The following is a 72,089-nucleotide window of genomic DNA, read 5'->3' on the forward strand; positions in this document are numbered from 1 at the left end:
CCTTCTCCTCTCTCTACCACTCTATCAGTCTTCATTCATGACAGTGGGGATATTTCCTATCTCTCCACCACTATTCTCCATTCATGACAGTGGGGATATGATATCTGTTAGAAGCGTTATGGCTCAATCCCCAGTCCTTTCTGTGAGCTGTCAAGGGAGACACTGGAGATATGGATGTCTTCTTCCTTTGAATAGCGCAGCACAGCCAAAGCCTGGCCAATAATCATGATATTTATTCATCTTAACCTACTGCCAATTAATGAAACTTGATTTGACAGTATATGGCTTAGCTTGCAAGGTATATGTCAACTGGGTGTTTTTCATAACATATGGATTTCAGGGGACTGCAATGGAGTCTGTAAAATGAATTTGAATGAATTTATGTATTTAACATATCTCCCATACCTCCGGAGAACGTATGCACAATGCCATTCCACGTGAAGGGATAACCATTCAGGAATAGATGAATAAAGCAGCCTAAAGATAGATTTTCATCACATAGAAGCCAGGACACAGCGCAGTGTTTGGTTTGAATGCAAAAACATGTCATTTCCCCTTTTGTGAAATAATGTCGAAATTCAAACAAAATAAAAACTCATTATTTTCTCATTCAGATAGTACCACATAGTTACCAAAAATATACCCCCACAATTTCAGCATACAAAGGTAAGGTCGTATAACATTGTATATAACATATTAATAACATAGTAATAAGGCGTGCTTTGCCTACTCACCTCTGTAGCAATAACCATCAGTCTTTGAAGCTGAGAAGAGTTTGCGCCTGTCCGTCGAAAGTCAATTTCCTCTCGCTCGAGGTTGTTGATTTACAACAATGTCTCTCAGCATCACGACTGAAAACTCAGCTTTCGCATATCTTTGCAAAATGTTTAAAAAACGAACCTTACTGCTTCTTGCCATGCGTTCCATTCCATGGTTGTCTGTTGAATTCACTTATTAGGTCTAGCGAGGATTGGAGAGTAGCTCGAGGGTGAGAGAAGTAGGCTAGCCTACAAGGGCGGTTTGCCAAATGTGTGAGTGGAGCGCAGCGCGGCATCTCCCTGCTTCTATTTCTTGCTCTCTAAGTCTCTGGCAGTCCCATGGGAAAGCGATGCAGCTGATACTGCCGACACTGCCAGGCAACCGCTACAATAATAGTTTGTGCTTCAAAGGTCTGGAAACCGCAAGCATTCAGGTAGACCTACAGTTGTGCCAACTTGTATGTGTGTGTTTGTTTGCATAACACATGTGGCGACTCCCCACGATTCGATCTACCTGCTCTCTGTCCATGACTAATGTATCAAGTGTCAATTTAACAGGAGCATAATCCTTTAAACATGACAAGTTTTTGTCTTTAATTTCAAATGTATTGTAGAAAGTAAAATAATACACTAGAAAAGTATATTGTTGATTTTCCATATTGACCTTTGGAATGGCCTGCATGAATGAGTGCTGTGTCCTTTGTTTGAGTTTTATTTTGTATAGGCTACCTTGACGAACAAACTCTATTGTCTGTCATCCTTTTGCTTTATACAAGATGCAGAAGGAGATTAACACCTTGTTTAAAGCAACCCAGCATTTGGTGTTGAAACAGAACACCCGGTAAATGTCATTAGGGCATAGAGCTACTATAGGCCTATATCAGAGTGCATATGTTATCCCTTTCATACCAAGACGTTTTTCTGTCAACTTTACTATACCTCCAACTTTTTTCCACCTTTTCCTGAGGTATTGATGGTATCATAGCCGAAACTTTTATTTCCGCCTAACGACCATAGTAGCCTAAATCATTTCGGTAAACTTCTGCCTACGGGTTTAGTATGAAATGTAGCCACAATGCTGAGGCGACATTAGCACGCACTACGCTCTTAAACCTTTGATGGTCGCCAGGCAGCGCGAGTTAACCATCCTTCTGCCAGTTATTAACTTTGCAAGGCATGTCACTTCTTCCATCTTCGCATAGCCCACCAGCATGCACTGTTTTCGTATCAACAATTTGATGGGTCCATAAATATCACTGAATATCACTGATTGACGGACATTTTGGAATAAAGTAGGTTAATACAATTGAAGGCATCTATCAAATTGTTGTTTACTGGAACTCCCAAAATCATCCATTCTATGTAATACATTTGAAGCAATAGCCTACCCGTGTGTGGTCAACTAGATGATCATTTCAGCGCCGTTTTGATTGGGAGAGCGCCATCGCGCTGCTTTGAGACAAGCATGGGTACTCCTCCTGATAAATCAATCAATGTCAGATTTTCTTTTCACTGAATCTCAGTTTGGATATTGGTTAGGTTACAACTAGGCTAGGGAAATGCTAGCTAAATTTAAGTGAGTGCTGCTCATGATTGTCTAGTTGGATCATTTATCAAAACATTTTGATTGCATGTCATGTAGTTTACCAAGTAGATTACTTTACTCTTCACTCGCAGTTGTTTAGCATCTAGGCCTAATCCCGAACAAAAGCCTGTGACTTCATGTGATTTTGTATCACTGAATCTCCATCTGTAGCCTATAGACTAGGCCTATTTGGTTAATTGGTTTATGGATGGGCAAATTAGTGACTGTGGTAAAGCTCGTCTCGTTCGCTCATCTAGCACTGATCAGAAACGTTTAGCATATAATAATGTAGCCCAGTGTAGGTTTATTATTTTGTTAATTATTATGCTAGATTGTGTATAGGCAAGTCCTAAATCCCGCAGAGGTTGTGAAATATGAACACCAGACTCACATGCTTTTGAAAATAGGATTGCTATTGTGTTCTATCGGTATCTTGATGAAGATACACTCAATATAAAACCCGACGGCTACTCCCTAACAAAGTGGAGTGAGGGTAGGAAAGAGATGAAACCTGGATACAAAAAAAGCATGGTGTTTGCATCTGTTTCGAAATGTAGCTTTTTCTTTTATGACAGCGGTTCCACACGTTCCCATGACACAAGTCGTGTGGGAAATATATTATTTGTATTATATATATTCTGTTATATTCCATTATATTCTTACTATGTGTTGACTGTGATGGGGTGGGTGTGTCTTGTCTGTTTAATGAGAAAAAAAATAATGAACTATTGATCTCATTCATTTGGAACATAATTAAACTATAAATATGCCATTCTAGTGGTTTGGAAATACATTTTATTATTTGTATTATGTTTCTTAGGACCTGCCTAAACAAATTAACAATGGTTTATTTGTTATGGATTTATTAAAATAGATTCCCACCCAAATCTGCACACCACTTCTACCACGCCCCACCTGCATGCCGGCATGCACATGCGAGGTATAAAAGGCCTTAGCAGGCAAGAATGTGGTAAAAATTGGCCTGTATGTAAGGGGGTCATAAACATTGCCCAATTTATTTTACAGGCAAAATACCGTAAATCCTATGGGAAAGCAGTATTTCAGACACAGACAACAACACACTGCATTTGATCACCCTCTGCTGTTTTAGTTGGGTACATTCTGGGCCTACTGTATAAATAAAAAGTCTCAAAACACCATGATTGTGTAATGAAACCGTGAAAAGTAGTGCATCTAAACTGAGATCTGGTATTTGAAGGGTGATTGAATGTAAACCCAAAGTAAGTGTTTTAAAATAGAAATGTAGCACTCTGAAACACCCAAATTGGTTCTTCAACCTGAATATTGGTGTTTTTAAGAGAGTGCAGTAAACACTTCTTGGGGTTTCAGTGCATGTAAAAGGCAGCATCAAAACACAACAACTGTGTTTCCCATACAATCAATGGTTTAGAAATGCAAATAGTTTATAGCCTAAATATTGATTGGGTCTCTGGAGATTGTTTTATGTGGAATCCCCCCCCCCCACCAAAAAAATATGCTTTATTCTGAAAGTTTATAAAGAAAGGGCAAGGAAGATGTTACGTTTAGTTGAAATTTTACCCACTCAACCACACAGCCACTCTATCAGAAATTATTCTGGGGTGAATTGAAATTGGAAAAAAAACAAACATATAATGAATAAAAATGAATGCAAGTCGTGCAGAGCTCCTGGCCTAGTGGTTATGCACCCGGCTTAGACACGTCACCTCTCTTCCCACCGAAGACCCCCGCTCCAACCGCTCAATCTGTTTCTCCCATATCTGTAATTCCTCTGTCATTTCATAACAGTCTCAATAAAGTGTAAAAATACCCCAAAATAAAAAATTAATGTATGTATGCAAGTGTTTTCAATGATTTGTTAATTTAATTTTACCAAGATAATGTAAATCTAACTTAAAGCTGCAATATGTAGAAATGTGTGTTATAGATCTATCCCTCTCATTGAAAGCATGTCTAAGAAGCGGTAGATCTGTACTATGTGCTGTATTTCTATGCTTCCTGTTCTTACATTTAGTTTTTGCTTCTTTTGATTTTGTCACCAGCTTCAAACAGCTGAAAATACAATATTTTTGTTTATTGAAAATATATTTCACAGTGGTTTAGATGGGTCAATGATTCTCTACTCTATACATTGCTTGTTTTGTCACATAAACTGAAATGAGGAGAACTATTAGAATTTTAGCAACCAGGAAATGATTTCTGCATAGTACATCTTTAATATTTTGCGCAAAATGTAAGTATCTTTCATGAGGATAAACAAAGAGAGAGACGATAGAGTAATTGAACTAATTAGAAGTCTTTGGTTTTAATCACCTTGAATTTCCCATCTTGCAACATGACTCTATTTTTAGGATTGTGGGTAATTCAACATTTTTAGACTTCATGATTCTTTCACACAATGTTGTATGCATGTTTGAAGAAATAAAAGTATATGTCTATATTAGTATTAAGATTGTTGTGGTGTAATGGATCACAATGAACGTATTAATAAACATTCAGGCAAATTGACATTTAGTAAGGACAGCACCAATTCCCACATTCATGATTGTCAATGGAAGAGGAAATTGCAACATTTTCAGTTCTTGCCATTCAACCTCCAGTTACTGCTCGTAGTTTGAACACTGTGCTTGGCAATGCCTGCCAAAACGGTATACAGTATAATGGCAAATGATCAAATACATAAAATAATGTTAAACATTAAGAAACTTCTGAAAAGGGGATCTAATTCTGTAATAGACGGGATTCAAAACATCATAATGGTGTTTACAAGCTTTAGAGGGAGGAAACAACTTCAAAAGAGAATGGATCTTATTCTCCACTAAACAGGGCTCGAAACACCAAAATAGCATTTTCACCTTTTTCTGTTAGTGCTCCCAGTCCCTGGTAAGGTGTTGCACAACACTTTATTAAGTGTTGTTACAACACACCATGTAATGTTTCAAAACACCTCCGAATGATGTGTATCAATACTCCAGCAAAGTTAAGGTTTTGCCTCATTCAAGTCTGTGGCTGCTCAGTTGCCACTAGTTTTGGTGTAACAAAGCACTTCATTTCAACAGTGCACAAGCCTACACTCACTAACAGTGTGTCAATAGCCGTTGTCCATGGAGGGACTTGCTAATGTATGACTCAATTGTCTTGTGAATTCATTCAATTCAAAACAATGTAGCTTGAATTGTAGCCATCAGGCTGAAATCATAGCTCTATGGTGGCACATATTGATTGAGCTGAAGGGTCTTTGGGCAGTTTTTGCTTTTCACAATCTACTCTGTTTGATTGTGACTTAAAGTCCTTTGCTGTAGGGAGGAAAATACACCCACTTTCTGTCTATTTTTCTGTCTGTCTGAATTATGCACTTTTGGTTTTATAGCCCCTTTAATTCCTCATTCTTATGGGATTTCATTGTGAGACGGGGTGCATGTTGTTGACATGACGCTTTTGTTATGTGCTCCTACATTCATTGCACAAGACTAGAATTCTATATCAGCCCACAAATTCTAGAACATGCAAGCGTTTGAATGTGTTTTTGTTAGTTAAGAAAAAACAAGTCACTGGAAAAATAACAGTGTGAAACAGTTGAAGCTCTCTTCACTGAAATAACTTGAAATGGTTGAGGTAGGGAAAACAAGCTGTTCTATTGTACTGGTGTTTTACAACACGATTAGTCTCACAAAGAAGCATCATTTGCTGCTGTGCATTTGAAACATGTTTTATTGTTATGGTTTATATTGATATATTGATATAATTAGAGCTTGAGTTAGAAAAGGCTACAGTAGCCAGTTAGTAGCTTGTTAATGAAGTCAAATGAATTTCTCATTCTAAATCAAATGCATTTTTCATAACATCTATTGGTATTGGACAGATTTAAATAGTGCTTTGGCCTAGCTACAGTTAGTAGCCCCAGACAAAATAAAACATTTGAAATAATGGATTATGAAGTCATATGGATAATCATATGTTTTCTCATTATCTCTTTGGCAGAAGCAGACACTAAGGTTAAGCCAGGGTTCAAACAACAGCCAGGTCAAAAAAGGCAGTGCCACACAGGCCAGGGGTTAGCAGAGCTGGGGGTCAGTGTTGGTACACAGCCATACCAACAGGCAGACATTTTATATAGGATCATTTCAAGTAAAACAGACAAACACAGATCCATGAACAAATGACAAGATTCTGTACAGCACTTTGAGATATCAGCTGATGTACGAAGGGCTATTTAAATACATTTGATTTGATACCTGGCTCTGAATCCAACCACCGGGAGACCAGAGGAGGCTGTAGACCAGGCTGCCATCCATCCCCAAAGACAGGTAAACTACACCAATTTCTAATTCCTAATTCTATGAGCTACACTGACTACACTTTGATGAGCCTGGTCCCAGATCTGTTTATGATGTATTGTGAACTCCTGCGGTCAATCATTGTCATACCAAAGTTGACAAGAAAGCGAAAAAAAAATCTGAGACTAGGTTATCAGTGCTAAAAACACCCGACCCAAATGACTCTTTCTATGATGCAAACTACTGTACTAGCTTGGTCCCAACTTTGCACTTGATGCAAATGCTTAATAAATCTGTCCCAGAGGGATTGCAGTTTCTCTTCCTCTGTACTGACAACTTGAATAGTACTCCATTCCATCTGTTCACATTCTGTTCACTCTTCTTCTTGTACAGAAGCTGAAGAAGGAAAGAGGGGGGGGGGGTGAATAATGAGAAGGGGAGTATATACAATTCCATTAAAGCAGTGTCTACCCTCCGTATCCCAAAGGAGATATAGAACTCTACTGCTATCTGAAGTGTGCACTAAGCCAACTGACCGTCTCTGCCCATCCATGGTCTGAGTGTCAATGAGTACCAGGCCGTCTACAACACAGTGGTGGAGCCCTTCGCTAGTACTGCTAGTGCATTGTCATCATATAGTCACGCCCAAGGCATACGGTAGACTTAAAGGAGAGACTGCTGGACAGACCAAAGCTTAAGGAAGTGGTCCTCGAAGACGGTTGTGTGGAGGTTATAGAAACGTTTTATCCCAAGGTTAGGCCTCAAGCCTCAAGTCTGAGGGTTGGAAGTAGAGCCACACACACAGTCACTCTGTATTTTCTCATTTTAATATATTCAATTGAATTTCAACATACCCTCATCTGATGTCTTGGCTTTGTAATCATCACAATGCATCAGGTCATGTAGTAACACGGACAAACACTGGCAAGCTTTGATGAGCCGACAACTTTTTCCTACAATTAGCAATTGATTTCCAATGGGCATGATGATTCATACAGATTGGCTCATATTACTTTATGACATAAAGTAACCTCTGTAGAATTGTACATGTGGTGTTTCTATCTACTAACTCTATTAAAGCACTATACAGAGAAAAAGTACACTGCTCATTATACAGCAGGCAAATTGTTCTCAATTTCTGTGAGTTGAGAGTGAAACGGCAGACCCAGATGTTTATCATTCCTTAGATACAGTGCCTTGCGAAAGTAATCGGCCACCTTGAACTTTGCGACCTTTTGCCACATTTCAGGCTTCAACCATAAAGATATAAAACTGTATTTTTTTGTGAAGAATCAACAACAAGTGGGACACAATCATGAAGTGGAATGACATTTATTGGATATTTCAAACTTTTTTAACAAATCAAAAACTGAAAAATTGGGCGTGCAAAATTATTCAGCCCCCTTAAGTTATTACTTTGTAGCGCCACCTTTTGCTGCGATTACAGCTGTAAGTCGCTTGGGGTATGTCTCTATCAGTTTTGCACATCGAGAGACTGACATTTTTTCCCATTCCTCCTTGCAAAACAGCTCGTGCCCAGTGAGGTTGGATGGAGAGCATTTGTGAACAGCAGTTTTCAGTTCTTTCCACAGATTCTCGATTGGATTCAGGTGTGGACTTTGACTTGGCCATTCTAACACCTGGATATGTTTATTTTTGAACCATTCCATTGTAGATTTTGCTTTATGTTTTGGATCATTGTCTTGTTGGAAGACAAATCTCCGTCCCAGTCTCAGGTCTTTTGCAGACTCCATCAGGTTTTCTTCCAGAATGGTCCTGTATTTGGCTCCATCCATCTTCCCATCAATTTTAACCATCTTCCCTGTCCCTGCTGAAGAAAAGCAGGCCCAAACCATGATGCTGCCACCACCATGTTTGACAGTGGGGATGGTGTGTTCAGGGTGATGAGCTGTGTTGCTTTTATGCCAAACATAACGTCTTGCATTGTTGCCAAAAAGTTCAATTTTGGTTTCATCTGACCAGAGCACCTTCTTCCACATGTTTGGTGTGTCTCCCAGGTGGCTTGTGGCAAACTTTAAACAACACTTTTTATGGATATCTTTAAGAAATGGCTTTCTTCTTGCCACTCTTCCATAAAGGCCAGATTTGTGCAATATACGACTGATTGTTGTCCTATGGACAGAGTCTCCCACCTCAGCTATAGATCTCTGCAGTTCATCCAGAGTGATCATGGGCCTCTTGGCTGCATCTCTGATCAGCCTTCTCCTTGTATGAGCTGAAAGTTTAGAGGGACGGCCAGGTCTTGGTAGATTTGCAGTGGTCTGATACTCCTTCCATTTCAATATTATCGCTTGCACAGTGCTCCTTGGGATGTTTAAAGCTTGGGAAATCTTTTTGTATCCAAATCCGGCTTTAAACTTATTCACAACAGTATCTCGGACCTGCCTGGTGTGTTCCTTGTTCTTCATGATGCTCTCTGCGCTTTTAACGGACCTCTGAGACCATCACAGTGCAGGTGTATTTATACGGAGACTTGATTACACACAGGTGGATTGTATTTATCATCATTAGTCATTTAGGTCAACATTGGATCATTCAGAGATCCTCACTGAACTTCTGGAGAGAGTTTGCTGCACTGAAAGTAAAGGGGCTGAATAATTTTGCACGTCCAATTTTTCAGTTTTTGATTTGTTAAAAAAGTTTGAAATATCCAATAAATGTCGTTCCACTTCATGATTGTGTCCCACTTGTTGTTGATTCTTCACAAAAAAATACAGTTTTATATCTTTATGTTTGAAGCCTGAAATGTGGCAAAAGGTCGCAAAGTTCAAGGGGGCCGAATACTTTCGCAAGGCACTGTATTTACATGGTTCAGTTTCACACTGAATGGAAAAAGATGAGGATGAGTCCTTGGTGCGTCACAAGAAAATATTCCGCAAACCTTTTCATGGTCTTTTAACTCTGTTGCCTCTGAGCGCCTGGAGGAAGTGGAGAGGGAGGTTGTGAGGCAACAAAACCACAACATCTGTTTTTATCATCATTTTTACTAAATTGGATGACAGAGCTAAATAAAACATTCCATATCATATCAAACTTCATATCATTAAACTTATAAATATATTAGCCTGGTCTCAGATCTGTTTGTGCTATCATGTCAACTCCTCGTCATGTTTTTCATAACAAGGAGTAGGATGATGACACAAACAGACTGGTGCCCAGGCTAGAAAAATATCAATGTAATTAAAACAACTTTACCTTGGTAACTGTCATAAATATACATTTCATACCGGAGCACAGAAATATTGAACTATTTACTGTGTATCTAAAAGACACCTGAAATATAGCCTATTCTGCCTGTGTCTTGGAGTCTGCTAGCACATTATTATTTCTCTTCCTGCAGCAGGGGAGCAGCAGCCTGATGCGGGCCAGGTAGAACAGGGGTCCAATGAACAGGCCGAAGTTGGGGAAGGCCAGGAGAAGCTGGAGGATGCGGCAGTGTATGCTGTTAGCCTCCTGGTCCTCCTCCTCCAGGTGCCACATGGACATGAAGGGCACCAGGGCCACCAGAGGAGTGTAGGCCACCACGGAGGGTACCAGCACAGCCAAGATGTTCTTCAGAGCTCTCCTCTTCAGGTTCATGCTGCCCCCAGACCCGGAGCCCTCCCCAGGCCTACTCTGGCACAGCACCCACACAATGCCCACCAGACACATCAGCATGATCAGGAACAGGATTGAAGTGGTGAGGGCCAAGTACAAAGCCATGGAGAACACCCCCTGGAAGTAGGCCAGCAGCATCACCACCAGGGTGAGGAGCCAGGCCAGGACACAAACCCCAGGACACGGTACTCCCACTTCCCCAGCCGTATGTAGGTCATGGGGTGGGCTGCCGCCAGGTAGCGCTCCACACACATGCAGGCCAGCAGGAGAGGACATCCGAAGATGTTGAGGGCGTAGAGGGCTTCGGCCGCCGTGAGCATCTGTTGGGACGCATCGTGGTGCATGGCAGTGTAGATGTCCATGGGCAGGCAGAGGCAGTAGAGGATGTCCAGGATGTACAGGTTGAGGCCCAAGACCTTGGAGGCTGACAGGGCTTTCTTGCTGCTCAGCAACAGCCACAGCAGGCCCATGTTGGCTGGGAGACCTGTCAGCAGGGTGAAGATCTTGATGCTCAACCACACAATAGAATCTGCAAGTATGTGGCACTGTTGCATCACCTCGTCTATGCTGCTATCTACGCCATAGAATGACCAGAAATGTTCAACAAATGATGACGTGGCAAAACTATTGGCGCCATTGGAGTTTTGGTCCCCGCAAAAAAAAGTGTTGCTTATGTTGCACGGTGGTGGCGGAGGGCTACCCCCATAGGAGGAAGTGCTATTGATGCCCATGGTGTCTCTTCTGAGGAAACGTATCAGAAGACTCTGCAGTAGACAAAAGAAAATCCTTATTTACATAATAATGAATGTTTATAAGGAAAAGTACCACCAACCATTCAAAGTGAAACACCTGTGGTAATGGGATATCATTACTATTATTTACAATCAATTAACACTCAAGAAGTCATCCATCTCTTATGTATAGGTTGCATCTCAATCATTTTGACGTAAGTTTCAAACACTCCCCTCCACTCTATATACATTGAGATTTAACAAATAAGGCTTATCAATCCTGACATTCACACCTGAGATTATATTTCAAAATGTAAAATAATGAAATCCATTTACAGAACATCTTAATTGTTCACAAAAATCTACTTATAGGGCAACCTTCAAGCCATTGAACAATATAATGCCAAGGTTCTTTAACTTATGATACCGAAGTAATAAACCCAATACATCATAATTACATTATAAGACAGTACTTTATTATAAGGTGTAGGATCTTAATTTGAGCCAGTTTGCTACAGCAGGAAAAAAATCCTGCAGCATCAGGGCATGTGAATTATTATGTGGGTATAATAAATAGGGAACTATACAAGGGTTGATACATTTTCAAGTCTGATAAAGTGGAAATTACAAAATGTATAATACTTTTAAAACCTTGAATACACTACAGGTCTGCATTTCCTGCTGTACTGGAAAATTCTTAGAAACAAATTAAGATCCTACATCTGTAATCCCCAAAGGGGAAATTTGTTTATACCAGTTGATACATACAAATTCCCACCTTTGGGGATTAATAAGTACTATCTTATCTCTTGGAATTGAAAAGTGAAGACTTGTGATTTAGTTTACAAAAGAGGGAACTAACCTGATCAGATATATGAAGGTGGATAGCTGATGAGGACTCTGTGTGTCACACCCTGACCATAGTTTACTTTGTATATTTCTATGTTGTGGTTGGTCAGGGTGTGATCTGAGTGGGCATTCTATGTTACATGTCTAGTTTGTCTAGTTCTATGTTCGGCCTGATATGGTTCTCAATCAGAGTCAGGTGTTCGTCATTGTCTCTGATTGGGAAACATATTTAGGTAGCCTGGGTTTCACTGTGTGTTTGTGGGTGATTGTTCCTGTCTTTGTGTAGTGTTCACCAGATAGGCTGTATTAGGTTTCACGTTCCGTTTGTTGTTTTCGTATTTATTAGTTATTTCATGTATCGTCATTCATTCATTAAAGAACATGAGTAACCACCACGCTGCATTTCGGTCCTCTCTTTCAACAAACGAAGAACGCCGTCACAGAATCACCCACCACACTCGGACCGAGCAGCGTGTTAACAGGCAGCAGCGAAAGGAGGACGTTATGGACAGCAATGGCATGGAGTATACTACTTGGGAGGAGATCGACAGGTGGGCGGCCGACCCAGGGAGAGTGCCGGAGCCCGCCTGGGATTCGCTGGAGCATTGCGAGGAAGGTTATCGTAGAATGGAGGCGGTGAAAGCAGAGAGGCGCTGGTATGAGAAGGCAGCACGGCGACGCGGATGGAAGCCCGAGAGGCAGCCCCAAAAATTTCTTGGGGGGGGGGGCTAACAGGGAGTATGGCTACGCCAGGTAGGAGACCTGGGCAGACTCCCTGTGCTTACCGGGGTGCTAGAGAGACCGGACAGGCACCGTGTTATGCAGTGGTGCGCACGGTGTCTCCAGTGCGGGTGCATAGCCCGGTGCGGTATATTCCAGCTCCGCGTGTCGGCCGGGCTAGATTGAGCGTCGAGCCTAATGCCATGAAGCCGGCTCTATGCAGCTGGTCCCCAGTGCGTCTCCTTGGGCCGGCTTACATGGCACCAGCCTTGCGCTCGGTGTCTCCGGTTCGCCTGCATAGCCCAGTGCGGGCTATTCCACCTCACCGCACTGGCAGGGCGACCGTGAGCATTCAACCAGGTAAGGTTGGGCAGGCTCGGTGCTCAAGAGCTCCAGTGCGCCTGCACGGTCCGGTTTTTCCAGTACCACCTCCACACCCCAGCCCTCCGGTAGCAGCTCCCCGCACCAGGCTTCCTGTGCGTGTCCTCGGCCCAGTACCACCAGTGCCAGCACCACGCATCAGGCCTACAGTGCGTCTCGCCTGTCCAGCGCTGCCAGAGCCTTCCTCCTTTTCAGCGCTGTTGGAGTCTCCCGCCTGTTTAGCGCTGTCAGCCTCTACAGCGCTGCCGGAGTCTCCCGCCTGTTCGGAGCTGCCAGTCTGCAAGGAGCTGCCAGTCTGCAAGGAGCTGCCAGTCTGCAAGGAGCTGCCAGTCTGCAAGGAGCTGCCAGTCTGCAAGGAGCTGCCAGTCTGCAGGGAGCTGCCAGTCTGCAGGGAGCTGCCAGTCTGCAGGGAGCTGCCAGTCTGCAGGGAGCTGCCAGTCTGCAGGGAGCTGCCAGTCTGCAGGGAGCTGCCAGTCTGCAGGGAGCTGCCAGTCTGCAGGGAGCTGCCAGTCTGCAGGGAGCTGCCAGTCTGCAGGGAGCTGCCAGTCTGCAGGGAGCCGCCAGAGCTGCCAGTCTGCAGGATGCCGCCAGAGCCGCCAGTTTGCAAGGAGCCGCCAGAGCCGCCAGTCTGCAAGGAGCCGCCAGAGCCGCCAGTCAGCATGGAGCAGCCAGGGCCGCCAGTCAGCATGGAGCAGCCAGGGCCGCCAGTCAGCATGGAGCAGCCAGGGCCGCCAGTCAGCATGGAGCAGCCAGGGCCGCCAGTCAGCATGGAGCAGCCAGGGCCGCCAGTCAGCATGGAGCAGCCAGGGCAGCCAGTCAGCATGGAGCAGCCAGAGCTGCCAGTCAGCATGGAGCAGCCAGAGCTGCCAGTCAGCATGGAGCAGCCAGAGCTGTCAGTCAGCATGGAGCAGCCAGTCAGCATGGAGCAGCCAGAGCTGCCAGTCAGCATGGGGCAGCCAGTCAGCATGGAGCAGCAAGAGCTGCCAGTCAACCAGACTCTTCCAGATCTGCCAGTCGACCAGACTCTTCCAGATCTGCCAGTCGACCAGACTCTTCCAGATCTGCCAGTCGACCAGACTCTTCCAGATCTGCCAGTCGACCAGACTCTTCCAGATCTGCCAGTCGACCAGACTCTTCCAGATCTGCCAGTCGACCAGACTCTTCCAGATCTGCCAGTCGACCAGACTCTTCCAGATCTGCCAGTCGACCAGACTCTTCCAGATCTGCCAGTCGACCAGACTCTTCCAGATCTGCCAGTCGACCAGACTCTTCTAGATCTGCCAGTCGACCAGACTCTTCCAGATCTGCCAGTCGACCAGACTCTTCCAGATTCTCCAGTCAGCCAGGATCTGCTAGATCCAACTATCTGCCTGGGCTTCCTCTCAGTGCTGAGCTTCCTCTCAGTGCTGAGCTTCCTCTCAGTGCTGAGCTACCCATCAGTCCCGAGCTACCTCTGTCCCGAGCTGTCCCTCTGTCCCGAGCGGTCATTAAGGAGGGTAACCTATCTAGGGACGCTAAGGAGGTGGACTAAAACGATTATGGAGTGGGGTCCACGTCCAGCGCCAGAGCCGCCACCGCGGACAGATGCCCAACCAGACCCTCCCCTATAGGTTCAGGTTTTGCGGCCGGAGTCCGCACCTTGGGGGGGGGGATACTGTCACACCCTGACCATAGTTTACTTTGTATATTTCTATGTTGTGGTTGGTCAGGGTGTGATCTGAGTGGGCATTCTATGTTACATGTCTAGTTTGTCTAGTTCTATGTTCGGCCTGATATGGTTCTCAATCAGAGGCAGGTGTTCGTCATTGTCTCTGATTGGGAACCATATTTAGGTGGCCTGGGTTTCACTGTGTGTTTGTGGGTGATTGTTCCTGTCTTTGTGTAGTGTTCACCAGATAGGCTGTATTAGGTTTCACGTTCCGTTTGTTGTTTTCGTATTTATTAGTTATTTCATGTATCGTCATTCATTCATTAAAGAACATGAGTAACCACCACGCTGCATTTCGGTCCTCTCTTTCAACAAACGAAGAACGCCGTTACACTGTGATGTAACTACGGTGGTTGTCTGTTTTCTAACCCTCCCCCTCATCCTTTGCATTTGTAATTTGTCAGAGAGAGAATATTCCTGGGATGGACTTGTGGAAAAGGAAAAGGTGATAGACCCAGGAGGGGCCAGGACTTTTAGGGCTTTTTTTCTCCTCGGTTTTGTATTTTGAACCCGACTAAAACTACACCATGGAAATATCCCCTGAAACACAGAAACAATGTGGGTTGGTAACTTCTTCGCCTTTCCGTTCATCCTTCACCTTACTTTATCGTTGTATGGCTCTCATCATGTTGCAACTCCAGGGGAACCTCCATAATACCACAGATACAAAGGGATGTTGCTCAATAGGTATATCACTAGGACGTAGATCAATGCATATTGTTGGTCTGATATCACAGAATACAGAAGTGTAGGCCATATACAAACACAAGATAATGTTTGCTAGTTGATGATGGCCCATTGTACTTATGGCTCATTGTATTGAAGGTCGTAGTCTTGGCTCTGCTGTAGGTAAGTTATTTTGCACTACTGTATGTCGGCATTCATTCACACTTACTGAATTCTGACAGGCATGCAGTTTCCATGTGAATAGCCTAACCCTAAGGTCTGTCAGTTTTTAAAGGCCCAGTGGAGTCAAAATGTGATTTTCCTGTGTTTTATGTATATTTCCACACTATAACGAAATTGTGATAATTATGATAAGCCCTTTTTAATGTAAGAGTTGTTTGGGAAAACGGCCTGAAATTTCAGCCTGCTGGGTGACATCACCAGATGGAAAATTAGTTAATAGACCAATAAGATCGAGAGTTCCAAACCTCTCTGCCAATAACAGCTAGTTTTCAGTTTCTCCCTCCCCACTCAGACCCATCCCAGACAGTCCTAGCTACATTCTTGCTTGAGAAATTGCTCTTTGCTAAGAAGCTATTTTTATTTATTTGTGACCATTTTAATTTAAAACAATCACAGTAAGATACTTAATTGTTACCCAGAAATGATTTGATATTGAGATAAAAATGGCCGCATTGGACCTTTAAAGTGGCAATCAGCAGTTGCTACATCCATTTTTTGACAAATGAATTATATGTACCCATTGATTCTTGAAGAATATAACTTACAAATGCCTAATGAGCTTAGTTCAACTGTTGTTTCCCATCAGACCAAATATAAGCTTGTTTTACACCAATGTTTGTAAACAGAAAATGTAAACAAGCAGTAAACTATATAGCCTCAAAACGTGGTTAAAACTATACATTTGGATCTTTTGCTCTGTCTATGAATTTGAGAGTGGCTCCATTTCTCCAGCCCCATCTCTCAGATTTTTATTTTACCGCAGATTACCGCTTTAAATAGAAGATTGAGTTAATTGTCTTTATGATGTCATATTTACCATGGACATAATTCTTTTTTGGAACATAGGAAACATACCACTTGTCCTCTTGGGACACCTGACTGCTTACCTAAGTCCCCATCCCTATACACTCTATTATTTTTGATTGGGTAATTGCGCTCGGGACGTTTCCAAAGCGGGTAAAGGTGGTGGGGCAGGGTCTTTAGCCAAAAAATGGATTATTTAACACCATGCCCAGATAGATATTTGATGACCTTGACCTACACAACAATGCTTGACTCAAAGGATGATTCTGCAGGTATGGTGCAAGAGCACGTAGGGGTCTTGTTGCATGCTGACCTATGAGCTCATGCTGAGCCCTTGATTAAAACACGTACTAAGTTTTTATCACATACAGTAACATCAACCTCTTCTCTTTCCTGCCAGGCAAAGATATAAGCTTCGCCTGGGGCAAGGGAGTGGACGTGCGCGTGACGAACCGCCTGCGGGTCCCGCTGACACCAGACAACTTGCAGTCGCTTTCCTTCAGCATTCCGGGCCTTCACACACGACTCAACACAACACTGGAACGTGTAGGCCTGTTTCACTATGGCCATTTACTGGTGTACAACCTGCCATCGGTGCCTGCTGACAAACCAGACAAAGACAGTGGGGTGTCCCTCGCTCCTCCATTGAGCTGCTTTTATTTGGGAGAGGACGGTGGAGAGGTTCAGGGCTCAGCACGAGATGATGCGCCCGCGGGGATTGTCTCAAACTCTGTCTCGCCGGAGGGTGACTGCTTCTATTCAGCAGTACAACCTGAAGATTATCCAGTAATAGACTCTCCAGATTTGAGAGGCAGTGACAAGCAGTCTCTGTGCAGCGGTTCAGAGAATTTCTACACATGTCCGTCTGCAGCCTCTCTGGACTCTGTTCCGTCCCCTTGGAGTGCTCATTGGGCATCAGCCGCCATGTCCCCGCATTATGGGTCAGGGTCATCACCAAACCTGCCTAGCTCCACACCGACCAGCGAAGATCATAGTGACAGTAATGAGCTGTTGTCGGTGGAGTTCAAAGGGCGGCGCTACGTGCGGGTCCTGTCCCGGATCAAGCCTAGGACGGATGAAGACGTGGAGGCCAGTTGGACGGTGACAGACTTCACGAAGCATGGGGAGCCCGTGTTCTCTCTGCGGCTTGACTTCATGCGGCCCCGGTCACCCTTACCCCGGTGGATGGAGGGCATAGCAGAGAGGTACTGGTGATGATGATGGGCTTGACAAGAACTGGACAGTACATGCCAATTTTTTACTGATCTGCCTCCAATGTTGAGGAACATCTGACCAATTCCCACTGTCAAATAAACAAACTCCAATTAAACCTATGGTTGTGTTATTTATCAAACAATTCAATGTAATTGTCAGCATAACGTCAAATAGAATGGAATATCACTTTATTATTCATCAGGCCAAATCATTGAGGCTGTGATCATTAAATGTCAAGTTGAATTGACAGCCTAGGCTACCTGACTCTATCCTGTAGGCCTACTCTCCTCTCACTCAAAACATCCCCAACGTTTCATATTAAGCTATGTTTAATCTATCGTCCAAAACATAGACTTCATAAGGTTGGCTACTTTTTTATTATTTATTAAAATAATTGAAAACTTCAAATAAAACCTGATATATGTAGGCCTAGGCCCATCGGAGACCTACGGCTGGAACAGTGGAATATTGTGGGTACATTTTGTGAGGCAACCTGTCTGTCTAGAGAGACTAGCAGAATTCAGTGTTTGAAGCCTCCCTGTTTTTATGTGTGTGAAGACAAAGACAACTTTCCTCATTGCGTAGATCACCACCTGTACTGATACAAGAAACCTCAATGACAGTGGAATGCTCATGGTCTTATTTTGTTTAATTGTATTTCTGAAGAACAGAGAAAGATTGCAGTGGGCCTCAAAAGAATCCGGACAACAGAAGTTGTGTGTTTTGAACTTTGGAGTAGAGCACCCGTCAAAGGAGTCATCTCAGGGGTGACGACGGATGTTTAGGTTGAATACCTGAAGAGAATTCCTGATCTGGTTGGTGCCCTGCGCTTGACCCTCTGGGTGAATGGAGAAAAATAAGAAAGTCTGTCAGTGTCACACCCTGATCTGTTTCACCCGTCTTGTGCTTGTCTCCACCCCCCTCCAGGTTTCGCCCATCTTCCTCATTATCCCCTGTGCATTTATACCTGTGTTTTCTGTTTGTCTGTTGCCAGTTCATCTTGTCTTGTCGAGCATACAAGTGTTTTTTTCCCCCCTATACTCCTGTTTCTCGGTAGTTCCAGTTTTCTAGTTCTCCCGGTTTTTGACCATTCTGCATGCCCTGACCCTGTGCCTGCTTGCCGTTCTGTACCTCTTGACATTGTCCTGGATTACTGACCCCTGCCTGCCCTGAGCCTGCCTGCCGTTCTGTACCTCTTGACATTGTCCTGGATTACTGACCCCTGCCTGCCCTGAGCCTGCCTGCCGTTCTGTACCTCTTGACATTGTCCTGGATTACTGACCCCTGCCTGCCCTGAGCCTGCCTGCCGTTCTGTACCTCTTGACATTGTCCTGGATTACTGACCCCTGCCTGCCCTGAGCCTGCCTGCCGTTCTGTACCTTACGGACTCTGCTCTGGATTACTGACCCCTGCCTGCCCTTGACCTGTCGTTTTGTACCTTACGGACTCTGCTCTGGATTACTGACCTCTGCCTGCCCTGAGCCTGCCTTCCGTTCTGTACCTTACGGACTCTGCTCTGGATTACTGACCCCTGCCTGCCCTTGACCTGTCGTTTTGTAAATAATTTTTGTTATTTCGAACTGTCTACATCTGGGTCTTATCCTGAGGTCTGATAGTCAGTCCTGTTGTTTTTTTTATAAAGAGCACCTACCTACACATGTGAAGCATGGTTATGTAAAACATGCTGTAAGTGTAGAAGGATGGCCCTTGTGTGCAGAGATGGCCCTTTACTCCCTACAAACAAAAAACTGTACGGGCCAAGTAATAAGATATTACCAGTGGTAGGGCAGTTGGTGAGTAAAGACAAAAGTGCTATCCAGCCTGTCTTTGTCATTGACTCTCTAGCCAGACCGTTGCTGGGGCTGCCAGCAATTGAAGCATTGCAACTCATTGAGAGAGTGAGCGAACTGTAAGACCCATGGGAGGTTTTCAAAAAGACATTCCCAAAAGTATTTTCTGGCCTAGGAAGGCTGACCACAAAATCTGCCTGAAAGAGGATGCTGTCCCCCATGCCCTTACCACCCCCGCCGTGTGCCTATCCCTTTATTGGCCAGAGTAAAGGAAGAGTTGGGAGGATGGAAGAAATTGGGTCTGTGTCTAAACAGAGAGTCTCACTGACTGGTGTGCAGGGATGGTGGTGGTCCCAAAAGCCAATGGGGACATGAGGATATGTGTGGACATAACTAACTTGATTGAGGCACTCTGCAGAGAGAGACACATCTTACCATCAGTAGAGCAGTCGCTGGCTCAGTTGGATGGCTCACAAGTCTTCACAAAGCTGGATGCCAGGTCAGGCTTCTGGCAGATACTCCTGTCACCAGAGAGTAGGGTGCTCATGTTTATAACACCGTTTGGCCAGTAAAGTTTTAACGTTTTGCCATTTGGAATCGCTTTCGGTCCTGAGCATTTCCAAAGACGCATGTCCCAGCTGATGGATGGGCTGAGTGGCGTCATAGTCCACACGTCCCAGCTGATGGATGGGCTGAGTGGCAACATAGTCCACACGTCCCAGCTGATGGATGGGCTGAGTGGCAACATAGTCCACACGTCCCAGCTGATGGATGGGCTGAGTGGCAACATAGTCCACACGTCCCAGCTGATGGATGGGCTGAGTGGCAACATAGTCCACACGTCCCAGCTGATGGATGGGCTGAGTGGCAACATAGTCCACACGTCCCAGCTGATGGATGGGCTGAGTGGCAACATAGTCCACACGTCCCAGCTGATGGGTGGGCTGAGTGGCGTCATAGTCCACACATCCCAGCTGATGGATGGGCTGAGTGGTAACATAGTCCACACGTCCCAGCTGTTGGAGGGGCTGAGTGGCAACATAGTCCACACGTCCCAGCTGATGGATGGGCTGAGTGGCAACATAGTCCACACGTCCCAGCTGATGGATGGGCTGAGTGGCGTCATAGTCCACACGTCCCAGCTGATGGATGGGCTGAGTGGTAACATAGTCCACACGTCCCAGCTGTTGGAGGGGCTGAGTGGCAACATAGTCCACGCGGACGACGTGCTAGAGGATAGAGGATAGACGGGATAGAGCAGAACATGATGAAATGCTCACAGCAGTTTAGACCAGACTCCATGAAACTGGCCTGACACTTAATTAATGAAAAATGGAGCTATGCACAGTCAAAGGTATTGTTCTTGGGACATAAAATCAGTGCAGCTGGAATAGAGCCGTACCCGGGAGGAGATCAGCGCCATCACAGATATGCCCATCCCCCAGAACGTAGCTGAAGTCAGGACCTTCTTAGGAATGGCCACATATTTGGGTTCCTCCCACAGTTTTCAGATACAACCAAACCCCTGAGAGGCTTAATAGCGACAGAAAATGACTGGTCATGGGGTCACATGCAACAGTTGTAATTTGACAAAATCAAAGGAGACCTGGCCTCACAAAGAGTGCTGGCCCAGTACCGTCCCCATGCTAAGACAAGGTGTCAGCAGATGCATCATCCTTTGGGCTAGGGGCGGTACTCATGTAACAGTACAAGTTTAGACCGTCCCCTCGCCCATACCCGGGCGCGAACCAGGGACCTTCTGCACACATCAACAACTGACACCTACGAAGCGTCGTTACCCATCGCTCCACAAAAGCCGCGGCCCTTGCAGAGCAAGGGGAACTACTACTTCAAGGTCTCAGAGCAAGTGACGTCACTGATTGAAACGCTATTTAGCGCCCACGCTAACTAAGCTAGCCGTTTCACATCCGTTACACTCACCCCCCTTTTGACCTTCCTCCTTTTTCCGCAGCAACCAGTAATCCGGGTCAACAGCATCAATGTAACAGTACAAGTTTAGACCGTCCCCTCGCCCATACCCGGGCGCGAACCAGGGACCTTCTGCACACATCAACAACTGACACCTACGAAGCGTCGTTACCCATCGCTCCACAAAAGCCGCGGCACTTGCAGAGCAAGGGGAACTACTACTTCAAGGTCTCAGAGCAAGTGACGTCACTGATTAAAACGCTATTTAGCGCCCACGCTAACTAAGCTAGCCGTTTCACATCCGTTACACTCACACAGATGCAGGACAACATAGAGTGGTGTCCAATAGCACTATATATCTCACAAAGCTTATCCTACACGGAGCAAAGGTATGCACAAGTGGAGAAGGAGGCGTTGGCTATTACATGGCAATGTGAAAGGCTATGCCAATATCTTATTGGCCTGTAGATTACAGCAGAGACTTACCACAAACCACTGTTGGCTCTGTTAGTGACTAAAGCACTGTATGACTTGCCTCCCAGAGTTCTGCGCTTCTGCCTCAGATTGCTGAGGTTCACCTAAAAGATGGTGTATGTCCCAAGGAAGGTACTGATCACAGCAGACACACTCTCTATGCCCCAATTAAATGTACATTAACAGAGGAGGAGCAATGTCTGGAGGGTGAGGTACAGGTGTCCATTAATGCAGTAAGAGACAGTCTACCTGCATCTCAGACCAAACAGATTGCAGAGGAGCAACAGCGAGACCCCATCTGCCAACAGATGCAGCAGTGCAAAAAGGGATGGCCCAGGCAGGAGGAACTGCCTCAGCTGCTGAAGCCCTATTGGGTGCATCAAAGGGACTTCCACTGTAATGGAGACCTTCTCATGAAAGGAAAACATGAGGGACACATGGGGATAACCAAATGCAGACTGAGGGGCGATTGAGTTAACGATTTCACATCTAACGACTTGCAAGGTGTACAAGCGCCGGAATACGGCCCGCCCTCCCAGGCTCCCCTTGAGCCTGTGGAGGGATCTGTTATACCCTATTTTTAACAGAAAGTTTGTTTGATTTAGTATATTTAAAAAAAATAAAAATGTTGGGTAATTTGTTCCGTTTTTGGGGGAGAATCCTGTTTCCACCCTGCACAGTAGGTGCACATGAAATTCTGTGAACGCCAATATAACATAGAAGAAGAAAAACATCAAAGAGCCATACCAGACTCTAAAGTCTGGAGGACATGAGAGTTCGGTGTTAGCCAGTCTAGAGGAACGCGCCCCAAAAAATATAGTTCATCACATCCAGGGGGTGGCAGTACAGAGTAGTTTTCACCAGAAAAGTGTAGGAGGAAGTAGAATGTCCCGTTATGAATCTCAAATCTAGTTATGGTTCCTTATTCAAGGTGAAAGCATCATCATATATTTGCTGAAATAATTTATAGGTAAGTGTTTACGGTTTTGTATGCTTTTGGTTTTCTGTCGATGTTATTTGTGTACTGTCCTACAGCCACATCGATTTTTCAGTCAAAGAACTTTGAAAACGAGAAAGTGATTACTCCATTATTACAGTGAAAGTAACCTTATTTACTCAAGTAGGTAACCCACGTTCGCTGTCTGTAACCGAGCAGCAAATTATTTAGTCTACGTGGCATACTGTATGGCTACAGTAAGTAAATTTTTGCATAAGCAATCCCATGTAAAGTTTATGCGCTATTTGACTTTCACCATGAAAGTGAAACTAACTTGATGTGAAACAATACCGAAACCTTTCATAACTCCCTGAAGCTGGTAGTATGGTGAACCAAACAAATAAAATAACATCAAATAAAGTTTGTCCACCACCAGTGGCGTGTATTCTTGCATAACAGGCTTCCCCAAATATTTGACCTATAAAATTATCTATAAAATTATCTATCTTTGGTCAATTTTCACCGGAAAAATCACCCGAGCGAGGGAAACAGCGCCCCTCTGTCTCAGTATGGGTAGCCCACGTATCTGATGCTGTCTGGACCAAAAGAGTATGACATGTTGCCGGTGAAGCACTTGATTTGGCCTCCCTTGATAAATAAAATATAAAATAATTAGACAATCAGCGTTGAGGTGAGCTCAACTGTGGGTTGTCCTGGCGCAGAAAAACTCCCCGTAAGGGAGGCCAGTTTGAATTTGGCTTCACACCAATCAAATCACATCCGTTTATCTAACCATAAATTAATATATTGTGCCACTGGCCTGAGACGATTGAAGTTCAATATGTAGCCTAGTAGACTCACGTTAACTAGCTAGCTAGTTAGGCTAGCAAGCATTTTAGCTTGGTAGCCTATGAAAACAGAAACTAAAAGTGTACTGTATGACAGCGCCATAGACCATTTGGCCAACATGACAGAGAGGAGGATATTGGTGTTCAACTAGTCTACAACTAGCATGAGTAAACAATTATTTATTTTTTACCTTTATTTAACTAGGCTAGTCAGTTAAGAACAAATTCTTATTTTCAATGACAGCCCAGGAACAGTGGGTTAACTGCCTGTTCAGGAGCAGAACAACAGATTTGTTTGTACCTTGTCAGCTCGGTGGTTTGAACTTGCAACCTTCCGGTTACTAGTCCAACGCTCTAACCACTAGGCTACCCTGCACACACACCAGTGGAGGCTGCTGAGGGGAGGACGGCTTATAGTAATGGCTGGGATGGAGTCAATGTAACATTATCAAACACATGGAAACCACGTTTGATACTCATTACTATGAGCTGTCCTCTCCTCAGCAGCCTCCACTGACACACACACACACACACACACAGCCCGAAATCAGTAGGCCTACCATGGACAGCCATGTGATATTTAAGAACATCGATTTGACTAAATGTTTTTGGTATCTTTAAGTTTGTTTTTAGTGTATTAAACTAAGCATATGTAGCCTAGTTGATTTTTATTTTTTATTTTTATTTCACCTTTATTTAACCAGGTAGGCTAGTTGAGAACAAGTTCTCATTTGCAACTGCGACCTGGCCAAGATAAGGCATAGCAGTGTGAACAGACAACACAGAGTTACACATGGAGTAAACAATTAACAAGTCAATAACACAGTAGAAAAAAGGGGAGTCTATATATACATTGTGTGCAAAAGGCATGAGAAGGTGGGCAAATAATTACAATTATGCAGATTAACACTGGAGTGATAAATGATCAGATGGTTATGTACAGGTAGAGATATTGGTGTGCAAAAGAGCAGAAAAATAAATAAATAAAAACAGTATGGGGATGAGGTAGGTGAAAATGGGTGGGCTATTTACCAATAGACTATGTACAGCTGCAGCGATCGGTTAGCTGCTCAGATAGCAGATGTTTGAAGTTGGTGAGGGAGATAAAAGTCTCCAACTTCAGCGATTTTTGCAATTCGTTCCAGTCACAGGCAGCAGAGAACTGGAACGAAAGGCGGCCAAATGAGGTGTTGGCTTTAGGGATGATCAGTGAGATACACCTGCTGGAGCGCGTGCTACGGATGGGTGTTGCCATCGTAACCAGTGAACTGAGATAAGGCGGAGCTTTACCTAGCATGGACTTGTAGATGACCTGGAGCCAGTGGGTCTGGCGACGAATATGTAGCGAGGGCCAGCCGACTAGAGCATACAAGTCGCAGTGGTGGGTGGTATAAGGTGCTTTAGTGACAAAACGGATGGCACTGTGATAAACTGCATCCAGTTTGCTGAGTAGAGTGTTGGAAGCAATTTTGTAGATGACATCGCCGAAGTCGAGGATCGGTAGGATAGTCAGTTTTACTAGGGTAAGTTTGGCGGCGTGAGTGAAGGAGGCTTTGTTGCGGAATAGAAAGCCGACTCTTGATTTGATTTTCGATTGGAGATGTTTGATATGGGTCTGGAAGGAGAGTTTAGAGTCTAGCCAGACACCTAGGTACTTATAGATGTCCACATATTCAAGGTCGGAACCATCCAGGGTGGTGATGCTGGTCAGGCGTGCGGGTGCAGGCAGCGAACGGTTGAAAAGCATGCATTTGGTTTTACTAGCGTTTAAGAGCATTTGGAGGCCACGGAAGGAGTGCTGTATGGCATTGAAGCTCGTTTGGAGGTTAGATAGCACAGTGTCCAAGGACGGGCCGGAAGTATATAGAATGGTGTCGTCTGCGTAGAGGTGGATCAGGGAATCGCCCGCAGCATGAGAAACATCATTGATATATACAGAGAAAAGAGTCGGCCCGAGAATTGAACCCTGTGGCACCCCCATAGAGACTGCCAGAGGACCGGACAGCATGCCCTCCGATTTGACACACTGAACTCTGTCTGCAAAGTAATTGGTGAACCAGGCAAGGCAGTCATCCGAAAAACCGAGGCTACTGAGTCTGCCGATAAGAATACGGTGATTGACAGAGTCGAAAGCCTTGGCAAGGTCTATGAAGACGGCTGCACAGTACTGTCTTTTATCGATGGCGGTTATGATATCGTTTAGTACCTTGAGCGTGGCTGAGGTACACCCGTGACCGGCTCGGAAACCAGATTGCACAGCGGAGAAGGTACGGTGGGATTCAAGATGGTCAGTGACCTGTTTGTTGACTTGGCTTTCGAAGACCTTAGATAGGCAGGGCAGGATGGATATAGGTCTGTAACAGTTTGGGTCCAGGGTGTCGCCCCCTTTGAAGAGGGGGATGACTGCGGCAGCTTTCCAATCCTTGGGGATCTCAGACGATATGAAAGAGAGGTTGAACAGGCTGGTAATAGGGGTTGCGACAATGGCGGCGGATAGTTTCAGGAATAGAGGGTCCAGATTGTCAAGCCCGGCTGATTTGTACGGGTCCAGGTTTTGCAGCTCTTTCAGAACATCTGCTATCTGGATTTGGGTAAAGGAGAACCTGGAGAGGCTTGGGCGAGTAGCTGCGGGGGGGGGGGGGGGGAGCTGTTGGCCGAGGTTGGAGTAGCCAGGCGGAAGGCATGGCCAGCCGTTGAGAAATGCTTGTTGAAGTTTTCGATAATCATGGATTTATCGGTGGTGACCGTGTTACCTAGCCTCAGTGCAGTGGGCAGCTGGGAGGAGGTGCTCTTGATTTGATGATGTTTAAGTTGAAACGTTGCTGGATAGTGGAGTCAGTTCTCCTGTTGTCTTTGTTCTGACTTGCGGTAACTCCCTGATCAGTAGTAGTTTAGTAAACTGTCGAAAACATTAACTTTCTTGACCATGCTGCAGGTCATGTAACTGTTTAATGCAATATTTGCTTTGTGGATAGATGTTGCTCTCCAGTTTTGTGATGAAACAAACATAGTTGTAGTTATTCTGCCACTGTGTGTTGTCTTTGTTTTCTCGACCTTATTGTACTGTACATCACGGTGGCGTATGAATGAATGGGTTATAGGGAGAACAAAGCGATTATCACCACATAGGTTGTAATATGGATTTTTTTTGCTGGCTCGGCTTGGCTTCCCTAGTGATTTTGCCCACGTGCTGCCACTGTCCACCACAACCTTCAGGGAGGCTAATTTTGCACTGTAGGCCTAAGTGTCTGGTGTTGTTCGGTCCTGGGGACCCACATGCTGTGTAACATTTTGTTCCAGCCCAGTAATATGTCACACCTGATTCCACTTTATGATTTGAATCAGATGTTAATAGCCTACCCTGCTGTGCTGGAACAAAACCGTGCACTGTCTGTGGGTCCCCCAGAAAGATTATTGAAGAGGGAAACGGCGCCTGTTTTATACTAGAGATTATTGTTTTAAAATGGTTAGCGACCAACGTAAGTCAACATTACATTTCTTAATGTTTTATTTAATTCTGCAGATCCTGCAGTGTTCCAGGCTGTCAGGTTGTGTGTGGCGTGGCAGTGAGATGGATAACCATGCAACAGCAGGGGCCGCCGTGGATGCATGCGGAGTGGACCAACGTAGCGATGAGTATCGACTGCTCATGGCTTACTGTGGCAAAAGGAAGAGGCAGCGGTCTGGCCCAATGCCTCAATGTCAAGGCCTCATTCAAAAAGAAGGTCCTCCTCCATCCAGACATAATGCTAGATTTTATGACACCGGTCCCATACACTGCAAATTTCAAGGTTGTGCTCCGTCCAGACATGGCCTAGTGGCAGGTAAGAGGTAGTTGAAAACAGTGGTGGTATGTTTCTGTGCACTGGAACATTCTGTGGAGCTATAGGAGGACACACTCATTATAATGGCTGGAATGGAATGAATAGAACCTGTGGTTTCCTTATGTTTGATACCGTTCTATTGATTCCATTCCAACCGTTACAATTATCCCGGCCTCCTATAGATATTCTCACCAGCCTCCTCTGGTGTGGAATCATAGAATATTATATGTCAAATATATGGATTGATCACAGAATATTGTGCTACTTAGAACATACACGTTTATGTAACCCCTGCAACTAAAAACACTGTGTGTGGGTGGTGTGTGGGTGGTGTGGGTGTGGGTGGTGTGTGCGTGGTGTACTTGTGGGTGGGTGTTGTGTGCGTGTGGGTGGGTGGTGTGTGCGTGCGTGCGTGTGTGGGTGGGTGGTGTGTGCGTGGTGTGCGTGTGGGTGGGTGGTGTGTGCGTGCGTGCGTGTGTGGGTGGGTGGGTGGTGTGTGCGTGCGTGCGTGCGTTTGTGGGTGGGTGGTGTGTGCGTATGGGTGGGTGGTGTATGGGTGGGTGGTGTGTGTGTGTAAAGCAGCTACTGGAGCTGCAGGAGGAGAGGGCAATACCTTGAATGGAGTAGCAGACAGGTTGACTCAGATTGCAGACTCTGTGCAGATCACAACAGACGACATAGAGTCAGACGGGACAGAGGATCAACACGGTGGGTCTCTTTCACACTTACAACAATAATGTTTATGATGATAAATGGATTCGATCTATTAAAGGTGCTATTAAAGGTGCTATTAAAGATGCATTGTAATTTCAGAAAATGGCCGTAATATATGTGCAGTAATAGTGGAATTATAGTGTTTCACAGTACTACTTACCGGCCAGTGTTGTGATTGGCTGTGATATTCGACTATTGATTTCTCCCACCGGAGCGGCATCTGTTGTCAAAATGGGATGGCTGTGTGGCTGTGTTATCTAGTGGAAAATGGTTCAAGCGGCCAATGTAGAAGTCACTCTGTCATTTCCTGGTTGCAAAAATTCTACACTGTTCAATTTCAGTTTATGTTAGAAATCAAGCACTGAGTCGTGTAGAGAATCATTGTACCATCTAATTCGCTGAGAAATATATTTTTCAGTAACAAAAAATATATTTTTTATAGCTGTTTGAAGCTGGTGGACCAAAACCGAAAGTAAAAGGCTCAAGCGTGAGTCTCCACCATGTTACGGGGAAATAGGATGTGGGTAGGGGGAGATGTGTTTTGAATGCAGCCAAGTGCTGTTGCAATTAGCTAGCTTCCACATAGGGGAGCCATTCTGAGAAATGATATGTACAGCACCTTTAAGTGATTTTCCTTACAGTTGTAGCTTTCAAAGTACTTTACATGGTATTGTAGGGTAATGCAATGATTTGCATAAAGTTGAACTTGAACTTAGTGCCTTTTTGATGCCGCAGATGTGAATGGACAGTTACTGATTGGTTTTGTCTCCCTGCAGATGTCATCCGAAGACTAGTGGAGTTGCTGAAGGCATCTGGAGACAAGCTTAATGAGGAGGTGTGTGTGTCTTCATGGGGAGAAAGGGGAAGGGTTTCAAATGCAATTGGACTACCCATTACAAATAAAATCTTATTTGTCACATGCGCGGAATACAACTGGTGTAGACCTTACAGTGAAATGCTTATTTACAAACCCTTTACCAACAATGCTGTTCAAGAAATAGAGCTAAGAAACTATTTACTAAATAAACTAAAGTTTTAAAAAAAATCAAAAAGTAACACAAGATATTTACAAAACAATACTAAGGCTATATACAGGGGTCGGGGTAATTTGTAAAGTGACTGTGCATAGATAATGAACAGCGAGTAGCAGCAGTGTAAAAACAAAGGGATGCAATGTAAATAGTCCAGTGGCCATTTGAGTAGTTGTTCAGCAGTCTTGTGGCTTTGGGGTTCTAGCTGTTATAAGAAGCCTTTTGGTCCTAGACTTGGCGCTTCAGTACCGCTTGCCGTGCGGTAGCAGAGACAACAGTCTATGACTTTGATGACTGGAGTCTTTGACAATTTTTGGGGGCCTTCCTCTGACACTGCCTAGTATATAGGTCCAGGATGTCAGGAAGCTTTGCCTCTTCCGTCGTGACATCCCCCGAAGGCCCTTCTGCTAGCCCCGGCCCACTAGCTGTCTGAATCGCCGTGTCTCCAGCTCGCCAAGCTACTCACTGGATCCTATGATCACTAGTCTATGCATGCCTCTCCCTAATGTCAATATGCCTTGTCCATTGCTGTTTTGTGATTATTGTCTTATTTCACTGTAGTGCCTCCAGCCCTACTCAATATATATATTTTTTTTTCACCTTTATTTAACCAGGTAAGCTAGTTGAGAACACGTTCTCATTTGCAACTGCGACCTGGCCAAGATAAAGCATAGCAGTTCGACACATACAACAACACAGAGTTACACATGGAATGAACAAAAACATACAGTCAATACAGTAGGGAAAAAAGGAAACAGTCTATATACAATGTGTGCAAATAAGGTCAAATAAGGGAGTTAAGGCAATAAATAGGCCATGGTGGCGAAGTAATTACAATATGGCAATTAAACACTGGAATGGTAGATGTGCAAAATATGGATGTGCAAGTAGAGATACTGTGGTGCAAAAGAGCAAGATGAATAAATACAGTATGGGATTGAGGTAGATAGATGGGCTGTATACAGATGGACTATGAACAGGTGCAGAGATCTGTGAGCTGCTCTGACAGCTGGATCTTAAAGCTAGTGAGGGAGATGGGAATCTCCAGCTTCAGTGATTTTTGCAGTTCGTTCCAGTCAGTGGCAGCAGAGAACTGGAAGGAAAGGCGACCAAAGGATATTTTGGCTTTGGGGGTGACCAGTGAGATATACCTGCTGGAGCGTGTGCTGCTATGGTGACTGGCGAGCTGAGATAGGACGGAGCTTTGCCTTAGCTAGCCCTTTTGTTCCACCCCCCACACATGTGGTGACCTCACCTGGCTTAAATGGTGCCTCTAGAGACAAAACCTCTCATCGTCACTCAATGCCTAGGTTTACCTCCACTGTATTCACATCCTACCATACCCTTGTATGTACATTATGCCTTGAATCTATTCTTCCACACCCAGAAATCTGCTCCTTTTACTCTTTTTTTTTCCTGAAAGCACTAGACGACCAGTTCTTATAGCCTTTAGCCATACCCTTATCCTCCTCCTCTGTCCCTCTGGTGATGTAGAGGTTAACCCAGGCCCTGCAGCACCTAGCTCCACTCCCATTCCACAGGCGCTCTCATTTGTTGACTTCTGTAACCGTAAAAGCCTTGGTTTCATGCATGTTAACATTAGAAGCCTCTTCCCTAACTTTGTTTTATTCACTGCTTTAGCACACTCCGTCAACCCGGATGTCCTAGGCTTGTCTGAATCCTGGCTTAGGAAGGCCACCAAAAATCCTGACATTTCCATCCCTAACTATAACATTTTCCTACAAGATAGAACTGCCAAGGGGGATGAAGTTGCAATCTACTGCAGACATAGCCTGCAGAGTTCTGTCATACTATCCAGGTCTGTGCCCAAACAATTCGAGCTTCTACTTTTAAAAATCCACCTTTCCAGAAACAAGTCTCTCACCATTGCCGCTTGTTATAGACCCCCTTCAGCCCCCAGCTGTGCCCTGGACACCATATGTGAATTGATTGCCCCCATCTATCTTCAGAGTTCGTACTGTTAGGTGACCTAAACTGGGACATGCTTAACACCCCGGGCGTCCTACAATCTAAGCTAGATGCCCTCAATCTCACACAAATTATCAGTGAACCTACTAGGTACAACCCTAAATCTGTAACCATGGGCACCATCTTAGATATCATCCTGCCCAACTTGCCCTCTAAATACACCTCTGCTGTCTTCAACCAGGATCTCAACGATCATTGCCTCATTGCCTGCGTGTGTATTTGGTCCGCTGTCAAACGACCACCCCTTATCACTGTCAAACGCTCCCTAAAACACTTCAGCGAGCAGGCCTTTCTAATCGACCTGATCCCATCAGTAGAGGATGCCTGGTTGCTCTTTTAAAAGTGCTTTCCTCTCCATCTTAAATAAGCATGCCCAGATCAAAAAAAAATGTAGAACTAAGAACAGATATAGCTCTTGGTTCACTCCAGACCTGACTGCCCTTGACCGGCATAAAAACATCCTGTGGCGTTCTGCATTTAGCATCGAATAGCCCCGCGATATGCACCTTTTCAGGGAAGTCAGGAACCAATATACTCAGTCAGTTAGGAAAGCGAAGGCTAGCTTTTTCAAACAGAAATTTGCATCCTGTAGCACGAATTCCAAAAAGTTTTGGGACACGTGGAGAATAAGAGCACCTCTTCCCAGCTGCCCACTGCACTGAGGATAGGAAACTTTGTCACCAGCGATAAATCTACGATAATCGAGAATTTCAATAAGCATTTTTCTACGGCTGGCCAAGCTTTCCACCTGGCTACCCCTACCCCGGCCAACATCTCAGCACCTTCTGCAGCAACTTGCCCAAGCCCCACCCCACTTCTCCTTCACCCAAATCCACACATCTGATGTTCTGAAAGAGCTGCAAAATCTGGATCCCTACAAATCAGCTGGGCTAGACAATCTGAACCCTCTCTTTCTAAAATTATCAGTCGAAATTGTTGCAACCCCTATTGCTAGCCTGCTCAACCTCTCTTGTATTGTCTGAGATCCCCAATGATTGGAAAGCTGCCGCGGTCATCCCCCTCTTCAAAGGGGGAGACACTCTAGACCCAAACTGTTATAGACCTATATCCATCCTGTCCTGCCTTTCTAAAATCTTCGAAAGCCAAGTTAACAAACAGATCACCGACCATTTCGAATCCCACCGTACCTTCTCCACTATGCAATATGGTTTCCGAGTTGGTCATGGGTGCACCTCAGCCACGCTCAAGGTCCTAAACGATATCATAACCGCCATCGATAAAAGACAGTACTGTGCAGCTGTCTTCATCGACCTGGCCAAGGCTTTCGACTCTGTCAATCACTGCATTCTTATTGGCAGACTCAATAGCCTTCGCTTCTCAAATGACTGCCTCGCCTGGTTCACCAACTACTTCTCTGATAGAGTTCAGTGTGTCAAATTGGTGGACCTCTGGCAGTCTCTATAGGGGTGTGGGGTGCCACAGGGTTTGATTCTCGGGCCGACTCTTTTCTCTGTATATATCAGTGATGTCGCTCTTGCTGCTGGTGATTCTCTGATCCACCTCTACGCAGATGACACCATTCTGTATACATCTGACCCTTATTTGGACACTGTGCTAACAAACCTCCAAACGAGCTTCAATGCCATACAACACTCCTTCCATGGCCTCCAACTGCTTTTAAATGCAAGTAAAACTAAATGCATGCTCTTCAACCGATTGCTGCCCGCACCCTCCCACCCGACTAGCATCACTACTCTGGACAGTTCTGACTTAGAATATGTGGAAAACTACAAATACCTAGCTGTCTGGTTAGACTGTAAACTCACCTTCCAGACTCACATTAAGCATCTCCAATCCTAAATTAAATCTTGAATCGGCTTCCTATTTCGCAACAAAGCCTCCTTCACTCATGCTGCCAAACATACCCTCGTAAAACTGACTATCCTACTGACTTCGGCGATGTCATTTACAAAATAGCCTCCAACACTCTACTCAGAAAATTGGGTGTAGTCTATCACAGTGAAATCCATTTTGTCACCAAAGCCCCATATACTACCCACCACTACGACCTGTATGCTCACGTTGGCTGGCCCTCACTGCATATTTGTCGCCAAACCCACTGGCTCCAGGTCATCTATAAGTCTATGTTAGGTAAAGCCCCACCTTATCTCAGCTCACTGGTCACAATAGCAACACCCACCCGTAGCACGCGCTCCAGCCGGTGTATTTCACTGGTCACCCACAAAGCCAACACTTCCTTTGGCCGCCTTTCCTTCCAGTTCTCTGCTGCCAACGACTGGAATGAATTTTTAAAAATCACTGAAGCTGGAGTCTTATATCTCCCTCTCAAACTTTAAGCATCAGTTGTCAGAGCAGCTTACCGATCACTGTACCTGTACACATCCAATCTGTAAATAGCACACCCAACTACCTCATCCCCATATTGTTACTTATCCTCTTGCTCTTTTGCACCCCAGTATCTCTACTTGCACATCGTCATCTGCACATCTATCACTCCAGTGTTAATGCTAGATTGTAATTATTTCTCTTCCATGGCCTATTTATTGCCTTACGTCCCTACTCTTCTACATTTGCGAACACTGTACATAGATTTTTCTATTGTGTTATCGACTGTACGTTTGTTTATGTGTTACACTGTGTTGTTGTTTTTGTCACACTGCTTTGCTTTATTTTGACCAGGTCGCAGTTCTAAATGAGAACTTGTTCTCAACTGGCCTACCTGGTTAAATAAAGGTGAAATAAATAAAAAATGCAAAAGTGATGTACTGGGCCGTACGCACTACCCTCTGTAGCGCCTTACGGTTAGATGCCATACCAGGTGGTGATGCAACCGGTCAGAATGCTCTCAATGGTGCAGCTGTATAACTTTTTGAGGATCTGGGGACCCATGCCAAATATTTTCAGTCTCCTGAGGGGAAAAGGTGTTGTCATGCCTGCTTCACAACTGTCTTGATGTGTTTGGACCATGATAGTTCGTTGGTGATGTGGACACCAAGGAACTTGAAACTCTCGACCTGCTCCATTACAGCCCTGTTGATGTTAATGCGGGCCTGTTTGACCCTCCTTTTCCTGTAGTCCACGATCAGCTCCATTTATCACCACAAGATGTCCTTGTTCCATAGTCAAACATCCCTTGACTCTCATTAACAGTATATAGTACTCTATATGTTACGAATGCAAAAATACCAAATACGGTATAAGGCTCTGTCCAAGACCAGGTACAGTACACTCTTCTTTCACAATTATGTGTTCAAATGTCTCCCTCCCTCTACCCAAACTCTTGCTGACCTCATCCTCCTGGCATCCTCCTTCCCCGTCCTTTCACCCTCCCTCCACCCTCCCGCATCTCAGATCATGAGTAACCACATCTTGCAGAGGCACCTCCAGACTTCCTTCACTTACAGTCTGTTTGAGACGGTGACCTCCACCCTGCTGCAGGGAGTGACGGGGGTAGAGGGTGATGGTCCTGTAGCCCGGACAGGCTGCCCTGCCCCTGAGAAGGAGGAGAGGGTCCAGAAGGAGCAGATTGCCCTGGCCTGCGAGGTGACTAGCAAGCTATCTGCCCTGGACCTCCACCCCATGAGCCGGGCCATGGGCTTTGGGACACGCTACCTCCAGGAACACCACACGGCCTGGGTGAAGAAACACGGGGGCTGGGTGAGTACTGCAAAACCAGAGCAGGGTCGTCTGTCAGGAGAGTGTAAGGGGAATAGCAGCTTAAAGTGGATGATATTCCTAAATGAGAGAAAAGATAGAAAAATGAACAGGGGAAAACAATGTATTATTTTCTACATTCTGTAATTCTGTCTTTTCTTCCTTCCAGAATAACGTGTTTGACAGTGAAGACACTGATTAGACCTGTCAGGCATTTCAGCTGCTTCAACCAGCCATGGGAACCCATTTACATTTAGCTGAATTTTACATGTTTAATTTGCTCCTAAAACTATGGATTCACTTACTGTACTTACATTAATAAGGCTGTTTCTTAGTGAAACTGACTACATTTTGTTCATGTTAAAGAGATCCTTCAAAAGTTATGTACTGTTAGATATTGAACATTGGTCCCAATTTAGACTTGAAATAAACAGACTTAACATGGACTTAAGTCTCATTAAAACATGGACTAAAGTATTTTTTTATTGACTTAAGTCCATGTTAAGTCACCTTATCTCAAGTTTTTAAATATTAGGGCCTATACTGAATGTATAGCTTTCAAGATGTTTGGGTTTATCTTAACCTCTAAAATGACATTGAACCTGTGATTTATGAATGAACTGCTCAGTGTGGATTATCAATGAATTGCCTTGAAATGGTTGTATGTGGGGATAAATCTAATGGTTAATACATTTCTGCAGCCAGTATGTGATGAAAGTAACAATAATCATCTTTAGATTGTTAGTTTTGGAAATTGTGAATGAACCTCTATCCCACAAACATTTTTTTTTATATTACAACATAAAGTCGTGTTAGTGGGATATGTTGCTATTTCAGTGGTGTTACTGTGATAAAGTACAAATGATTTGATACCATAAAGGAATTAAAGATTTATTTTGTCATTTAATAGTCATTCATTTGTATTCTTTTGAATATAATTGTCTTCCTCTTTGTAAAGCTGTGAATGAAGACTATACATTTGCAATGTGCAGTGAAAACAGTATAGTCGAACGATACATGAAAGCAAAAGCACAGAGATTCCAAATGGAATATTACACCAGTTACCTCATCAGAGAGAATAAACCATTCCAGTCCTAGCATAACATGTATACATATACTTACAACATTAAGGCCAAAGAAGCCTGACATTAAACATATTAGAACAATGATTCTCTTTTCCTAATGTTTGTATTGTATTTGAATTACATTTGGGACATTTCTTTATTTCAAAGCAAATGGCAGCCGAGTTACATTTGACATATTTGCGACACATTTCGACTGCATAACAATGCAATACTCATGAATATCCTGTTGTATTCTTCACATTTGATGCACTGTACAGAATAAGTCAAAAAATATCTCTGAATTTTCACCAACAATTTCAAATACTATATATTTCAAGTATAACATATCCATATATTATTTTCTGTATTATACTCTATCCCTCTTAAACTCAACTCTGAACGTGAAGCCAGTTCCACTGCATTTTTTTATTTGTTCCCCACTAATCAGGGACTGATTTAGAAGGGTGTAATTATCAGGTAGAACAGAAAACCAGCAGCCTCCGGACCTCGTAGGGTCAGAGTTGAATACCCCTGCTCTATACAATAAACTCTGAGTGGAAAATAGATCTGATTTCTTTTTCATGTCACTTCAAACATGTTATTTATTTTTTAAGTGTAACATTTACTATTTTAATTTTAAGAGATATCTGTGCACTGTACAGGTCATGTCTGTTTCATTTCCACAAAGATGTTATATTCAACAAGATAAGTAACATATTTCCAAGATAAGTATGCCCAAGATACACAACTGCTATATTCCCAGGTATGTGTTCATCTTGCCCAGGGCATCACACACAGTGGTGAGGTCACTGCGAAGGTCCTGCACCACATTCTCAATGCTCCTGGTGTCCTTCAGCAGGTCTATGCTCTGGGTGTAGGGGTTGTAGTACACTGAGAACGGCCTCTTGATCGTCTTGGCAAACTCCCTGTTGGTAGAAGGAATATACCTAACTGCAAAGAAGAGTTACTCCAGTGGACTCCTGTCTTGTCAGCATGTAACCTACTAAACCAGTGGACTCCTGTCTTGTCAGCATGTAACCTACTAAACCAGTGGACTCCTGTCTTGTCAGCATGTAACCTAGTAAACTAGAGCATGCAGTTTTTAGGAGCAATTTGAATAACTTTGTCCTGATTCCTAGACTCTCATATTCAGTATATGTGGCCCATGTGGGAATCAAACACACAACCTTCATGTCCTAGGATGGTCTGGCCTAGCGGTTTAAGTCGCTGCCTCCAGAACACATATACTGCTGCAAAATGGGTTTCAAACAAATAATTGTGAGAGGAGTGGTACTACCCCAATCCTTAAAAATAAACTGTTATCCATTAAGCCATTGGGTTGCCCTTAGTTTTACCTCATCTTCTCTTTGGCTTCTTCAAAGCTGTCAGAGACAAAGTAGACCTCCTGGAAGGTTGTGATGAGGCACTCCTGGTAGCAGGTGGTCCCAGGGTCAAACATCTTCACTGAGGCTTTGTCAGACAGGGCATGCTGTGAGGAAATAATCAGCCTGTCACTGTGGTGTCACTCTCTCTCTGTGTCTGTGTCTGTGTGTGTGTGTGTGTGTGTGTGTGTGTGTGTGTGTGTGTGTGTGTTTGCACTTTACCTTCAGCTCTCCAATAGATGACAGCAAACCTGCACCATAGGCCCTCAGCTGGCCGTCTTGTTTGCACAAGCCGAACTCAATGGTGAAGAAATAACACTGCCAACAGCATAGAACGAAACAGTCAGTAAGCTTTTATTTAAAAAAAATATATATCAAAGTAACAAAATCCAAATCACGCTTATTTTTTTAGAATTTTTTACAAATCACCCTGCATTAGGTGCATTATCAGGGTGTTGTACTCACGGTGGCTAGTTTCTGTACGTCCTCGTCAGATGCCCCTAGAGATGCCAGGCCTATCTCCTGGGAGAACTGGGCGAACTTGGGGTCGGCCAGGAGTGGAACATGACCGAGCAGCTCATGACACGTGTCCCTATATCCAGATATCAGATAATATTCTGATATCATTAGATATGGGCTATTGAAATGCAAACGGCATCTATCGAAACTAAGAATATGCTACAGACTAAACTCCACATTATCGTTATCCCCTCTCTCTTTCTATCCTGTTATCATTATCCATCTCTCTCTCCCTCTCGAATAATCATACAATCGTTTATTTTACTTTGATGTTGAGTGCTTCAGTTTGAACAAGTAATGCGATGCCAAGGGCTGTGAAACTCGAAACATGTTATACCTCTGGTGATGATGTACTCACGGTTCGGGTGTGTAGAGCGGGTCAGTACTGTGCCGGACATATTGAGTGCAGTTAAACACCCGGTAAGCCAGACCGGCCAGGAAGTCCCGAGGAGACAGGTATCCTGCCACGGGCCTCACTGTGAACCCAGACGTCTCTGAAACAGTCACACACAAACAACAGGATCAATATATGATAATTATGGCCAATGCCTTTAGGGAACTTTGAAGGAAGGAAATGTCTTCTTCTTTGGACCTGAAGTTTCAATGACAGATGTGTTTTTTTAGGGTCCGCCTGAGGTTACACAGGTGAGACTGACAATGTCAGTGAGGATGAACGTGTTACCAAACTATCTGAGGCTGATTCAGTCTTGCTGTTATGAGTGAATGTGTTATGGTTCTACTGTACACTGATAATGGTGACAACAATGTGCTGTTACGGTCATCAGGGTTGTTAGAGGTATTCATCAGCCTATACCTTTCAAGAACAGGGACACGTCCTCCAGTTGGGGGATGTTGTCCTCCCGATACCCACAATGCTTAGTGAGCAGGGGGAGGTTCTTCAGGTACTCTCTACAGGCGTGTGTGGGGTAGAGCTTGGTGAGCTCCCTGTACACCACACCCCAGGTCCTCACCTCCTCTGGGGTGTACTTGATGTGGGGGATAGGCTGGCCACTGGGTAATGGAGGTGGATGCAGATAAGGATATAACCACACTTACATTACACTCTTTTATTATATCATATGCACACTGAGCTGTTATTTGTCATCTGTATTTACATTGTAATACCAACTAAATAGTGTGCTAACACTGCAATTAGTATAACAGTATTAGTGTAAGAAAATAACAGGTTACCAGAGTGTTTCCACAGTAAAGAAAGAGAAGAGAAGAGACTACTCATACTATTTGTAATTCATGGCCATTTCCACAAAGTACTTCCTCCTCTGGCGGTATACGTTATCTTTGAAGCCCTGGAGTCAGAGCAGGGGACCAGAAGTTAGATAAGGAACAGGATCACACAGAGTTATCTGTCAAGTCAACCAGCCAACAGTGGTGATATTCTGTAGTTCCTGTGAATTCCTTGAGTATTATCAGCACAAATATACATATATTTTTATATATATAATCATGGAATTATGATCATTAGTTGTACACTGAGTATACCAAACATTAGGAACACCTAATGACTCAGAACAGCCTCAATTCATAGGAGCATGGACTCTACAAGTTGTCAAAAGCGTTCCACAGGGATGCTGGCCCATGTTGACTCCAATGCTTCACCACAATTGTGTCAAGTTGGCTGGATGTCCTTTGGGTGGTGGACCATTCTTGATGGTCCAGTGTTGCAGTTCTTGACACACGCCTACTATCACACCCTGTTCAAAGGCACCACTTAAAACTTTTGTCTGGCCCATTCATGGCACACATACACAATCCATGTCTTCATTTCTGAAGGCTTAACAATCCTTCTTTAGCCTGTCGTCTCTCCTTCATCTACACTGATTGAAGTGGATTTAACAAGTGACATCAATAAGGGATCATAGCTTTCACCTGGATTTGCCTGGTCAGTCTACGTCATGGAAAGAGCAGGTCTTAATGTTTTGTATACTCAGTATATATTAAAACACTATGTATCTAAGTCTTATTTACTTCCTTTGGTCATTCAGTTGAGAGACAATTCTAATTTTGCGATGATGACTCGGCCAAGCAGTGAACACACTAACTTACTGGGTGATCTGCATCAAGCTCTGATCCGTACATCAGCACTCTGTGAGAACACTGGTCGAGCTCTGCAATCTTCTGGGGGAACCAAGGAACTTCCTCCCCATCTAAGGATGCAAACACATCATATATATGCAGAATTAAGCATTACACACACACACACACATCATATATACACTACCATTCAAAAGTTTGGGGTCACTTAGAAATGTCCTTGTTTTTTGAAAGAAAAGCTATTTTTTTTGTCCATTAAAATAACATCAAATTGATTGGAAATACAGTGTAGACATTGTTAATGTTATAAATGACTATTGTAGCTGGAAACGGCAGATTTTTAATGGAATATCTACATAGGCGTACAGAGACCCATTATCAGCAACCATCACTCCTGTGTTCCAATGGCACGTTGTGTTAGCTAATCCAACAGTATCATTTTAAAAGGCTAATTGATCATTATAAAACCCTTTTGCAATTATGTTAGCACAGCTGAAAACTGTTGTCCTGATTAAAGAAGCAATAAAACTGGCCTTCTTTAGACTAGTTGAGTATCTGGAGCATCAGCATTTGTGGGTTCGATTACAGGCTCAAAATGTCCAGAAACATAGAATTTTCTTCTGAAACTCGTCAGTCTATTCTTGTTCTGAGAAATGAAGGCTATTCCATATGAGAAATTGGCAAGAAACTGAAGATCTTGTACAACGCTGTGTACTACTCTCTTCACAGAACAGCGCAAACTGGCTCTAACCAGAATAGAAAGAGGATTGGGAGGCCCCGGTGCACAACTGAGCAAGAGGACAAGTACATTAGAGTGTCTAGTTTGAGAAACAGACACCTCACAAGTCTTCAACTGACAGCTTCATTAAATAGTACCTGCAAAACACCAGTCTCAATGTCAACAGTGAAGAGGCGACTCCGGGATGCTGGCCTTCTAGGCAGAGTTCCTCTGTCCAGTGTCTGTGTTCTTTTGCCCATCTTAATCTTTTATTTTTATTGGCCAGTCTGAGATATGGCTTTTTATTTGAAACTCTGCCAAGAAGGCCACCATCCTGGAGTCGCCTCTTCACTGTTGACGTTGAGACTGGTGTTTTGAGGGTCTGTCATTTACAACATTAACAATGTCTCCACTGTATTTCTGATCAATATGATGTTACTTTAATGGACAAAAAATGTGCTTTTCTTTCAAAACAAGGACATTTCCAAGTGACCCTAAACTTTTGAACGTTAGTGTACACAGGGTAAAGCATTACACACACACACGTCATCTATACACAGGATAAAGCATAACACACACATCATGTATACACAGGATAAAGCATCACACACACACACACACACACACACACACACACACACACACACACACACACACACACACACACACACACACACATCATGAATACGCAGGATAAAGCATTACACACACACACATCATGTATACACAGGATAAAGCACACACACACACATCACACACACACATCATGTATACATAGGATAAAGCATTACACACACATCATATATACACAGGGTAAAGCATTACACACATTCAACTGAAGCACTACCCACTCTGAGAATTTCACATACATCAAGTAGTCATTGATGAACACTCATTCAATAAAATGTCAAAATAGTTTTCACTAGCACTAAATTGTACAAAGAAGAAATGGTCAACAAAAGCACATTTTGTCTGGTTAAAAGTCACTCAGTACTCACAGATCTCCATTCAGATACATTTATACTCCTACAAGATGAGACAACAAACAGAACATAAGATGATATGGATAAGATGTGTACATTCACTCTGAACCATGAACAAAAGCTAAATGTCTTCATGTTCTTGCTGTAAGTCACTCAGTATTCCACATATGCCCATACAGATGTGAATGTTGAACTGAGACCTTAATAAGCTGTGGCTTATGTCCTGAATATGTCCTGAAAAACTATCAAACTGAAAGCCTACAACAAAACTCCTGGGTCATACCTGCTTCTGTAGACCACTGGTTTTGAGGCGTGTTGAAGGAGATGATATTGACGTGGTCTTTGAGGTGCTCCAGCAGCTCATTAAACTCTTTCTTGCTGCAGCTGCAGTCGGCGTAGATCTCCACCTCTGTAGCGATGCGCTTGGACATCCGCGACTCAATGTGAGCCAGGTTCACATGCTTCTCCTGGAAAAGCAGAGAATAGACAATGAGGAGAGGAGAGAATGTCGTTGGGGCAAATGGGGTGGAGCAGGACAGTAGATACTCACCTGAAAAAGGCGTAGGGCTTTGACCAGGCAGCCAACCTCGTTCTTCAGAGAGAAAACAACAGCCGTCTTCCCCGACTCCCTGCTCTCCCTGATCTCTTTGTCGGTTGGGTTCTCATCTATTGGACAGAAGGAGGGCCGGCGCGACTGTCGGACAGGGAACAGAAAGTGACACAGACATGTCGATACAGATGACCAGATGTAACCCAGTGTGACTGATCAGGTTCAAACAGGATTACCCACTGAGCTAAACCCTAGCTAGGCATAAGCTCAGACAGAAACAGTCTTCGGGTCTCAGGCAAGGTTACTCATCATGCGAGCGGAGGTCACTGAACCACCGTCGCTACACCAGCACATGTCCACCTGTTAACACAATTATTAATAAACAATAAACAAGTTAACACAGCACATACAAGATCTGATAGGTGATTGATGCATGAAGATAGAATGTTGATTACCAAACCATTTCCCAAGTGTAGGCCACATTAAAACCAGCCTGAGTATTTCAATCAATAGTCTCACTCAGTGCCTTAAACCATCCGTTCTACTAACACGCCTTCTTATCTTTGACATGACCAGAGAGATGAGCAAGCTAGCCATAAGAACATGTCATGAGAAAGAGGATTTCCTCCCCCTGTGATGGACACTAAGATATGGTTGCCTAGAAAACTGATTAAGTGTGCTTCACTCAGAAAAGAAAGTCCATAGCAATATACAGTCCAGTGGAAAAATAAATAAAATGATGTGCACTAAATAGAACATGCAGTTTATGCAGTTATCAGGAGAGCCTCAAACCTCAACCAACCAATCAATCAACCCATTCTTCAAGTCATCCATGTATTGCAGACAGTTTAAATTAATGAATCAACCGACCAACCAACCAACCAGTCAACTAACAAACCATCCAATCCCTCCATTGCAGAGGACACTAGATCTCATTCCATGCAGTCTTTCACTTACCATCTGTCCCCCGGTATGGTGTTGTTTCTGCTGGTCAAACATGGCCGAGTCCAGAGAGAGCCCTCGCCGGGACCAGTACTTACTGGAGAACATCATCATGGCAGGCTGCATTCTTGGCACTGGCTCTGGGCCACCCCTCTTCTCCGGGCCGCCGCCCCGCTTCCTCAGCTGGGACGACGCCATCACCATGGGCTGCCTGCATGGAGAGAATGTTCTGATCAAATTCAAGTTGAAGGTTGATGACGGTCTCTTTGTAGACCCAAATGTCACAGTATGTTTTCAATATTTGATTTCTACTAAACATTAAATTGGAGAGTCACGCGTTACCTCCCAATGCACTGGAGAGGATGTTCCGGATCCAGAGTTCCTATTTGGTGTCTACTATAATTACTATTACAGTACTACCCTGTCTTTACTCTCTACAATAGCTACTGCTACTACTACTACTACTACTACTGCCTCCTCCTCCTCCACTGAGCTACACTAGGCTCGTCTTCTGCCAGCCAGCACCACTGAAGCTCCTTTAAATAGTGTGATGGAGGCAGAGGGGGTAAGGCATCCCCTCCCTCTCTCTGCTGTTGACATGCATATAGACCAGGCAAGGGTGCGTGTGTGTGAAGAGCCATCTCTTCCCTTTATTTGGAGAGGCAGGAAACTCCATGGGAATACATTAGGAAATACATTATTACAAATTATCTGATGGGATTGGTCAAAAGACCAATTAGTGAAACATTTTTATTGTATTTTTTAATTTTATTTCACCTTTATTTAACCAGGTAGGCTAGTTGAGAACAAGTTGTCATTTACAACTGCGACCTGGCCAAGATAAAGCGTAGCAATTCGACACATACAACAACACAGAGTTACACATGGAATAAACAAAACATAGTCAATAATACAGTAGAACAAAAGAAAACAAAAAGTCTATATACAGTGAGTGCAAATGAGGCAAGTTAAGGAAATAAATAGGCCATGGTGGCGAAGTAATTACAATATAGCAATTAAACACTGGAATGGTAGATTGGCAGAAGATGAATGTGCAAGAAGAGATACTGGGGTGCATAGGAGCTAAATAAATAAATAACAGTATGGAGATGAGGTAATTAGATTGGCTGTTTACAGATGGGCAATGTACAGGTGCAGTGATCTGTAAACTGCTCTGACAGCTGGTGCTTAAAGCTAGTGAGGGAGCTGTGAGTCTCTAAATGCAGCCTATGGCGTTCACTGTATTAATCCACCTTTCTGAATGCAAATCCATTAGTCAAATATGGTAACATAATAGAGGGACTCTCAATATACACTCATTCACACCAGAGAGAGGAGCCAAATCATACATAGGAATCCTCAATTTAAGTGACATATCCGATTGTATATCATAATTGTATTGGCCAGAGGAGGCTGGTGGGAGGCGCTATAGGAGGACGGGCTTATTGTTATGGCAGGGATGGAATAAATGGAACAGTCAAATGTGGTTTCCATTTGTTTTTAGTTTTTGTTTTAGTTTATTAATTTGACATTTTTAAAAAACAAGCACACATCAAACTTGAAAAAGCCATACATGCACATGAGTAACATCATGGATGATAACACACTAAGTCTGGGATGTATTTCCATTGTTAAATCATGGAGGATAACACACCAAGTCTGGGACGTATTTCCATTGTTAAATCATGGAGGATAACACACCAAGTCTGGGACGTATTTCCATTGTTAAATCATGGAGGATAACACACCAAGTCTGGGACGTATTTCCATTGTTAAATCATGGAGGATAACACACCAAGTCTGGGACGTATTTCCATTGTTAAATCATGGAGGATAACACACCAAGTCTGGGACGTATTTCCATTGTTAAATCATGGAGGATAACACACAATACAGTCTGGGACGTATTTCCATTGTTAAATCATGGAGGATAACACACCAAGTCTGGGACGTATTTCCATTGTTAAATCATGGAGGATAACACACCAAGTCTGGGACGTATTTCCATTGTTAAATCATGGAGGATAACACACCAAGTCTGGGACGTATTTCCATTGTTAAATCATGGAGGATAACACACCAAGTCTGGGACGTATTTCCATTGTTAAATCATGGAGGATAACACACCAAGTCTGGGACGTATTTCCATTGTTAAATCATGGAGGATAACACACCAAGTCTGGGACGTATTTCCATTGTTAAATCATGGAGGATAACACACCAAGTCTGGGACGTATTTCCATTGTTAAATCATGGAGGATACGGGACTGAGTGTTTTTAATTCATCAAGCAAGATATTGAGCCCTGCCCATATCTTCTTGCTTAATAAAGGGTTATCCTTCGTGCCTACAAACCAGTGCAAAAATGTTGATGTTAAGGTAGACATGTTTAAGTTTTTAGAAACATCCGTTTAAGGAAATACTTTAGCTCCCCTAATCGTGATATTTCTACTGAACATGTAGGTTGCTCACCTGCACATACTCCGACTCCTTTTAGAAGTACAAGTTATTTTGTACCTCCAACCAATCGCAATCCCTCTATTGAGACATATTGCAGACTTGTTGAAAAATATGTTGATCATCTCCTTAAGAACATACAGGAGTAAATATCTTTCCATAATTTACCTAAGGATGAAAAACAAGCTTTGCTTGATTTACAATCCGATCTGTCAGTCCTTACCCACCCTGCTGATAAGGGTGGATCGGTTGTACTCATGGATAGGACTGTTTATGTAAATGAGTGTCACAGACAGTTTGACAACACCTTTTACAAGAAACACAGAAGTGACCCCACTGTCCAATTTCAGAACACAATCTTTCCTGTCCTAGATGGGTATTTAAGTTCTGGTCAGATAACCAAAAAATAACACAACTTTTTAGCTATTCAACACCCTAAAATTGCCACTTTTTATACTTCGCCGAAATTACACAACGTTACAAAACCTCCAGGGCGCCCTATTGTAGCGGACATTGATGCAGTAACGGCCCCTCTATAGACTTTTGTTGACTTTTTATTAGATCACTCGTAGAACAGCTCTCCTTCTTTGTAAAGGACACCAGCAGTAAGTCTGGGATGTATTTCCATTGTGGTCCTGATAACATTTCATGTCTGCCATTCTAGCCATTACAATGAGCCTGTCCTTCTATAGCTCCTACCACCAGCCTCTTCTGGTATTGGCCTACTGTACTTTAAACCTGATCTACAAAACCATGATTGGCATTCGAACAAAGGAAAAAGAGAATGGAGTACTTCAGATACTGTTTAACGTCGGTTGTCCCCATCCAATAAGGTGTGGTCTTCCATCATACCCCTGGAAATGACATCATGGAGACAATCATGGACAGTGAATGTAATGGACAAAATTCTCATCTGCATATACAATTTACATGAGCTATGGTGACAACTGGATTAACTAATATTGTGTATCCTCACACAGAAACTGATGAGACTGGGTGTGTTTGGCTTCCCAACAAATTGTGCTGTCCATTCTGAATATTCAGACTCTTTCTGCCGTTCAGTCATTATCAACCCCAATGTTTACAGATAGGTGAGTAAGCACCTGTCAGTCAACACAAAGCAGCCTGAGCCTCTTCTTTAATGAAAACCCAGGGAGATGGCAGATAAATAAATCATAGTTGTGGGCAATAACCTATCGGCTGACTGAGGCAATTTCCTGTGGGACAGGAAATGAAAGAGCGTTGGGAGACAGGAGCCGAGGCCGGGGTGCTGCTGCTTTGTTCTAACTGCCTGCCCATTATGAGCAGATCGTTGTGATAGGCAGGCTACCTCCACCTCACTCTTCCCATTCCCTCCCAGTCTGAGACCCTCAATCTATGTCTGAGACATCTCCAAATGTCTTCCATCAAAGACACAGGCATCGCTGTGAACTGTCACCAAGGCTGAAGATCGTCACGTCCTGACGTCTATCAGACTTGAAAGGGTGAAATGCCACTTGGAAGCTGTGCATGGCCTGCATTTTAAGTGGAATTATGGGGGAAGACGTGAGTGAGTCTGATACTTCAAGCAGCAGTGAAATGACTCACAGTGTGACATTTCTGCACAACTTCCTGAATGACTGGTCATTTGAATATAAAAAGGGCGTATACCATGTAAATATTGGAGACAAAAGGCTAATACAGATGGCTGACATTATGGAAAATTGCACAAAAAAAAAAAAATCCAACAGGTTTAGGTTTTCTTGCAACACACCAAGAACACAAAAGCTATATCCCCATGTGAATTAGGACAATACCTAAAGTGACAGGAAACAGTTTTTGTAAATACGGACCTGTTATCTACGGATCTGTTATCAGTGCACACACATACATTCATGTGAACTGTTCATTTAAGGGAAGAGAGAGACGTAATTCTTAATCCGAGGTCAAGTGCATTATCAAACTATGAGATGACAAATTTGTAGCCAATTCACTAAAAAGAGTATTTCGAAACAGTAGAAATACATCCTGTTCTTAGTAATTTGGCTAAGAAAGTTGGGAAATGACAACACATGTAACAGGATCAGTCGCATATTCAACAGGATAAATTGAAATAAATCTTAAAAGGATTGCTTTTATTGCCTTAAGTAATAGTCCACAACTCAATGAGTTCTGAAGAACTCACTACTGTTTTCCTCCTGGGCCAGATAGACAATCCACAATTAAAATAGTTGGAGAACAAGCAAAACCATTTTTTAATACTATGGTATAAACAGTCAACAAAATTGTAATACCATTGATATTTTGGAGCCCAAAAATCAATTTGAGTTTTTGCCAAATATGGTCAAAGGAAGTCTTCCAGGAAAATGTTACATACAAGTGATATGGGTGGACTGGACCCAACCTTGCTCAAATAGTATTTTTGGGCCACGTCTACGAGGTGGGACCGGATCCTTCTACTCAAGAGGCTTTATCAATACAGTACCAGATACATATGAAATGAGAGTTAAAATGAAATCTTTCATCACTAAGAAAAGGTCCAATCTTATGGACCTAAATAAACGCATTAGTACTGATGTTTGAGTACACAATCAAAGGCTATATTTTTTATTTTAATTCACTGGGAAAGCTGAGTAACAAGGACATGTTGGTTTTTGTTTTGTTCTAAATATTTTAATCTTCAAAAGTGTCTTATTATCACAGAGCGTCAAGACAACACATATTGTACAGCCTTTTGTCATTTACTATCAAATTAATATTTGGACAAATCTTAACTCTATAAGCCTTTCCTTAACTTCTCAAAATTTGAATCAATAAACATTGAAATCCCAGGACTAGATTTGAATACTTGTGCGCATGACTCAGGAAAAGGTTATAGTTTAAATAAAAAACAGCACATTATAACTTTACAATGCAAACTCACCTTGCCCGTCTTTACAAAATATCCTTAGCAAGGATTGAAGGAATGACTTACCATTTCAATGAAAGACAATATGGTACAAAAAAAATTAAATCATTTTTTTCATTCTTTTCTCTTCAAATTTCTTCTTATAGTTACTTGATAAACTGGTTTCAGTTACCAACTTATCCAATAACTGAATCCAAAATACTCTTTCTGGTATGTGGACATTGCAAAGTCTGTGTGAATGATATTGTTCACTATGATATGAAGGAGACTTTGCAGCCGTTGTGAGTAGGGGGTTCTCTGTAATGTCTGTTGTGACCATTAGAGAATACCTCCTGTCTCTGTGTGGGTCTGGGGGACTGAGGGGAATCAAGAGTTCCAAACTCCCTCCCTTCTAATCTGGGAAATTTGCTTTCTGTGTTGAATCCCAGGATCTCACTTATTGAATAAGGCAAATCCTGAAAGGAAATGAAATAAGAAAATGTAGATTATATACAACCAATATGTAATTATGAATCTGCAGGTTATTGACTTAATTGAACGTATAAATAAATAGCAATCCTTGAACATACTGTACCTTACAACTTCTGATCTGCATACAAATAGCCTCTGATTTGTGAAGGATTTCTTCAATGTCCAGCTTCATTGATAGTTCATTGATGTGCTGTGATAACATACAAAACAATGACATTTAAAACGAAATAACTTACAAAACACTCCAAACAACCCACCTTGAAAATATGTCTGATAAAAAAAAAAGAATTCAACTGACAAACCAGTTGAAACTTGCAAATAACAGCTGTTACCTTGAGGATCTCATTGAAGCCATAGTTTTCCTCCATGATTTTCCTTTTCTCTGAGTCTAGGATGGCACAGCACACCAGCAGATGGAAGTTTTGGCAGGGCAGGCCAGTCCACATGACCTGAGCAGAACCCGGAAGTCTTATTAACAAGAACCATCAGAATGCATAAAGATAAACCATGAAGTCAAAAAGAAAAGTAATAATCAACTAGAATCATTAAATAAATCTCATAAGCGCGAGACTGACAGATTGACTTCCCCCTAAATTACAAGGGAGACACTTACGCTGATAGGTCGATGCATGAACAGCACTCACCTCCCACAGACGAAGGACATCTGGATAACTGAGCTCCCTCTTGAAGTGGATCAGTAACCACCGGAAACAGAAATACAGGTAACCTGAATCCTGTGACTCTGGAGGAACCAAAACAAAACACTGATGAGGAGACATCAAATGGGACCAAGGATGGTAGTCAGTCGCTACTTCCTTTTCAAAGATAGGTTGTTGTTTTTAACTTTAACTAAATTAAAACTATAAAATACTATTGGTATTGGTTGATAATCTGCATATTTGCTTAGTTTTCTTTTCAGGATTTGCCTCAATCTTTATGGCTTCATGCAAAATAAAAATATATAAAAGAAGTATATACTTTTGTAAGTTGATCCTAAACAGGTAAATGTTTGAGGTGTGTTACGTACCGAGGTAGTTCCAGAAGGCCAGGTCCAGCAGCCTCAACAGAGTACTGAGCTGGATCAGCTGAGTCTTCATGCCCTGCATCGGCTCTTCGAAGTTCTGGTGCTGCGCGCACACACACACACACACACACACACGTTATGGTTGAGTAATGAAAGAGTCACACTCAGGCATATCAAAGTTAACATTAGTTTTGTTTTGTCAAACTAACAGCAGCAGACAAAACAAAGCTAATCTGATTACTCACCATTTGATCCATGAAGGAGACAAAACACCAGAAGGCATCCACCTCGTTGTCCATCACATAGAGGATCGGGGAGAGGAGGTCACTCATACCCTGAACATAACCTGGAGACAAGTACAAGGAAACATTCCCACAACGTTAAATAAGGTGAACTTAACAAAAATCGCACTGATATGCAGTTGTCAGCTCATGATTGCCGTTACCACAGGTAAATTACAATAATTTCCTAAGGGACATTGATTGCATCTATGCCAATCAGATGACATTTTCATTCACATAAATTATCTCTGCTGCACTTCTTGGCAATAATTCTACAACTTACCCAGATCAAAATCATACATGCAGTACGTCATCAAGACGTCATGTAGTAACACCAGGCCTGGGTTGTCTATGCCTTCATAGAACCTGTTGGTTCTGTCTGTTCTGTTCACGTCCTTCTCTGAGAAGACAACACATTCACAGATGATAAATAAAGAACCATACTACGCCTCGTTCAGGAAAGGTACACCATGCTAAGGCAGTCATTACAGATGCATCCATGAACAAAATTGATCTAAAAGTGCATTTAAAATCACAACACATTTAACAGTAAAAACAACACAAGTGATGAAACAAAAGCCAAAAGGCTTAAAATGACTTAGATTTGTGTGCATTGGGTATATGTTGTGAAATTGTTAGATACAACTTGTAGATGTTCCAACAATGCAGTAATGAAGCACAAGCATTACACTACACTCGCAATAACATCTGCTAAACACGTGTATGTGACCAATAACATTTGATTTGAAATGAATCATCAACAACAACTCTCCTAAGACAGCAGGGTAGATATATATATGTATTACCTATCAGGCTCCTGCAGTCTCTTAACCTGGAGTTTCTCCTTTCCTGCTCCTCACTCACCGACTTCCACTGGAGCTTCATCCTGAAGTACTCATCCCTTATTCACCAGGGGGAAGCAAGAGAGGGAAGAGAATATCTTCAGAATTACATTTTACTTTGCTGATATTCACAATCTCATATGGCTCTGCTGGTTAACAAAGGAAAATGTCAACAAAGACCTTATGACCTTCATGGTAACAGCCACTTTGATGGTAATGAAACCACTCAAAATCTGCATTTGACTATTCCTGTCTTATAAGAAAGACATGTGGGTTTCATATAGAATGTCTGTCTTAGTAAAGCACACATACGTTTTCCTCCTCTGTTGGCCTTTCCGCTCGTCATAGGTGCTGTCCCAGGTGTAATACCCCAGCAGAAACTTCCAGGCCTCTTTCCTCACCGCATGGCACAAGCCCTGCAGGATCAGCACAACATTGACAGGAATCACTATATAGACATACCCAGAATTTTTATGGATAGTTAGTTACCACACCAATGTATATAGAAGGTCAGTTTGGCAGACACAAATTAAGCCTAGCCCTGGGCTAAACAGCATGTTCAATAGAAATTCTCCATTTAAAGTGCCTTTTAGTCCCGTACTAGGCTTATTCTGTGTCTGGGAAACTGTCCCAGAGAGTTTGGCTGGAGATTTACTAGAGAAGGTGCTTCATCATTCTGGTAATTTTACAAAACTCAACATACGCCTTTGAATATGATTTTCTTGAGTTGAGGGACATTTTCCACCCTTCCTTCCTGGTCCTGGTGCTTAGCCCAGTCCTCTGCAGACAGTGGCTCCCTCCTTGTTACCTCTGGCCTGGCGCCCAGGTCCATCTGAGAGACACCAACCAATAAGACCATGCATTCTTCTGCGCTGTAACCACGTTAAAAGTCAAACCCCAGCTGAAGGCCAGACACCCATTGTGCCAGCAGCCGTTATCATTACACCCTGCATCCAGCTGCTGGCTTGCCTCGGAAGATAAAGCCATAGTCAGACCAGGGGATCCCCTACTCACTAATCACAACAGACGCACATACAGCAACGTCCAGGTGCAAGACACAAGTAAAGTCATGAAATAAAGATCATGTAGTTTTTATGTACTACTCACCCTGGTGATAACCTCAAAGCCAGGTTCCTCCTGCTGGTTGATCTCCAGGCCAGGGATGACCTCTCCCAGTCCCGGGATGACCTCTCCCAGTCCCAGGATGTCCAGGTCAGCTACCTCCTCATGGGGCTTCCGCTGTTGCTGCTCCAGCTCTGGGCCGCGGAACGCATCGAAGATGTAGTTGGTGACCTTGGAGAAGCCACCCAACGTTGTCACATAGGGATCCTTCTTCAGCTTCTGTTGGGGAAACAGGGTCAAAATAATTAGGCAACCAAACTGAGGTAAAAAAAAAAAAAACTCACTGAAACAGAGATGTACTACCTGAATTTATCCAATAACAAAAACGAACTTCTGTGCAAACCGTTTTGCTAAAGTACGTTTTTACCATACAGTGCCATTCGTATAACAGGTATATTGCACGACACATTACAGTAACAAGGCCGTAGTTGTTGTCGTCCAGAAGGTTCTCGAAGGACTGAGAAAGAGCTCGGTTGGGAGTGCTGACCAGCAGGCAGGTTTCATCATCTGGGGCCCTGAAAACATATGAGGAAATAGAGAATTAAAAAAAATACGTATTTGTTGTCAGCCTATAAGTAGAGATCCATCCCTATGAAGTGAGCTCTATTTCAGATAAAGGCATTCTATATGAGGGGAGGGACAGAACACAACATATACCCTATACCTCAAAAACGTGAGGGGTTTCTTTGTCATGCAAAGCCCATGAAAGCCCCAATATTATTCAAATTCACGTCAATTAATAGAGGATTAATCATACAAAAATAAGATATACAATGTGAGACAAGGCATGGTACAGGATGTGATGTCAATCATCGCCTGTTTTCAGTTCTAACCAGACGCCTGGCTGAAAATGGCCAGCCGGTACTTAATCCAAACAATTTCATTATGAAAAGCCATGATAAGAACTTTAATAACAGCTATCTGCTCTGACTGCGATAGAGGAGCACAGTGCCTCTATATAGGAGGAATTATCTGTTGTGATATTTGCCTCAAACAGAAAACCAGACTCTTTCATGAGGAGAAACTGCCCGCTAACCCCAACATCAGTCAGACAGAAGAGGGGACCAGGAGAGGGAAACCAAGTGTTTGCTATACATCTTATGCAAATCACTAGCATTAGCATATAGATAAGAAACACCATGAAAAGTCCAACAGTGTTTCAGCTGATAAAAAAATAAAAAAACGTTGTCAGAGCCAAAAAGAGGAAAAACACAGGTAGCTTACCAATTGTACCTACCAATTAACTCCTGGTCTAATGGTGGGCATTGCTACAAGAGGTAAAATTTGGCATTTATTCCTCAAAATCAAATCAAATTGTATTGGTCACATACACTCACAATAACATCTGCTAACATACACTCACAATAACATCTGCTAACCATGTGTATCGAAATGCTTATGCTTCTAGATCCGACCGTGAAGAAGTATCTAACAGGTAATATCTATCAATTCCACAACAAAACCTAATATCTGAAAAATTCCACAACAAAACCTAATACACACAATCTAGTAAAGGAATGAGAATATATAAGTATAAAATATATGGATGAGCAGTGACAGAGCGGCTGAGATGCAATAGATACTAAAGAATAGATAGTGAAGGATACAGTATATACATATGAGATGAGTAATGTGAGATATGTAAACATTCTTAAAGTGGCATTATTAAAATGGACAATGATATCAAGTCTGTGGATAGGCAACAGCCTCTCTGTGCTAGCGATGGCTGTTTAACAAATCTGATGGCCTTGAGATAGAGATTGAAAAACAACTTCTGTCCCAGCATGGATGCACCTGTAGCGACCTCGCCTTCTGGATGAAAGCGGGGTGAACAGGCCGTGGCTCAGGTGGTTATTGCCCTTGATGATCTTTTTGGCCTTCCTGTGACATCGGGTTGTAGGTGTCCTGGAGGGCAGGTAGTTTGCCCCCGGTGATGCGTTGAGCAGACCTCACCACCCTCTGGTGACAAGACACATGTTTTGGCCTCCTGAGGTGTGCATGGACCATTTCAGTTTGTCGGTGATATGAACACTGAGTCCATCTTCTCCACTGCTGTCCCGTCAATGTGGATAGGGGGATGCTCCCTTTTCTGTTTCCTGAAGTCCACAATCATCTCTTTTGTTTTGTCAACGTTGAGGGCCCTCACCTCCTCCCTCCCTGTCGTTGTTGGTAATCAAGCCTACCACTGTAGGGTCGTCTACAAACTTGATGATTGAGTTGGAGGCGTGCATAGCCACGCAGTCATGGGTGAACAGGGAGTACAGGAGATGGCTGAGAGCGCACCCTTGTGGGGCACCAGTGTTGAGGATCAGCGGAGTGGAGAGGTTGTTTCCTACCTTCACCACCTGAGGGGGTGGCCAGTCAGGAAGTCCAGGACCCAGTTGCACAGGGCAGGGTCAAGACACAGGGTCTCAAGCTTAATGATATGTTGAGGGTACTATGGTGTTGAATGCTGAGCTGTAGTCAATGAGTAGCATTCATACATAGGTATTCCTCTTGTCCAGAGGGGCTAGGGCAGTGTGTAGTGTGATGGCGATTGCATTGTCTGTGGACGGTATGCAAACTTAAGTGGGTCTAGGGTGACAGGTAGGGTGGAGGTGATCTGATCCTTGACTAGTTTCTCAAAGCACTTCATGTTGACAGAAGTGAGTGCTACGGGGAGATAGTCATTTAGTTCAGTTACCTTAGCTTTCTTGGGAACAGGAACAATGGTGGCCATCATGAAGCATGTGGGGACAGCAGACTGGGATAAGGATTGGTTGACTATGTCCGTAAACACACCAGCCAGCTGGTATGCGCATGCTCTGAGGACGCGGCTAGGGATGCCGTCTGGGCCGGCAGTCTTGTGAGGGTTAACACGTTTAAATGTTTTACTCACGTTGGCCATGGAGAAGGAGAGCCCACAGTCTTTGGTAGCGGGCCGCGTCGGTGGCACTGTATTGTCCTCAAAGAAGTTGTTTCATTTGTCTGGCAGCAAGACGTCAACATCCGCGACGGGGCTGGTGTTCTTTTTGTAATCCAGTCCAAGAAAGTCTCACAAATAGGTTTGACGCTACTGTGTAACTACTGTTTTCTTAGACTGTCTGTAAACATACACACTCATACAGTGTCTTTATACTGAGTCATTGTCCACACTGACACTCATTCACTGTCCTTTGGAGTAGTAATAAAGAACATAATCAACCTGTGATTCAAATGGGCTCAGAGGCTCCCTCTGCTGGTGATACCGTAGTGGATGCAGTGTAGTGTAACATTACCTGGCCTACGTAACATTGTCAGAGATCATTTAGCATCCGCGATTCCACTTAGAAACAAAATTGTACTCCTGCAATAACCACGGTGTTGGATGGAATCAGAATATATCAACGTCTGATCCTTGTTCCTCTCTAGGTCTCTTTTTTCGAACAACTTTTCACTGACCACGTCTGCTCCTCCTGGCTCTTCGGCGTCTACTCTATAGCACTTTGTGACAACTGCTGATAAATCAATTTGATTGATTAATCGTCAAACCACTATTTTCCATTTCAGAGCCAGTTGGACCATGCAAACTAGTTTAGCAGACCAGACACAGAGACTCACTCTGTGATTATGATGTATCTCCTCAGGCAGTCAAGGAAGCCTTCACTGCCCCCCTGGTGGAAGTGGAGGGATGGCAGTGAGGTGGGTGGCTCCTTCATTCCGAACACCAGACGGGACCAGCCTTCCTCCTTCACTGTGATAGACCTCAAGTCCCACACACTGAAGGTGAAGGACCACTTGCTTTTCTCATGCGTGTGGTTCAATGCACCTGGAAGAAAGCAAAGGAATGAATCCAGTTTCATTCTGATCTTATCTGTTAAGTCAACATGCAATTCAAGTTCAGTCCTTAATAAACCAAAAGTGGAGATTATCATTCATATATATATATATATATATATATATATATATATATATATATATATATATATATATATATATATATATATATATATATATATGAAAGAATGATAATCTCTTGCCAAGGTTTGGGCTTTCCTTTGTCAATTATTATATATATATATATATATATATATATATATCTCAGGGGATATACAAGAAACGCATTTCAATGACATCCTGAAATATCACAGCTTTCAGCCAATCAGCATTCAGGGCTCAAACCACAGTTTATAATTGTAAATAGTGTATGAGGGTTGGGGTATGACCCTGGCCATCTGTAAAAAATAAAATAAAATATATATATATTTTTTTTTGTTTGTTTAACTACGCTGCCTGATTTGCTTAATATAAGGAATTTTAAATGATTTATACTTTAACTTTTGATACTTAAGTATATTTAAAACCAAATGCTTTTGGACTTTTACTCGAGTAGTTGTTTACTGAGTGACACACTATTACAGGACAAATATAAGCAAACCCCAAATTACTTTAATTTAATATAATTTCAATCCCACTTCACACTACTTAGACAACTTCTGCTGTAAATTAACTCATGTATTGAGTGAATAAGTCTGAACGAAGCATCAGCAACAAAGCTCATGTTACATGTAGGATGCATTGCATTCCATCCGTGGTACCGGGCGAGCTACAACGAATGCACCCAATTGTCCACCCACCCTCTCCGTTGGAGCAGGGTTTCCTCTTGGGAAAGGAGACTGCGTTGATCATGTCCCACTCGGTCTCGTAGCTCTGCTGCTGCTCCAGCACCACGGCCTGCTGAGGTGACGACCTCTCCTCCCCAGGACAATAGGCCCACTCCATCACTGAGCTGGAATCCTGGGGGAATGGAATGGATATGCCTCGTTAATAACATGATTCAAGCCTTTACCTATCATTATCATTCAAATTATAGAATTTTAAAACAGATGTGTGAGAGGTGCTGCTAACTGTTGGAGTTCTGGAATTTGCTGAATCGTAAAGAATGTTAATGGAATAGTTATTGAAAGGCGGCTGTTTGTGAAGCCTATCCCTATTCGCCATTGTTGAAAACTTTGACAAATACACACAAATCTTCTATAAAGACGCATCAGATAATACTTGTGATCTGAAACGCATGATCGGTTTTCCATCCAATTTACATGGTGGTAAATGTACACTGCTGCTGAACAACTGGGTAGCATTTCAGCGAGTAAAACATTTTTTTTTTAAATAAAAATAACTAAAAATAAAAAGTCAAACCTTGCCAGCACAGAGCATGTTGGATGGATCAACAGTGTCCTCCAAGGGTTTGTATTCCACAATGATTTCACCATCCTGGTAAATATTAAAAACACAATAAGCAATCATGCAACCAGCAATTAAATATTATAAATACAATCAACAACTGATACCTTATCAATAATACGTAGGAACCCAGAAACAAGCAGATCTTGGTCTTCACTGTCTTCAGTATTTGAGTGAATGAAAACACCTTCATGTTCAAATAGCACCTGAAGAAAAAGACAATACAGCAGGAATATGAATAGGTGACATTATTTCCAAACAGCTTAGCTATCTATGTGTTTTTATATTGCCTTAAAAGCCTACCGTTGACATTCTACATGTTATTCTTCCTCACTATTACTAAGAATATTGGCCAACAATAGTTGGCAGTGGTGTAAAGTACTCAATTAAAAATACTTTAAAGTACTTAAGTAGTTTTCTGGGGTATCTGTACTTTACTGTTCATATTTTTTGACAACTTTTACTTCACTTACATACCTGAAGAAAATAATGTACTTTTTACTCCATACATTTTCCCTGACACCCAAAAGAACTTGTTACATTTTGAATGCTTAGCAGGACAGGAATTTTTTTAAATTCACACATTTATCAAGAGAACATCCCTGGTCATCCCTACTGCCTCTGATCTGGTGGACTCACTAAACACACATGCTTTAAGCAGTAAGGCCCGAGGGGGTGTGGTATATGGCCAATAGACCATGGCTAAGGGCTGTTCTTAGGCACAACTCAACGCATGATATACGGTGCAATATAACACGGCTTTCAGCCAATCAGCATTCAGGGTTCGAACCACCCAGTTTATAATTGCTGATTGGCTGACAGCCGTGGTATATCAGACCGTATGCATAGTGTCTAAGAACAGCCCTACCCATATACCACGGGTATGACAAAATATGTATTTTAACTGACAGCCATTTATTTACAGATTGCCAGGTCACACTCAGTCATTATTTAAGCGATAAGGCACGAGGGGGTGTGGTATATGGCCAATATATCATGACTAAGGGTTGTGTCCAGGCACTCCGCGAGGCGTTGTACATAACAGCCCTTAGCCGTGGTATACTGGCCATATACCACACCCTGTCGTGCTTTATTGCTTAAATAATGTCAGTGTTTGAGTGTGACCCTGGCTAACTGTAAATATAAAAACAAGAAAATGCTGCTGCCTGGTTTGCTTAATAAGGAACTTTAAATGATCTATACTTTTGATACTTAAGTATATTTAAAACCAAATAATTTTACTCAAGTATGACAATTGGGTCATTTTTCCACCACTGTCTAGCAGTATTGTAACACGTTATATCCAAGTGCACTTGCCAACTACAACAACGAGACCGTTGGATACGGATGTCCACTGAAACATTATTGACATTTGCGTTCATTGGTCAGTTAGGCTCTCATGTGACAGAGAGGTAGCGATCTCAGAAAGAACAGTGCAGTCAGTATAAGATGTACTACTAAGAGCAATTTTAGTGGGAGGGTAGCTAGATGGCTAGCTAGGGAATCCATAACTGAACCAAATAGCCAGCCAGTTTAGCTAACAAGCTAAGTTACTGTAACTAGTTAGTGTTATAGACCAGCAATGAGCTAGCTAGGTAACGTTAGTAAGATGCTAATTGAGCAAACACTCGGCCGATGAATTGATTTTTTTTTGCAACTTGAAACCGGAAACTGATAGTACAACACAGGCGAGGTCATAAATTCAACTACCGAGATATATTGATATGTTTTCGTGGCATTGTGGGCGGTAAGCCAGCTAACGTTACGTTAGCTAGCAAGAAAGAGAAACAGCTGATGGAAACCACCAACAGTGGGGAAGATCAAGCGTCTGTATCAACGGACTCTACTCCATCCAGTTATATTCACATGTATTGATAGATCCATCTAAATACGAAAAAACTGACGCAAAGATATTCCACAAGTTGTGCATTTTCAGTACCTTGGGAGGAGTATCAGCCGACATATCGCCTATTACCACTTACGACGACGTAGCACAGCTCACGTGCCTGACAGCTTCCACAACAACAGTGACAAGTCATCTTCCGCATTTCCGTAGCAGCGCAGGCGCAGTAACGGCTTGGGTGTTACCACGCAGACGGAATTCCCAAATAAGGGACCATCTAAAAAGTGCCCGTTTTATTCTGATTTTTCTTGATTAGATGTAGAGGCAGGTGCATTGAATATAGCCTGTACCCCAGAGAGAGCCTTGGGAATATGAAACTCTGGTTTACCCTAAACCAAGGGATGCTGTGGTGGGAGGAGCTATAGGAGGTTGGGCTCATTGTAATGGCTGGAATAGGAAAACATGGAACGAAAACATGGAACGTATCAAACATATGGAAACCACATGTTTGACTCTGTTCCATGTATTCCAGCCATTACAATGAGCCAGTCCTCATATAGCTCCTCCCACCAGCCCCCACTGCCTTAAACGTGGTCAGTCACAACCATTGGCCATAAAATGGTCAAAACCTTTGTTACGTATCTCTTTTGGCCCGACAGTCTAGGGGGGATGGTAGTGAGACCCGTAACATAACTCATGTAAATTATAATAGTGACAAAGTAAAAGTGAACGAAATAACCACGACAACCGAAATAATACCGTCAAACTCAGGGTTTATTATAAACACACGGTAATGGGGGGGGGAGCAGGAAAAAGGGGCTGAGCTGGACCCAAGGAAAGAAACAAATATGCAAAAACACCCCTAAGCTAGACTAGCCTATTTCAACAACAGCTAACTAACCAAAAATACAGTGGGTGGTCCGCCCAGTTCTAACTAGTGTGTTTTAACAAAGTTTACCTACGGGTAGTGTATGCCCATGGGCGACTTGTCTTGGTTTCCCCTTTTCCCACCAGCAAACACCATTAGCAAAAACAATACTCACAGGAGATGACAAAGTGATTTGGAGGTGCTCAAACAAAAGAAGAGGTTAATTAATACACAAAGAGCGAGATCTACATACATGGCATTTACAAAGAGATTGTGCTACTGAAATCTATATAGAACAGCTATCTACCAACATGCCATTACAAAGATTGAGCTCCTGAACAAACAAATGATGGGGTTTTTAAACCATGGGGAAGGAACTGTGATAGGGTAGGAAACAGGAGGAGGTGTGTCTTCTGATTGATGGGTTGATTGTTGACTGATTGGGGAGTGATGATTTTCACCTGTGAGGGGAGAAGGAGAGAAAAGAAACACACACAGGATACACACAGACACAGGATACACACAGACACAGGATACCTGTATCCGTAACACTCCCACCCTTAAAAGAGCAACCCTAGGGGGGATTGCGACTACAGTATTTAAATGAACACTCACAACAAATCAACAACCTTGCAAAACATACTGAAATCATCTTCACACGCGAGACAAAGCATCTGCCAACACATTATCTGAACCCTTTTTGTGGCGGATCTCCAAATTATAATTTTGTACAATCAGCGCCCAACGCATAAGGCGCTGGTTCTGGTTGTACATTCGGTGGAGAAAAACTAAGGGGTTATGGTCAGTATACACAATCACTGGTAGGGCACTGGAACCAATGTATACTTCGAAGTATTGCAGAGCCAACAACAAAGCAAGAGCTTCTTGTTCTATTGTCGCATAGTTTGTTTGACATTTATTAAATTTACGTGAAAAATAACAAACGGGATGATCTACTCCACTCTTGTCCTGCTGCAGTAGAACAGCACCAGCACCTCTGGCACTAGCATCTACCTCAAGCTTGAACGGTTGTTCAAAATCCGGAGCAGCAAGTACAGGGGTACTACATAATAGTGCTTTCGCTGATTCAAAAGCTCTCTTACAATCAGGGGACAACACAAATGGTCTTGCCGGACTGAGCAAATCAGTCAATGGAGCAACTACTGCAGAGAAATTTTTACAGAAGCTACGGTAATAGCCAACCATCCCTAAAAAGCGGCGTAGCTCTCGTCTAGTGGTAGGTGCAGGGAATGCAGTTATAGCCAAGACCTTGGCATCAACAGGGCGCACCTGTCCATGGCCAACCTCTTTACCGAGATAGGTAACAGTAGCCTTCCCAAACTCGCACTTTGCCAAGTTCAGGGTTAGAGAAGCAGCTGCCAACCGTTCACATACTACCCTTAGCAAGTCAACATGATCTGACCACGTAGACGAATAAATCACTAGGTCATCAAGGTATGCACTACAATTAGGAACGCCAGCTAATACAGAGTTAACCAGTCGTTGGAAAGTGGCTGGTGCATTTCGCATCCCAAAAGCCATGACTGAGTACTGAAGGAAGTTGTCTGGGGTCACAAAGGCAGAAATCTCAGAAGCACGTGAAGTTAACGGAACCTGCCAGTAACCTTTTAAGAGGTCCAACTTGGTCACATACTTAGCAGCACCAATAGTGTCGATACAGTCGTCCAGTCTGGGTAACGGGAACGAATCTGGCATTGTGACAGAATTTACCTTTCGATAATCCGTACATAACCTGGACGTACCATCAGGTTTAGGAACCAGAATGCAAGGAGAACTCCAAGGGCTTGAACTTGGCTTAGCCAGGTCATTCTCCAACAAATATCTCACCTCATCCCTCATTATCTTCCTCTTGGAAGCGTTGATACGATATGGGTGTTGCTTGATAGGTGTAGCATTTCCAACATTAATGTCATGTTCCAACACATTTGTGCGAGTAGGAACGTCATTAAAGAGACATGGAAAACTGTGTAGTAGCCTCACAATATCATTAGCCTGTCCATCCGTTAAATGAACCAGACCTGACTGGATAGACAGCAGCATTTCTGAGTTGGGCAATCTAACACACTGCTGTTGAGTATTGCGCAACTCCAAGCCATCAACATCATCAATATGACAGTCCACTATCATCGCAGTAGTAGCAGAGGAGACAGCAGTACCTTCCTCTGTTTTTGAACTATCTAACTGTGTGATGGGTCGGGTGTGGTATGCTTTCAACATGTTAATGTGACACACACGAGATTGGCGTTTTCTATCAGGAGTTTGAAGCACATAGTCAGTTTCACTTATTTTCTTTTCAATTAAATAAGGACCAGAGAAACGAGCTGACAGTGAAGATCCTGGAAAAGGTAATAACACCAGTACTTGGTCACCTGGCTGTAGTGGACGAGAAACAGCCTCTTTATCATAGTGTCTTTTCATGCTCCTCTGTGAGGAAGACAGAGCTTCCTTTGCAAGAGCACAAGCTTGGTGTAGGCGCTCACGAAAGCGACTAACATAGTCCAACACATTCTCATCTCTGGTACACAACTCTTGGGACAAGAACTGTTCTTTAAGGACTTTCATTGGTCCTCTTACTGTGTGACCAAACACTAGTTCAGCCGGGCTGAAACCTAGGGACTCCTGCACAGTTTCACGAGCCGCAAACAAAACTAGAGGAACTCCCTCATCCCAATCTTTCTCAGATTCCAAACAATATTTACGTAGCATAGACTTCAGTGTCTGATGCCATCTTTCAAGCGCACCCTGAGACTCTGGGTGATAGGCGCTTGATACACGGTGCGTAATTGATAAGGATTTCAACACCTGCTTGAAGAGCTTGGATAGGAAATTGGTACCTTGATCGCTTTGTACCACCTTAGGTAACCCGAATGTCGTGAAGAATTTTATTAAGGCTTTACTCACTATCGGAGCTGTAATCCTTCTCAGAGGAATAGCCTCGGGGTATCTTGTAGCCATACACATTATCGTTAACAAAAACTGGTTACCCGATTTTGTCTTCGGTAACGGTCCGACACAATCAACCACCACATGCTCAAATGGTTCACCTATGACAGGTATAGGACAAAGAGGAGCAGGAGGAATAACCTGATTTGGTTTTCCTGTTATCTGACAGGTGTGGCATGTCCGACAGAACTGAGCCACATCTTGTTTTAAACCTGGCCAAAAGAAATGTCGAAGGATCCGATCATACGTCTTTGTAATTCCTAAATGACCAGACCACTGGTGATCATGAGCAAGGGATAACACATTTTGTCGAAAGGCTGTAGGAATCACTATTTGGTAAACAGCATTCCAATCTCCACCCGCGTCAACATGGGATTTCCATTTACGCATGAGGAGATTACCATCAATGAAGTAAGCCACATTCTTCTTCTTCACCTCTTCTAACGAGACAACACTAGAAAAACATTTAGCAAGCTTGTTGTCAACCTTTTGGTTAGCAATCAGCTGCTCACGAGTGACTGGTAATTGTATTGCATCAGCAATAACTTCAACGTACTTTGATTCTTTCCTGGGCTGTTTGTCAGAGGTGATCAGCTTCTCAGAGGTATCACACAATCCATCCTCTTGATCATCCTCTTTGAACAGAACAGTGTTCGACAAATCTATCACGTCACCCTCTTGTAGTGCCTGAGCACGAGTGACAGCACAAGCGGGGAACACATGTGGATAACTCTGTGCCAACTCATTCGAGAGAGAGTGGTCACTTTTATCCAATACTTCCAATACGGGTACTACCTTTCCTCCGGCAATATCGTTACCCATTATAAAGGTCACACCTTTCACTGGCAACTTAGGACGTACCCCCACTCTGAATATTCCACTGATTAACTCAGAGTGTACTTTCACAAAGTGCAACGGCACTGGGACAAAACCCATTTCAATACCCTGCACTAACACACTGGAACCACAGTATGTATCGTCAGATAAGGGCAACACATCAGACAATATAAACGACTGCGCCGCACCAGTATCTCTAAGGATTTTAACCGGACGCTGAGACGCTTCGTCATTCTCTAGGGACACAAACCCCTCGAAAATGAATGGTTCATAACTGCGGTCGGGGACTGGGTCTTTCAAACTACAGTTACCCTGAGGCACCTGTTTTGTTGCAGACCTCACAACCGTACGAATTAGACCAACACCTGTTGGCGGCTTGGCACGAAGAGGCATCCCTTGTTTGCGTTTAAGCAGGAAGCAATCATTAATCATATGTCCCACTTTATGACAATAGAAACAGGAACGCTCATTCTTCTGGCGTGCTTGATATACTACTGCGGGCCGACTAGGGCTAAAGGTAGGAAACTCAGTGGTTCTACTCTCAGTTTGAGCCGAAAACACACTCTTGTGCGTCAACACAAACTCGTCTGCCAACACAGACGCTTCTGCCAGGGAGGATACTTTCTGTTCGTTAAGGTAAACTACAATGCGTTCGGGTAAGCAATTTTTAAACTCTTCCAACAAGATTAACTCCCGGAGAGAGTTGAAATCAGTTACCTTACTAGCAGCATGCCATTTATCAAACAGATTTCCCTTGTCTCTAGCAAATTCCACATAAGTCTTACTAGAAGACTTTCTATGAGACCTAAATCTCTGTCGGTATGCCTCAGGCACAAGCTCATAGGCACGAAGAACAGTAGCTTTGACCACTTCATAATTCAAACTGTCCTCCAGAGGTAGCGCTGACAAAACCTCTTGGGCTTTACCAGTTAATTTACACTGAAGTAATAGGCACCATACCTCTTCAGGCCACTTCAATGCTACGGCTATACGCTCAAATACACAAAAATAGGAGTCAACCTCCGACTCTCTGAACAAAGGTACTAAGGCAATCTGCCTACTAATGTCAAACGTGTTTGAGGACACAGCAGGTGAGGACGGCTCACAAACAGGCACAGTAGGAACGAAGGCTAGCCTCGCTGTCTCTGCCTCCAGTTCCATCTGGCGCATTTTAAACGTCATCTGCCGCTGTTCTCTTTCTGCCTCAATTTTACACATCATCTGCCGTTGTTCTCGTTCTTTTTCTGCCTCAATTTTACCCATCTCCAAATCTAAATGCCGCTGTTCTCTTTCTGCCTCAATTTTACACATCTCCAACTGGAGAGTCTCTCGCCTAATTTGGGCTCTCTCTTCCACCTCTAGTTGGAACTGTGCTAAACGGACATCCCTTCTGGCATCACCGTTTGATAGTGGGGAGAGTGGATCAAAATGGGACAATGTGGCTGGTGTTTTAGCCTCACCCTCATTATCAGATACCAATGGGCTTATAGGAGCAGTTACATCCCCTACAGGGTTAGTAGACTCAGGCAGCGGTAACACAAGCACCTGCTCTTCCAACAATACATTTAACACTAGCTGTTTAACCTCCGCCTTAACTACACTCTGCGGAATCGATATTGAGTAATGGTCAGCCAAGGTCATTAAATCAACTCTACGACATTTATCAAAAACCTCCCACGAAGGATTATCCAAAAAGGACTTCAAATCAAAAGTAGCCATCTTACACTACTTCACAAGAGCCAACGAAAATAGCAAACACTAATGCTACTTCAGCTATGACGCTCAACACTGAACCATACCACTACAACAATCTACATGAGCGGCATGGGTGTCAGTAAAGACAGATCCCGGATGAGCCCCCACTTATGTTACGTATCTCTTTTGGCCCGACAGTCTAGGGGGGATGGTAGTGAGACCCGTAACATAACTCATGTAAATTATAATAGTGACAAAGTAAAAGTGAACGAAATAACCACGACAACCGAAATAATACCGTCAAACTCAGGGTTTATTATAAACACACGGTAATGGGGGGGGGAGCAGGAAAAAGGGGCTGAGCTGGACCCAAGGAAAGAAACAAATATGCAAAAACACCCCTAAGCTAGACTAGCCTATTTCAACAACAGCTAACTAACCAAAAATACAGTGGGTGGTCCGCCCAGTTCTAACTAGTGTGTTTTAACAAAGTTTACCTACGGGTAGTGTATGCCCATGGGCGACTTGTCTTGGTTTCCCCTTTTCCCACCAGCAAACACCATTAGCAAAAACAATACTCACAGGAGATGACAAAGTGATTTGGAGGTGCTCAAACAAAAGAAGAGGTTAATTAATACACAAAGAGCGAGATCTACATACATGGCATTTACAAAGAGATTGTGCTACTGAAATCTATCAAGAGCAGAGATCTACCAACATGTCATTTACAAAGATTGAGCTCTCCTGAAATCTATAAAGAACAGCTATCTACCAACATGGCATTACAAAGATTGAGCTACTGAAATCTATATAGAACAGCTATCTACCAACATGCCATTACAAAGATTGAGCTCCTGAACAAACAAATGATGGGGTTTTTAAACCATGGGGAAGGAACTGTGATAGGGTAGGAAACAGGAGGAGGTGTGTCTTCTGATTGATGGGTTGATTGTTGACTGATTGGGGAGTGATGATTTTCACCTGTGAGGGGAGAAGGAGAGAAAAGAAACACACACAGGATACACACAGACACAGGATACACACAGACACAGGATACCTGTATCCGTAACACCTTTAAAGTGTTGGATATGTCATGGAACAGGACCATGTTGCTAACATATACTGAACAAAAATATAAATGCAGCATGTAAAGTGTTGGTCCCATCTTTCATGAGCTGAAATATAAAATATCCCAGAAATGTTCTATTTGCACAAAAATATTATTTCTCTCAAATTTTGTCCACAAATGTATTTACATCTCTGTTAGGGAGCATTTCTCCTTTGCCAGGGTCTTGACCTGACTGCAGTTCGGTATCGTAACCGACTTCAGCGTGAATGGCGTCATGTGGGTGAGTGGTTTACTGATGTCAACGTTATGAACATAGTGCCTCGTGGTAGCGTTGGGGTTATGGTATTGGCAGGCGTAAGCTAGGACAATGAACACAGTTGCATTTTATCGATGCAATTTGAATGCACAGAGATACCGTGACGAGATCCTGAGGCCCATTGTCATGCCATTCACCCGCTATCACCTTGTGTTTCAGCATGATAATACACAGCCCCATGTCACAAGGATCTGTACACAATTCCTGGAAGCTGAAAATGTCCCAGTTCTTCCATGGCCTGCATACTCACCAGACATGTCACCCACTAACCGGTGCCCCCGCACATTGGCTACCCGGACTATTTGCATTGTGTCCCGCCACCCGCCACCCACCCACCAACCCCCTCTTTCATGCTGCTGCTACTCTGTTTATCATCTATGCATAGTCACTTTACCTATATAGTGGCTTGCGAAAGTATTCACCACCCTTGGCATTTTTGCTATTTTGTTGGCTTACAACCTGGAATTAAAATATATTTTTTGGGGGGGGGGGGGGTTGTATCATTTGATTTACACAACATGCCTACCGCTTTGAAGATGCAAAATATTTTTTACTGTGAAACAAACAAGAAATAAACCCCCCCCCCCAAAGTCAATACTTTGTCTCAATGCCTTTTGCAGCAATTACAGCTGTCTCTTGGGGTATGTCTCCATAAGCTTGGCACATCTAGCCACTGGGATTTTTGCCCATTCTTCAAGGAAAAACTGCTCCAGCTCCTTCAAGTTGGATGGGTTCTGCTGGTATACAGCAATCTTTAAGTCATACTACAGATTTTCAATTAGATTGAGGTCTGGAATTTTACTAGGCCATTCCAAGACATTTAAATGTTTCCCCTCAAGTGTTGCTTTAGCAGTATGCTTAGGGTCATTGTCCTGCTGGAAGGTGAACCTCCGTCCCAGTCTCAAATCTCTGGAAGACTGAAACAGGTTTCCCTCAAGAATTTCCCTGTATTTAACGCCATCCATCATTCCTTCAATTCTGACCAGTTTCCCAGTCCCTGCCGATGAAAAACATTCCCACAGCATGATGCTGCCACCACCATGCTTCACTGTGGGGATGATATTCTCGGGGTGATGAGAGGTACTGGGTTTGCACCATACAAAGTTTTCCTTGATGGCCAAAAAGCTCAATTTTAGTCTCATCTGACCAGAGTACCTTCTTCCATATGTTTGGGGAGTCTCCCACATGCCCTTTGGCCAAAACCAAATGTGTTTGCTTGTTTTTTTCTTTAAGAAATTGCTTTTTTCTGGCCACTCTTCCGTAAAGCCCAGCTCTGTGGAGTGTACAGCTTAAAGTGGTCTTATGGACAGATACTCCAATCTCCTCTGTGGAGCTTTGCAGCTCCTTCAGGGTTCTCTTTGTTGCCTCTCTGATTAATGCCCTCCATGCCTGGTCTGTGAGTTTTGGTGGGCGGCCCTCAATTGGCAGGTTTGTTGTGGTGCCATATTCTTTCCATTTTTTTATAATAGATTTAATGGTGCTCCGTGGGATGTTCAAAGTTTCTGATATTTTTTTATAACCCAACCCTGATCTGTACTTCTCCACAACTTTGTCCCTGACCTGTTTGGCGAGCTCCTTGGTCTTCATGGTGCCACTTGCTTGGTGGTGCCCCTTGCTTAGTGGTGTTGTAGACTCTGGGGACTTTCAGAACAGGTGTATATAAACTGAGATCATGTGACACATCATGTGACACTTAGATTGCACACAGGTGGCCTTTATTTAAGTAATTATGTGACTTCTGAAGGTAATTGGTTGCACAGATCTTATTTAGGGGCTTCATAGCAAAGGGGGCGAATACATGTGCACACCACCTTTACATGTAGTTTTTTAGAATTTTTTAGAATTTCTTTAAACAATTCATTTTTTTCATTTCACTTCACAAATGGACTATTTTGTGTATGTCCATTACATGAAATCCAAATATAAATTCATTTAAATTACAGGTTGTAATGCAACAAAAAACACCAAGGGGAGATGAATACTTCTGCAAGGCACTGTACCTACATATTACCTCAAGTAGCCCGACTAACCGGTGCCCCAGCACATTCACTCTGTACCAATACCACCTGTATATAGCCTTGCTTCTGTTAATTTCACTGTCATTTTACTGTTCTTTATTGTTATTTCTTTAATTATCTATTGTTTACCTAATACCTATTTTTTTACTTAAAAATTGCACTGTTGGTTAGGGCATTTCACACCTGTTGTATTCGGCGCATGTGACAAATAAACTTTGATTTGAGCATGTTTGGGATCGGCATGTATGACAGCGTGTTCCAGTTCCCTCCAATGTCCAGCAACTTCGCTCAGCCATTGAAGAGGAGTGGGACAACATTCCACAGGCCACAATCAATAGCCTGATGAACAATTTACTTCAATTGACTTATTCCTTATATGAACTCTAACTCAGTAAATCTTTGATAATGTTGCATTTATATTTTTGTTCCGTCTATTTGTGTCCTGTCATAATGAAAGGACAAAAAATTATCAACATGATGCTGTTCCAGCATCATATTGTGTCGGATTGCAAAAAGATTAGGCTTTTCAGAAGAAAAGTAGTTGTGGCACAGCCAGGACCGGTCCTAGGCATAAGCAACATAAGGCCCCACTTAAGGCCCCACGTGCTCAACCATATTTTTTTTTACATTTAGTATTTTTTTTGGGGGGGGGCTCAGTCGGTCTCAACTTACTGTTGAGAGTTATAATGGTAGAATACATAAAGTAACATTTTGAAATGTGGGTGTGCATCAGCAGTTTCTGTCTTGTTACTTGTATGTCAGTCACTGACAGTCACTCAATTGGCCCATGCCAGCTAAAACATTTTAGATTGGTAAATTAGCCTAGCCAGCTATCTAAAGTTGTAGTAATCATGGTCTAATTACTGACCGGGCACACAGGGTATGTGCCTAGGGGTCCTGAGCGAAAGGGGGACCCTATCAATTTGGTTAATTAACACTCACTCAGATATCATATTACGCTGGGAAAGTCATGGCAAAATGTGTAGAATTGCAGGAAATTAACTCTTAAACGTATTTGTTTTTCTCTCCGCTGTCAAGAGGGGGGCCACTAAAATGTTTGCTTTGGGCTCCCAAAAGGCTAGGGCCAGCCCTGCATACAGCTGTTCAAGAAGTTTAACTAACTGTGAATTATTTGCCATTTAATATTTTGAATAAATAAGTTAAATCTTTAGATGCTTTGTCTCAAACAACATCTGTCTAATATATCGTAAAATAAATGATTTTGGCTATATATAGATTGTTTTATTTTGCCTCAACAGGTTGTCCACATACAGGACGAACTGGTCCCAGGAGAGTGTATGCCTGGTCCAAGGCCTCCTTACTGTCAGTAGGAACTTCATTTTTCACTGAATTTAATTTGATGTAGAATGAATTGCTATATATACATTTCATAAGCTCTGAGCTTCATCATTGTGCAATTGTATGTAACAATATTTGGTTCAAAAGTTAATTTATTTGACTTTTTGACAAGGTCATCTCCTTCCATACATTTTGTTCAGAGGCAGCCCACCGAGTCTCAGAATGTGGTTCTCCTCAGAGAGAAAGTGACTCTGATGGACAATGTCATCAAAGTCCTTGAGCGTTCCGGAAGCCAAGATGGTTCAGCTCAAAAAGAGGCAGAAGGACGAGGAGGTGCAGCAGAATAGCCATTGGAAGCCCATGACAAATAAATGTGAAACTTGGCATCAAACTAAATGAGAATATGTATAGAAGGAAGCAACGAGCCAATGACATGAACTGGTGGTGGTTGTCCTTTTTTACTTTTTATTCCCTCTGAATCCCCTAGGTTCTTCTTTAAAAAATGTCTTCCCCCTGCACCTCCCCACATCCCACCATTTACTCCTCTTTATTGTTTACTTTTCTCCCCCTCTGCCTTCTGATTTCCTTTTCTCCTTGCGACATCATCCAACATGTCTGGGAAGTTCAGTCCAAATCAATGTAACACAAACACAGCAGTTAGCTTTGGTTCTAAGACACTTATCAGTTCATGTATCAGAATTCAACACTTATTATTATAACTTCTGAGACAGCTGTGACTGATATGGCATAAGAATAATACCCAGGGAGGTGGAAACAGATCATTTTCAGATGCAAAGCTATACTGTTCTGTCATATCTATTCTAGTTCCGAAGTCATGTTTAATAAGGTTATGAGCCTGGCATATCTAAATAACCTGAGAGATATACAACAAATCTGGAACAGCAGGTGCATGTTGACATGACTCCATAGCAACCTCTATTCCGATTTTATTGGTAGCTAAAGGGAAAGTTAAAGGGGGCATCTAGTCAGTTGTACAACTGAATGCATTCAACTGAAATGTGTCTTCTGCATTTAACCCAACCTCTGAATCAGAGAGGTGTGGAGGGGCTGCCTTAATCGAGATCCACGTCTTCGAAGCCCGGGGAAGAGTGCCTTGCTCAGGGGCAGAATGACAGATTTTTACCTTGTCAACCTGGTTGCATTCAGATTCTATCGAAGGCTAAGGCTTGGTTCAACACTCACCATCAGTCAAACTCATTCCATATCTGCCAGTCTGAATCCTCCTCTGATGTCTGTTTGTCTCTTCCTCCTTTTCGCATCATCTCTATCATTCTCTTCTCTGTCAGTTTCATTTTCACTTCCCTCTCCTTTTCTTTCCTCTCTTTTCCTGCTCCTTTTTAATTTCCTTAGTTTAAGCGCTCTATTTTTTCCTCCTGCTTTTGTACCTTTTTCTCAGCTTCAGCCAACCTTTTCTCAGCTTCAGCCAACCTTTTCTCAGCTTTTTCGTTATCCTTCTTCTCTTTCTCCAGGCGCTTCTTTTCATCTTGTTCTGCTTCAGTCAAACTTTTCTTCTCCTTTTCTTTTAATTTCTCCTTCTCCAGGTTTATTGCTTAGGGAATGTGATTGCTTGTCCTATGTTGCTCGGTCTGTATGCTATGTCTTGCTTGTCCTATGTTGCTATGTCTTGCTTGTTCTATGTTGCTATTGTCTATATTGTAATTGTTTTTAATAACCTGCCCAGGGACTGCGGTTGAAAATTAGCCGGCTGGCTAAAACCGGCACTTTTACTGAAACGTTGATTAATGTGCACTGTCCCTGTAAAAATAAAAAATAAACTCAAACTCAACTCAACTCAGGTTCTTTATTCTCATTTTCTTTTAATTTCTCCTTCTCCAGGTTCTTTATTCTCCTTTTCTGCTTCAAACCTAAGTTTCTCATGCAGTTTTTCCTTAATCTCATTCTCAAGGATCTTCAATATCTCCTTTTCTCTTTTTTTC

General features: G+C 43.1%; 3 protein-coding genes across 4 annotated transcripts; 1 reads left to right on the forward strand and 2 right to left on the reverse strand.

Moving 5' to 3' along the window:
- The first annotated feature begins 22,574 nt into the window (after positions 1–22,574).
- LOC139375011 (uncharacterized) lies at positions 22,575–35,634 on the forward strand. Of its 2 annotated transcripts, none has more exons than XM_071116370.1 (6): positions 22,575–22,718; positions 27,057–27,357; positions 27,940–28,065; positions 28,848–28,906; positions 34,425–34,730; positions 34,897–35,634. In XM_071116370.1, exons 2-6 carry the CDS (start codon positions 27,105–27,107, stop codon positions 34,927–34,929), a joined length of 777 nt encoding a protein of 258 aa, XP_070972471.1. In that variant the 5' UTR covers positions 22,575–22,718; positions 27,057–27,104; the 3' UTR covers positions 34,930–35,634. The 2 variants fall into 2 exon arrangements, with proteins under 2 accessions (XP_070972471.1, XP_070972460.1); XM_071116359.1 differs by having other exon boundaries at positions 22,591–22,718; positions 27,937–28,065.
- Positions 35,635–36,175: 541 nt separating this feature from the next.
- Positions 36,176–43,316, reverse strand: LOC139382835 (tryptophan hydroxylase 2 (tryptophan 5-monooxygenase)). Its single transcript, XM_071127072.1, has 13 exons — positions 43,280–43,316; positions 42,953–43,148; positions 41,996–42,139; positions 41,728–41,912; positions 40,983–41,020; positions 39,757–39,857; positions 38,932–38,999; positions 38,507–38,703; positions 38,051–38,186; positions 37,639–37,765; positions 37,396–37,491; positions 37,147–37,280; positions 36,176–36,717 (listed from the first exon to the last, which is right to left on the reverse strand). The coding sequence occupies exons 2-13, from the start codon at positions 43,139–43,141 to the stop codon at positions 36,543–36,545; spliced, it is 1,590 nt and encodes a 529-aa protein (XP_070983173.1). The 5' UTR covers positions 43,142–43,148; positions 43,280–43,316; the 3' UTR covers positions 36,176–36,542.
- A 4,170-nt stretch (positions 43,317–47,486) lies between these two features.
- Positions 47,487–59,279, reverse strand: LOC139375018 (TBC1 domain family member 15-like). The gene is made up of 17 exons (XM_071116382.1): positions 59,162–59,279; positions 57,330–57,428; positions 57,178–57,252; positions 56,616–56,775; positions 55,600–55,807; positions 52,433–52,535; positions 52,006–52,239; positions 51,602–51,730; positions 51,211–51,314; positions 50,863–50,957; positions 50,340–50,456; positions 50,021–50,121; positions 49,779–49,878; positions 49,396–49,493; positions 49,084–49,200; positions 48,855–48,941; positions 47,487–48,735 (listed from the first exon to the last, which is right to left on the reverse strand). Exons 1-17 carry the CDS (start codon positions 59,183–59,185, stop codon positions 48,532–48,534), a joined length of 2,055 nt encoding a protein of 684 aa, XP_070972483.1. The 5' UTR covers positions 59,186–59,279; the 3' UTR covers positions 47,487–48,531.
- Positions 59,280–72,089: the final 12,810 nt, after the last annotated feature.

The sequence above is a fragment of the Oncorhynchus clarkii genome, chromosome 2, assembly GCF_045791955.1.
Source record: "Oncorhynchus clarkii lewisi isolate Uvic-CL-2024 chromosome 2, UVic_Ocla_1.0, whole genome shotgun sequence".
NCBI lineage: Eukaryota > Metazoa > Chordata > Actinopteri > Salmoniformes > Salmonidae > Oncorhynchus > Oncorhynchus clarkii.

Bases quoted from the DNA above. Each gene is read 5' to 3' on its own strand.
- LOC139375011 (XM_071116359.1), top strand. From the start codon at position 27,105: ATGGATAACCATGCAACAGCAGGGGCCGCCGTGGATGCATGCGGAGTG. The intron at 28,066-28,847 runs GTGGGTCTCTTT...GTCTCCCTGCAG, and splicing joins CGGGACAGAGGATCAACACG to ATGTCATCCGAAGACTAGTG. The intron at 28,907-34,424 runs GTGTGTGTGTCT...CCCGCATCTCAG, and splicing joins GAGACAAGCTTAATGAGGAG to ATCATGAGTAACCACATCTT.
- LOC139382835 (XM_071127072.1), bottom strand. From the start codon at position 43,141: ATGGTGATGGCGTCGTCCCAGCTGAGGAAGCGGGGCGGCGGCCCGGAG. The intron at 41,913-41,995 runs GTGAGTATCTAC...CTGCTTTTCCAG, and splicing joins AAGCCCTACGCCTTTTTCAG to GAGAAGCATGTGAACCTGGC. The intron at 37,281-37,395 runs GTAAAGTGCAAA...ATTTCCTCACAG, and splicing joins CATCTATTGGAGAGCTGAAG to CATGCCCTGTCTGACAAAGC.
- LOC139375018 (XM_071116382.1), bottom strand. From the start codon at position 59,185: ATGTCGGCTGATACTCCTCCCAAG. The intron at 55,808-56,615 runs GTGGGTGGACAA...GCTTTCTTCCAG, and splicing joins ACCCTGCTCCAACGGAGAGG to GTGCATTGAACCACACGCAT. The intron at 51,731-52,005 runs GTGAGTAGTACA...GGTGTCTCTCAG, and splicing joins GCTTTGAGGTTATCACCAGG to ATGGACCTGGGCGCCAGGCC.